Source organism: Solanum tuberosum, unplaced genomic scaffold (assembly GCF_000226075.1).
Source record: "Solanum tuberosum cultivar DM 1-3 516 R44 unplaced genomic scaffold, SolTub_3.0 scf00608, whole genome shotgun sequence".
Taxonomy (NCBI): Eukaryota; Viridiplantae; Streptophyta; class Magnoliopsida; order Solanales; family Solanaceae; genus Solanum; species Solanum tuberosum.
In genome coordinates, this window is record NW_006239558.1 from 154,142 (window position 1) to 226,230 (window position 72,089).

Here is a 72,089-nt window from a genome sequence, read left to right on the forward strand (position 1 = left end):
GAACTAAAGTTGAATCTAACTATATCTGAAACAAGCCTCTAACTGACTAGAGATGCTGGGACATGCCCCCAGCTAACTTTAGCAAAACTGAAACTAAAATGAAAGACTGAATGTAAAAGAACATGTCTATCGTCCTTGAAGAATGATGACTCACCACTGTTACTATTGAATACGGATCGGGAACCGATCTACACGTGATCTGAATGCTGAGGATCTGAACTTACATCACGAAAAGATCTAGTGCAGAGTATGCGTCAGTACTTAAAAGGTACTAAGCATGTGGGATATAATAAAGCTGAATAACATATAACTGAACAAAGCATATTGAACAATGATATAATCTGAACATGATGGAAATACTGATATATACTGAATATAAACTAAATTGAATGCAATGACCAAGTACATAACATGCTGAAGTTGAATACTGAAATATAACTGGAACCTGGTCAATGTACCAGAATTTGACTGTGAGAGCTATTATTAACCGACATAAAATCACGTGAGCTAAACGTGGAGTTCGATGTATACGCCCCATCAAGAGGACCCAATATACCTTGACAAGGGTATAGAGGTATGCTGGCGTGATCACTAAAACTTATGCCTACAGAGGGGACTTATAAACCTACGGGGCACGTAGTTCTGGACTATGAGGGTGACTGACCCTAGTCTAACTTATCTAAGCCTACTCCCACTGGAAATATGTACAATACAACATAACTGAAATATATTGGATAGATCAATATTCTGACATGCTAACTGAAAATGCAACATTAAGTACTGATAATGAAACATTTGAAAATTGAGGCATGTATATCTGTTTATCTGTCCTAGCTAGTGTAATTCATGAACTAAACGAATCTACACCACTAGGGTTCTAAATTTCATGCAAGGAACTAATCAACATCATTACAGAAACATGATAATATGATTAGGAATATCCTAACAGCTAAATCACAACAATTATCTAAAGTTCTAGAAACCCTAGGTCTAAACAATATTTAGGGAATCAAAATTCTGACTGAAAACTAGGGACCTAGTGGATGAAAGGAATCCACCAGTGAAATCTCACATAGCTGGTGATGAATTTCACGGAGAAATCTTTCGATTTTGGGGATGGAACTGAAGAAAACCTGTTGCGTTCTTGGAGAGGGTTTAGTCGATTGCTTCTCATATTTTCGTTCTAATTGGATGAATTTTGGAGAATGAATTGACTAGGATAAGTTCTGATTAAGTTACTAGGCATAAACTGACCAAAACAACGTAGTTTAGGGGTCCAACGCATAAGGGAAAAGACCAAACGACCCCTAACTTAAAAGCTGTCGGGGCCAACGATGGGCCTGACCGACGGACCATCGACTGACCTATGGTCTTTCCTAGTCAGTCGTCGTTCGGCTTCAGAGAGGGCTACTGAGGGTCATGATCCACGGACCTGGACCACGGCCCATGGTCTGACCTACGGTCCGTGGGTCCGGCCATGGGTCGTGCCTTAGTTGGATTTTCTAGGGTTCTAGGGAGGGAGTTGCAGGTGGCCAACCACGGACCCCACCTATAATACGTGGGTCAACCTACGGTCCGTAGGTGGCCTCCGTTGGTGGCACCTGCAACTTCTGAAAATCTGCATTTTGGTCTTTCTAGCATACGGGGTGTTAAATATATAATCAAAATTCTTCCCCTAATCAAAGTGTGGTAGCTATGGGAAGCAAGATATAGTAGAAAGTTTGAAAACTTGAGGGTATCCTTCTATAGGACCAAAATTAATGTTTTAAATACATTTGTGCTGGTTCTAAAAATGAAGTTTTAAAAAGCTAACTTATGAGAGGAATCGAGTGCAATTTGCAACGCTTCTGAAGCAAATGTTTAGCAAAGAGTTTCCAGAGCTATTAAATGGAACAAGCATCCCCCCACATTGTCAAGTTAAGTAGTGATGGAAGTTGTTTATGTGGTATATGTGGAGGAGAGAGAGTGGTCAGAAACAACGAAAAAAGAATTATTTGTGCTTACTCAATACCTCTGGAACCAGGAATATCCAACATGGCGGAAGCAACTTCAACGTTATTTGGCATAAAATGGTGTGTAAATAATGGCATAGTATGATCATTGAAGAAATCGACTCTCTCCTCATTAATAAATGCGTCATAAAAGAATGGAAAGTGCCTTGGAGGATTCTACACATCATTAATGAAATCCAAGAGTTAGTTGAAAATCATGGCTTTGAAGTCAAGCATTATTTCCGAGAAGCCAATAGACCACCTGATAAATTGGCAAGCATGAGCCATAATTTTGAGTCAATCCATGTCTGCAACTTGCATACTGAGCTTCCCAATCAAGTAAATGGGCTAGTTAATATGGACAAATGTGATATTCACTGTTTCAGGATCAAAATGAACAAACCATCCCATATCACCTATCACCCCCAATAGGTTTTGAATATAATCATATTTTTGATTAAGTATAGCTTGGTAAACTCCCCTCAATGATCATGTACAAAGTTTGGTATGCCAGACTCAAATTGTATATTTTTGCACATCAATGATTAATGAAATTATTTAAAAAATAAATTAAAAACACGTAGCATATATTTGTCTTACTACATCGCTTTTCCGCAAAGTTATTGCTTTTTCAGTAGTGACTATCATTGTTGAGTTCGATATTAGTGTTTCTTAAAAAAAAAATATTTTGAAATTTTTGATTATAATCATTTTGGACACCAAAAAAGGTACTCATAAGTTTGTGAGCTACGAGTATATTACTATATTTAATCTCTTTAAAGTACTACTGTCATAAATAATTTCCTTATTTGTGTAATGTTAACAAACATAAAAATAAAACTTACATTAATAAAGACTTAAATTTCAAAAAAAATTGTCGCGTTTTAAATAGTGAATCAGATAATCGTTATAACGAAATTCATAGAAGCACAAACTCAATTTCAACATTCACAACTTTCCAGAAATAAGTTCAAACTCTAATAAAAAAATAATGTAGAACTTTTTTAAGATTTAACTACAAGTGCATTTGTAGATATTAAAAGTGAATAATCATTTGACTAGTTAAAAATACTTTCTAAAAGTGGTTATACTCAATTTCTTCCGCTGAGTAAAGTCTTCTACTTTAAATTGAGCTCCCATGTTTTATTTTATTTTGTAAAACATATTACATACACTAAAGTATTTGTAAGTGTAGTCATACTAAAACTAATCACGTGTGTATACATATATACTAGATACGACCCGTGCCAGTACGGGTCCAATATATGTTACTCTTTCTGTTTTAATTATGTCATACATATGAAATTTTGAAGTTAACCAATTTTTAACATGTATTTAAACATTTTAAGTTGTTAATTATTACTATCATTTATAGTACGTTTTACACGTAACTTTTACTTGATATATGTTAGTTCTTTTGTCTCAATTTAAGTGACAGATAAATTTGGGAGTCAACCAATTTTTTATTATTATATATTTTTAGATATTTTAATTGCTAATTATTGTGATTTATAGTATTTTTTATGTAATTTTCACATAATATATATTACTCCTTTTGTACCGATTTATGCTAATACATCAAATCAAATATGAAATAAAATAAAATTTCAGGTTTTATCTTCTTTTTTTCTAGGCCCAATTAAACAAGACGAGGGTGTACTTCCATCTCAAACTGATTATCCATCTTACATTTAATTAACATGATCACAATGAGAAGACATAATAATAATAATATATTTATGCAAAATAATTTCAATTTGTAACTTGTCTTTATTTATGTTCGAGAGAAAATAATAGATTACAACTAATGTTTAATTAAAAAAGTAAACATGAATCTCATAGAACTTATTGTGGTACAAATAGATTGCATGACTTTTAACTTAAAATAATTTCTACATATTTGATTGTGTAATTTTTAAAATTGTGAATCAAATATTACATTAATTTTATTTATCAATAACTCAATATTATGAATTTAATAGTTATTATTTCAAAACAAATATAATATATTTCTAACAACATAAATTAATTTAAAAAATACTGAAATATTTTAAATTCGCATAGTATAATAGATTATCTATGTAAATTGACCACATATGAAATCAATCACTTTTTAGCAAATTTTAAGATGGAAACACAAACAAGGTCCAATCCCATATGGGCCTACCATCTGTAGGCTGTAGCCATATCCTGAAAGGAAGGTGGCGAAAATTATAATCCACGTGGCAAGTATCCATTTGTTAATAAAGTAGCACGCGGATTGGTATCATAGCAAACATTTACATTTGAGATCTCGACCGTTAACAACAAATCTTCTTAATCCAACGGCTGTTATTATTCACTTCCAATTTCACAGCCCAAAATTTCAAACTCCTTTCCAAATTTCTTATGATTCCCGCCTACTTCACTCCTATATAATAATATCTCTCGAATTCACCCATTCTTCACAATCAAAGCATTTCACAATCTATCAATTTGCTTTTCAATTTAGCAGACAATCAAAATGGCTCGTACCAAGCAAACTGCCCGCAAATCCACTGGTGGAAAGGCTCCAAGGAAGCAACTGGCCACCAAGGCTGCCAGAAAGTCAGCTCCGGCCACCGGAGGAGTGAAGAAACCTCACCGTTTCAGGCCAGGAACTGTGGCTCTAAGAGAAATCAGGAAGTACCAGAAGTCTACTGAGTTGTTGATCAGGAAGTTGCCATTTCAGAGGCTGGTTAGGGAAATTGCTCAGGATTTCAAGACAGATCTGAGGTTTCAGAGCAGTGCTGTGGCTGCTCTACAAGAGGCTGCTGAGGCTTACCTAGTTGGGCTCTTTGAAGATACCAATCTCTGTGCAATCCACGCAAAGAGGGTTACCATCATGCCCAAGGATATTCAGCTTGCTAGGAGGATTCGAGGAGAAAGGGCTTAGGAATCTTCTTTTATGTTTATGATTAATGTGTGTTTTGTATTAGGGCTTTGTTTGTTTCTTCTGTTGAATGATAGTGTAAATCAAATTATGTAAACCTCTGGTTTAGTACTATTTTGTGATCTGGTTAGTGAAATCTGTAGTTCATTTTGTTTCAATTGAAGGTGCTGCCCATACTATGATTCGGAGTATATTTTGAGTTAATCTTCTTTATTGCTTTTGCCTTTTGGTAGTATAGAGTGTAGGGCTTTCATTAATAGCTCTCTTTTGCTCAATGTTTCATTCGTTAACATTTTGATTATTTGTTGCATTGTATTCTGCAATTGAGGGAAGAAATATAAGCATTTAGATTTCATTTTCTGTAAGAAAGGTCCAGCTGGTGTTTTGACACTTTTGGTAATACATTATATAGAAATGGTGTTTCATGTATGGATCCCTAATACTCTGTATTGCCTAATGTTTGACAGTTAGCTAATAATTAATTCAACAACGATTTTGCATATCCTTTATGCCTTGTTGAAATTTAGTTTATTTTGTTAATCAAATTTGGTTGTTTATAGATACTATTAGTGGTAGGGGCTGGGTGGGCGTTGATTTTTCTTCCTAAAGCTACCATAGGTTGAAGTGCTAGCTGTTTTGAAGTAATTTACGTTTGATTTTAACTTCTTGAAACATGGTGCTGCAGCTGTTGCATTTAAACTGAGACTGAGCTATTCTTTTTCAGCTAACACAGGGCTGCCCCAAATTTAGACCACAAAGTTGTAAGTTGCTCAACTCATTGAAACTTTTGTGGTATGGACTAGTTATATATTCATTTATGATGATCAAATTGAAGAGCTTGATTTTTTTGGGCAAATGTACTGTGATGTTAGGTGTTGGTGTAAATATCATCATATTGAACAAATGAGCATATATAAAGATAAAGCCTAGAGCTGTTTGTTCTCTTAAGTCATTAAATCTGTAATATTTTGCTTTAGTTTAAAGTTTCCATGAATCTGCTGCTATATAACGGGAAGGCTGCATATACTTCTGTTTTCTTAAACATTACTTTGCCTTTCCCACCACCAATCCCCCCTTGCAACTTTAAAGTGTCAACTGTTTGAAGCTAAAACAAGAGGTACATAACCTGATCAAACATTGACATTTGAAAATTTTATTTTCTGTATTTAAATAGACAGCTTTAGCATGTTGACATTGAGGAGTGCAGCACTTCCACGCAGAGGTTTTTAATGACATCACATTAAATTTTTTAAAGGTGTTCAGCCATGAATACAGGTATTAGGAGAACAGCGGAAGCATTCTAATTCATTGCACATCTGGAAACAAACCAGACTACAGGAAAATTAGTCTCAGGTGCTCTGCTGCTCCTAAGAATCTCTACTCTTATTAATTCAACATTGACTATAAAAATCCTTGCTATGTTGAATGAGAAGTGTACAGCCTTTGCATTTACTTACTCCTCATAAGGTAATTTTAGTTTTGTTGTCTTGCAAAATAAGTCTTGTTCATTATTTCTCTCGTTTCTAATTTGAGATGAACCAATCTACTTTCAGATGTCTTGTCTCCTGCAAGTCTTTATATTACATTTGAATTTAGAGCTGATTGGGTTTGTGAATGTATGACTATAGAAAGGGGATGTGTTAGTTACTAGTTACAGTCTTACAGATTAGAGAGCCCCTTAACTTAATAATTATTTCTTGCTTAAATAGGTGATCGACTTTCTGTAGAGAAGTGTAATCAAATTGTTGTCTCCTGATGTTTTAAGTAATCATGTGGCTCGACTAGCCAAGAGAAAACGTAGAGCCAGGACATAAGTAATCATGTCCTTCGATCTGTTTTTATGAATGTAACTTCTCTATTTCAAAGTAAAAGATCATTCATACATACAAAAAATGAAGTGAGTGCTGATACTCTCCAAAATTACAAGACAAAAGTAAGAACAAAAATTCTGGTGAGAAATTTACAACAACTCGAATCATCATAATCTCAACCCTTTTTCCTATTCCAACAGCGCTTGGGAGCACGAGGGTCATTAGCAGCTTTAGGCATCTGATGAAAGTCTACCAATACAATTCGTCTCTTGGCTTCCCTTTGATCTGCTAACCTTTGCTCGAACTTCCTCTTGCTTGATTCAAATTTTTTCTTCATATCAGTGTCACTTTGTATTTCTTTTTGCATTGGTCTTGCAACTGCAGAGCTTTGTGATGTTTTCTGCATTGGTCTTGTACTTGAACTGCATTTGCTTTGTTTTGGATGAAGAGGAGGAGAAACTTGTACATTCATCTTCATCAACGGCGGCAGCATGCTCTTTGTTGAACCAGTGGTGCACTCTTTTCTCCTGCATTGGGTAGGGGTCTTTTGCGCTCCTTCTTCTCTCTTCTTTTCTGTGTGATGATCACTCTCCATCTTCTTGAAACCTTTGTGGCTCTGCTTGTCTCTGTCAAGGTTCTTCTCGAAAGATAAATCAGAAAGAAGTCTTACACGAGGAGGAGCAACTTGTACTCGTTTGGTGGACTCGTTCATCCTCTTTCTTGATGGCATAGTAGTACTATTATGGGACTGTGGTGTTCCTTGTTTATCCAATTGTTGAACCAAGTTAGTTTTCTTCAACTCCATGCTGCTTTCTGTTGTTGCATTGCAATTGTTCTGTTTCTCCGCAGGAGCAACTTGTACAGACTTGCGGATGACTATTCTAATCTTCGTCACCAAGGGTTTGTTGCTTTCTGCAGTAATTAGTTGTGTTCCTAACACATCCTCTTCTTTCTCAGGCTCTGCAACGCTGGTCACGTCATCTTGATCACCAACATTGTCCTCGATAACCTCTTCTTCTTCTTCATCATCATCAGTTGATGTTATGGAGGGATTCATGAGGAACTTGATGATCCTGGCTTTGCGCTTTTCGAACTCTGGCTGATACTTGAATGCGCCAACACGCAGAGCTAATTCGATCAAATTGAAAATATCATCAGGCTGCTCCTCGATCTTGTAACAACTCATGAAAACTCTTTCAATATCCATTCTTCTCACACACACTCGAACAAGAACAACAATTATGAGGAAAAAAAAAGTAATTTGGTAAAAGTGTAATAAGAAACTTCAACTCATCAAACCCCTCTTATAAAGGATTTTTAGAAACTTATTCCCCTTTTTCAATATTGTTTAGGACTTGCCACAAATTTAGAAACTTTTTCCCCTTTTCCATATTATTTAGGACTGGCCACAAATTTAGAAACTTTTTCCCCTTTTCCCATATTATTTAGGACTGCCCACAAATTTTCAAAATTATTTTTTCCTTTTCCTGTATGTTTTATGAGTACTGTGCCTTGCAACCTTGAATAACAATAGTGATATTTATTTTATTTTTATAGTCAAACGGCCACTAAGCTTCTCTTTTTTGCTATCCACATTAAGATCCTGTTTGCATAAGTACCAGCGAGAAAGTATGATTAAACCAACAGTTCTGCTAAGATAATATACAATTACTAAATTCTGAATCATCAAAAAGATTTAAGACTCAGATTAAAAGATAAAGAAGACTTATTGGTTTGCGGATAACTTGCTTTGTGTATTTCTTTTTCTTCCTTTAGTCATACGAAGACTCTTTTAAAATTGAGTTACTACAAGGGAAAAAGAACAAATATACCTCCGAACTATTGTAAATGATATGTCTATATCCTTCGTTATACTTTTAGGATGTCAATGTCCTTACCGTCCAAATTTTGGTGCGTATATACCCTTTATACTAATGGTGGTACACGTGTCTTAACCGTCGATTCGTTATTTGTTAAATTTCTATCCAAAATTAAAAAAAAACCCACTCGAATTATTAAAATATCCACATGAATAATTAAAAAATCCACCCAAATTAATATATCCCAAAACCTCCAATCAATTCACTTAATTTCAAATTAAGTGACTTAAAACACAACAACATCCTTTCCCCAATCATCATCCCCAAATCATCCTCATTCTCAAAAAGATATCCTATTGTTCTTCCCTGACTCCAATTTTCTTACGGGAGGATTTTTTGGGGCTTCAATGGCTGAATTACTGGATTTCAAGGTATCTTAGTGAATCTTCTTCTTCTTCTACTTCTTGATGTTGCTCTTCCTATTATAGATATGGTGGGGTTTCATCTCTTACTAATGAAGTTTCGACCGGAAACTTCCCTAAGGCCATGGCGGCGAAAATAACAGAGACACTGATTGATAATTATACGGAAGCGAGAGCAAAACCATGATGAATGGCGGTGAGATTTACGAGATGCCTCATATTCAAAGTAGGATAGTAGGGGATCAACGACTACTACTAGAACTCACGAGTTTGAAGTCGTGAGAGGTTACATAACACCTGAGTTTCCAACTAATAGTAATAGTGACATAGAAGTTGGCGTGTACGCATTTAGAGTTGTGCTGTTGGTATTATTCTCCGGCGAATAGAGATGTTCAAGTACGAGAAGGCAACCGGAAGTTACTGCGAAATTTCTCTTATAATTTGGGTGTGGGTATTTTTTATTTGGGTGGATTTTCAATTAATTAGGTGGGTTTTTTTGGGTAGAAATTTATTTAATCGGGTCGGCTGATAGGATTAAGACACGTGTACCATCGTTAATATGAAGGGTATATATGCTCCAAAATTTGGACGGCAAGGGCACTGACATCCTAAAAGTATAACGAAGGGTATACACATACTATTTACGATAGTTCGGAGACATATTTGTCCTTTTTCCCTTACTACAATAATACCATTAAAAAGAGCTACTCTACATTATAATATCATAGAATACTAACACTAGAAAACTTTGTTGTTCATCTTGTATTCCTAAGATACTTAGAACAAAACTTTGAAGAACTTGGTAAGAAACAATAAAATTTAAAGAGTATTTTCAAACTAGAAAATTAAAACTAGTAGAGAAAATATAATTAGAAACAGATTAGAAACATTATAAAATATTTTTCTCAAAGAAGAAAATCGAGCCCACTGAATGCACAGTGTCCCCTTAAGGAAATTATTCCTCTCAAGTATCTGAGGTTAATGAAATATATCCTCCCAGGATAGAACGATCTTACTCACCGGTGTATCGGTACCTAAAACCACAGTGTCAGCGAACCACTCAACGACAGTAAAGTACACTTAGAATACTAGATTTAGTAGTAGTAGAAGAAGTTCAGAAAAATTAGTTCAACTAAAATGAGAGGAAATCTCTCAATTTATAGAAAACAAAGGGTAGTTTGAAAAAGTTCTTATTGTGCCTTACCGGGAAGGTCACAAACCTTTGGAAAAGTCACAATCTTTCATAAAAGTCACAACTCTTCATAAATGTCACAACTCTTCATAAAAATCGCAACTCTTCATTTTCCATTCGCATCTTTTAATACCCAACAATCCCTCGCATGAATGGGGAATGATTCCAAGACAAAGAAACAGACAAGTATGTGTACTTTACAAGCAAGAATTAATTGCATCTGGATAAGTAGGTTTCCCCTTGGATTTTCAGTAGTGAACATATGTCGTATATACTTGGTCAATCGGTGGATACGATATCTTTGAACCGTTGAGCTTTGGTGTATACCTAGACAACCATATATCACACAATTAACCCTTTACCGTTTATGGTTCTTACGGTTGTGTTCGTTTTAGCCATGAACACCTCCTGATTTCATGAGTGTATAGAGAATAGGCTTTTGACAATAATTCTCTTTGAAACGGCTTACACTTCACACTCATATAGGTGATTTCTAACCGTGTCATCACGTAGATACACTATTTGGTCAAGTCTGCCAAACTTAGCAAATCATTAAAAACTTAAAGTTTTATTAACTCATTAACAAGCCTTAATGTTTTGACCTCGTTCCTGAACATTGTCTTCATCATGAGAATGGATTGAGTTGATTGACAATGTCGAACCGTCAGTCACAACTTTGTTTTTTTCCTTGAATCTAGCTCTTGGGATCTCCAGTCTGCTAGATAGAGTTACTGCCATGATGACTTGTCCTAAGCCGTAAACCCATTCCCTTAGATGATCTTTCAACTTCCTCTCTAGTTAGGACTTTTTTGTAAGTGGATCTGACACATTATCCTTTGACTTTACATAGTCAATTGTGATAATTCCACTAGAGAGTAGTTATTTTCTAACGGTAATATGTCTATCTCTTATATGACGAGACTTTCTGTTATACATCATGCTCCATGCCCTACATATTGCATCTTGACTATGAAAGTGTATGCATACTGATGCCAAAGGTTTGGACCAAAAAAGAATATCTATCAAGAAATTTTGGAGTCTTTCAACTTATTCACCGGCCTTATCTAGAGCACCTAGCTCATACATCATTGTAGAGTTAGCGATACATGTCTTTTTGGAAGATTTCCAAGAGCTACTCTTCCACCTAGAGTAAATGCATATCCACTCGTGGATTTTACTTCATTTGATTCCGGTGATCCAATTTGCATCACTATATCCTTTCAATACTGTAGGATATTTGTATAATGCAAGATATAGTTTTGAGTATGTTTTAAATACCCCAAAACTCTTTTCATTGTCATCCAATGAGTTTGATTGGGATTATGCGTGAACCGACTCAGTTTATTAATAACACATGCTATATCTGATCGCGTACACTTTCTGATATACATCATACTTCGCAATACTCTAGCATAATTCAATTTAGAGTCACTTTTACCTTCATTCTTTTGAAGTGCAAAGCTCACATTTATTGGAGTCTTGACAATATTAAAATCCAAATATTTAGGCTAGTTAAGTACCTTTTCAATGTAATGAAATCGTGACAATGCTAAACATCTTGGAGTTCTAAGAATTCTTATACCTAAGATCACATCAGCAACTCCACAATCTTTCATATCAAAGTTGTTTTCTAGCATATGTTTAGTAGCATTTATGTCATTAGTGTCTTTACTGATAATCAACATATCACCAATATACAAACAAACAATGACCTTGTGATTTTAATGTAAACACATATATCACTTCCATCATTCTTAAATCCATTTACCAACATAGTTTGGTCAAATTTCTTATGTCATTGTTTGGGTGCTTGTTTTAGTCCATAAAGTGACTTAACAAGTTCGCACACTTTCTTTTCTTTACGAGGAACCACCACACCCTCGGGCTGTTCCATGTAAATTTCTTCCTCCAATTCTCTATTTATGAAAATTGTTTTCACATTCATTTGATGAATTTGGAGGTCATATACCGCATCTAATGCAATTAACATCCGAATGAATGTAATTCTAGTTACTGGAGAGTATGTGTCAACAAAATCAAAACCTTATTTTTGTCTACAACCTTTGACAAAAAGTCTTCCTTTGTATTTGTCAATAGTTCCATCGACTTTCATTTTCCTTCTGAAGATTCACTTTGAACCCAAAGGTTTATTTTCTGGAAGAAAATCAATCAACTTCCAATATGGTTGCTCAATATTGAATCAATCTCAGTATTGACACCATCTTTCCAAAAGGATGAGTCTACAGAAGACACAAGAAATGTTACAAAATCATATTCGAAGGAAGTAGATGTCTTTTGACATTTACTATGCATTTGAATCTCTTTATTAAGTACATTATCTTTTTTTCTTTCCAAGGTCTTTTAGACCCTTCACTAGACTACTCAAGTCTAATTTTACAGTCCACAGTCATAGGCCCTATTTTAATCCTTTTAGGAATAGGAACTTGGACTTTGGCTAGACATCCCCACACTTTGAAATATTTCAAGTTGGATTTCCTTCCTTTCCATTTCTCATATGGAATAGATTGTATCCTGAACAAACAAAACTTTTTGTTGCTTTCTTTCTGAAAAGACAACTTTTTGTTGTTCCCTTTTGCTGTAAGGATAGCTTCTCCACACAAGTTTTGCGGTAAAACTGAACTTATAAGTAATGTAGCCATCACTTCCTCCAAAGTTCAATTTTTTTTCCATTCTACAATTCCATTATATTGAGGTGAATATGGCAGTAATTTGATGGATAAATCCACTTTCCAAACATATTTCCGCAAAATGAGATTTATATTCTCCATCCCTCTCACTTCTTATCTTTTTCCCAACTGATTTTCAATTTCAATATTATATTGTCTAGACATTTCTATTGTTTCATCCTTACCATTCAGCAAATAGACATAGTCGTTTCTAATGCAATTGTCAATGAAAGTTATGAGATACATTTTTCACCATGAGATGGTATTGACTTCATATCACAAATGTCAGTGTAAATCAACTCTAAGAGATTAGAATTCCTTTCAACAGATTTATAAGAATGCTCAGTATACTTAGATTCCACACAAAGTTGACATTTTTATTTATTGCACTCAAAGTTAGACAAAACTTCTAAGTTGATCAGTTTTCCTTACAAGGTTTTGTAATTGACATGCCCCAAGTGTTCATGTCACAAACAGTTTGACTCAAGCAAGTAAGTACAAATAAAATATTGATTTTGAAAAGCTCTCTGCGAGGTAGCTTTTTCTCACAAATATTTTGTTCCGCTTTCTTACAATTTTGTGTGATAAAACACTATTTAAAGTCATCACCTTGTCAAATGTCCTTTTCGGAAGGACCTTTCCATAACTTTCAATTTGAGTGTTATAGAACTATCCATGAACAAAGTTTCATCGGGTCCAATATAGGCAATATAGTCCAAATGCTTCTTTTACAAAACATGACAAATGACTATTCACCAATATTCATGTCTATACAAATAGTTATATTTAATAGACATATCTTTTCATGAAAAATCACAACATTTTAAATGACACTTTTTTCATAAAAGAACTCAATCATTTTGAACAAGTATACATATAATTTGGTAGTTTCATACTAATCATACCATATACTAGTAAACGAGAAACTGAAATACCACAATATCAAATATACTCCAAGAATTTTGTGGGACTAACATAATACAAAAGTATCATCGAATTTCATATCTTGTGCTCCAAATTTAAATTAGACACTAAGTCTAATTTTATCTTTGTCATAAGCAAAAACCCCCACATTTTAAATATGATCTACAAAATATTTTTCAAGTATTTGAAAATAGTTTTTCCACATATTTTTTTTCCTCATGCTATCAAAGTGTCATTGGCAACATGAAACCACTTTTGAAAATATTATTCTACAAAAGAATTATAGTGCTTCAATTTCATTTGACAATTTTTACACAATGTCAAAGTTCATTCCATAGAGGCACAAAATCACAAACTCTAAGTCACTGGTATTTTTCCTCTATCACAAATAGACATACCATTTAGTATTTAAAATACTAACAATAAAAACAAATTTTTTTGTACAATTTGTTTCTGTATAACAATGAAGTTTATAGAAAATCAAAAGTACAACTTTGACGTATTATGTGAAGTTTTCATATTCTTCAAACCAATTGCATAGTCTAATTTATCCAGAGTAGAAAACTACAAAAGTTTTTAGTCTACAAAAATCATACACAATCAAATTTCACATGGAGTACAAAACTACAAAAGTTTTTTTCCGTCTCCAAACAAAATTGAACATATTCATAGATTATCACATAAATATGCTTTTCTTTTCAAATAGCCTTCCAACTATAACATTTTGACATACTATTTAATCAAACAAAAATGTGCATCTCTCATTCTGCAAACTAAAGAATTTTAAAAGCAACGCTTTTTGCCAAGGAAAATTCATTCAAAAAGATCTTTTCCAAAGACATACATGATAAATATCAAAAATGTTAACTTTTAGAAACTATTTTCCTCCTTAGATAAATAATAAGAAGGCTACTTGGTGTAATCTTTAACCGAAATACCACCAATTTTTCTAGTACATTCTAACTTCGACCTTACTAAACAAAGCACTGAATTCTGGAGAAGTAATGCATTAATCTTCTACTTCCATGATCTGTTTCTCTCAATCAGTAGAATACAAGAAATACCAACAGTATAGTAATTTCCTTTAAGATTGTTGTTCATCTTGTATTCCTAAGATATTTAGAACAAAACTTTGAAGAACTTGGTAAGAAACAACAAAGTTTAAAGAGTATTTTCAAACTAAAAAATTAAAACTAGTAGAGAAAATAGAATCAGAAACAAATTAGAAACAATATAAAAATATTTTTCTCAAAGAAAGAAAATCGATCCCACTGAATGCACAGTGTCTCCTTCAGGAAATTATTCCCCTCAAGTACCCAAAGTTAATGGAATATATCCTCCCAGGATAGAACGATCGTACTCACCGTGTATCGGTACCTAAAATCACGGTGTCAGCGAACCACTCAACGACAGTAACTTACACTTAGAATACTAGATTTAATAGTAGTGGAAGAAGTCCAGAAAAATTAGTTCAACTAAAATGAGAGGAAATCCCTCAATTTATAGAAAATAAAGGGTAGTGTGGAAATGTTCTTATTGTGCCTTACCGGAAAATCACAATCTTTCATAAAAGTCACAACTTTTCATAAAAGTCACAACTCTTCATAAAAGTCACAACTAAAGTCGCAACTTTTCATAAAAGTCGCAACTTTTCATAAAGGTCACAACTCTTCATAGAAATCACAACTTTTCATTTTCCATTTGTATCTTTTAATACAACAAACTTTTCTATGGAATGAAAGATCATTCATACATAGCAAAGGTAATACCCCACAGTAGATTAAAAAAATGAAGTGAATTCTGACACTCTCCAAAATTACAAGACAAAAAGTAAGAACAAAGATTCTGCCGAGAAATTTCCAACAACGCGAAGCTAATGAGAGTCATTAGCAGATTTAAGCATATTATGAAAGTCCACCATTACTATCCTTCTCTTGGACTCTCTTTGCTCTGCTAATCTTTCCTCAAATTTCCTTTTGCTTGATTCAATTTTCTTTGTATTACTAATGCTTTGTGTATCTTTTTGCATTGGTCTTGTAATTGAACTGCAGTTGCTCTGTTTCTGAGGTGAACAATCAGAAAGTTGTTTTTGATGAGCAACTTCTACAGGCTTAGTGGCCACAGTCATCTTCATCAATGGCAGAGGCGGCGGCATGCTCTTTGCATTAACACTACTCCGTTGGGTAGGGGTCTGTTGTGATCCTCCTCCTCTCTTCTTTTCTGTATTAACACTCTGTTTCTGGATTTTCTTGAAAGAAGAGAGCTGTTTTTGACGAGGAGCAACTCCCACACGTTTGGTGGACATGTTCGACATCCTCTTTCTTGATGGCATAGTAGTAGTATTATGGGACTGGGGTGTTCCTTGTTTATCAGCAGTATCCAATTGTTGTTCACTCTCCGATCTTTTCTTCAACTCCGTCATGCTTTCTTTAATTGCATTGCAATTGTCCTTTGTTTTCGGCGGAGCAACTTTTACGGTCTTATTGATTGCCACTTCAATCTTCTTCATCAAGCTTTGGGCATGAATCTCTTCTTCTTTTTCTTCATCACCGACACTCACTTCTTCTACTTCATCATCAAGAATGCAGTCGTCTAATGCTAATGTGGAATCGGAACTTGATTATCCTATTTTTGCGCTTTTTGAACTGTGCGGGATCCTTTGATGCCCCAACTTCGAGAGCAGCTTCTATTAAAGTGAATATATCATGAGGCTTTTTCTCAATAGAGAAACAACTCAGGAACACTGTTTCAATTTCCATTCCTCTTACACTACTCTAACAAAGAACAAGAACAAAAACAAAAGATGAACAATTTATGAAAGTTTAGAAACAAGAAAAATATATGTGATATTGTTTAGCAAAGTGTGCGCTTTTATAAGAGAAATTTAGAAACTTTGTTTTACCCGTGTATTTTCGGAAATGGAAAGTTTTCCTTTTCCCGTACAAGGTTGGAGATACGTTTGGTAACTCACAAATTTAGTACTTTCTCCGTTTAAAAAAGAATGACCTCCTTTCTTTTTTAGTCTGTTTAAAAAATAATGATCTTTTTTCTTTTTTTATAACATTTTAATTTCAGCTTTCCACGTGACATGTTTAAAGCCACAAAATTGAAGGGAAATTTAGTACATTTGACATAACTTTAATTTAGGATCACAAGATTCAAAAATCTTCTTTATTTTCTAAAACTTCGTGCCAAGTCAAACCATGTTACTCTTTGTGAAACGGAGGAAATAACTTTTTACTTTCTTCAAGCTCAAGTAATCATAAAATTTACAATGGAATACGGATAATGATCTATTTCTTTTGTCACTTACAAAAAACTACCATTTCACATGTTACAATATTTAGTTCAAATGTGATTTTTTTTTATATAAAGATAAAACTTAATTTTATTTTTTTTATAAATAAATTAATATTTAGGATTTTAACAGATTTTTTCACTTTAGTTTTCTACAATACTCCCCTAAACGTATAAGTTATCTTCGTTTATTTTTACTTATCATGTTTCACTTTTTGAGCGTCAACTTTGACCAACATCTCTGCCATACTAAATAACGAAATAATAAAACGTTATTCACAGTACCGTTATATACTTTTACTTACCCCGTCAATTATTAAATTTTCCTTGTTAGAATTTATGAATAAAAACATGTAAACTTTTGATTCTTCTCTCCATGATCATTAACTCTTCATCTTTGCTTTGTTCTTTTATGAAAAAGTTTTAGTAAAATCCTATCACTAATATTAATTTGTCTATCATTATAATATTATTTAATAAGTATATATAATAAATAATGTTTAATATAAATAATAATACAAAAGACGAATAAATGAATTCTTTTTGAATCTGCATCTTAACTGACATAATAGGAGAGAAAAATTAACCCTAAGGAATGATTAAAACTATTTCTCTTTCTAAATTTTTTTCGAGCTTGAATGGACGGAATACTTATTGGAGTTTTACTACGAATGTTGAGCCAAACTTTGATTACAGTCGAGGTATGCAACTCACCAGTGGCGAAGCCATAAATTTCACAAAAAGTGTCCAGAAATAACACAATATAATCTATTTTCAAAAAGTAGAACTAGTGAAATTTGAACATACAAGCACTATCTCATTCCAAGAAGGTAAAACCATTGGGCCACAATAGCTTGTTGTGTTAACGGTGTGCAAAATATATTATTTACTTGTATACACGGTATTTTTTTTCCGATGAAGGGTGTCCAATTTGGACACCCTTGACCACCATGTTGCTACGCCACTGCGACTCACCACTTGGAGACCAAGACTTATTGGTTTGCGGATAACTGGCAGATCATCACCGAAAGAGTTGAGCTTCTCTGTGTATTTCTTTTTTCTTCTTCCTTCAGTCGTATAAAGACTCTTTTATATTGGCACGAGCTAGGGCTTGAGCGTACTTTGATCTTCAAGTAATTCTAGCGAATCTTTTGGGCTTGAAGAGGATGGGTTGAGCTCGTCTTGTCAACGTAAGAGACTGCCGCAAATGTAATTGGACTCCAGTCATACAGTCTAACTATGCATAGATGAAAAAGTGCATAAATACAAACAGAGAGGTTGCAAAATGCAACTCTGAGAATCCACTTTACTCTTCTAAACAAATTACTGAAAGTTGCACTATATTACAGTAAGTTCACTTTTGCAATGTTAAAAAAGCATAAATATTTTATATACACTGCTTATTACAACAGGAAAAGTAAATTGCTTTCAAGTCTGATGAAGGATCAGAGAAAGATTATTTACACAGAAATTGGAAGGAGAGTGGAGCTCTACGTCCTTCAAGCGACTAGAGGGAATTTCGCCTTCCATAGGTCCTAGTGACAGCTCCAGACTGATCAGAAATCTGATTTTTCTCCTTTTCCTTTAGTGAATGTACCATCCAACAACCGTCCCTCCAATATGTATAGAATACTTCAGGGATATGTGAAACTTTCCAAGCATCAGCACCTAGTTTTTCTGGACGCAATGTCATGATAAATTCATCAGGCATGTCAAAAAATTCAAGAACCTTCAGATTTAGGAGGTACTCGATTCCAGTTGGCACAGTTTCAAGCAAAGCACATCTCTGGATAACCAGCTTCTCAAGATGAGGTACTGCACCTTCGCCGATTGTCACCTGCCTTAGTCCTTCCAGCTTGTCCAAATTTAAAAGCTTAAGCCTTTGAAATTTCCCTTGCTCAAAGTAGAGTTCCTTTCCTGTGTATCCTACAAGAAATTCAAGATGGACAAGATTGGGCAAATCTTGTAGATATTTCAGTGGATCTTCTGTTAAATGAGTCCACCTGAAGTAAATTTTGACCAAGGAATTAAGATCTTGAATCCACGCAGGCAACATAACAATGTGTCCTGTCAAATACAGGCGCTGAAGAAGAGGCGGAGGAGACGACAGATAAGAAAGATCAAGGATCTCATGCTCTTCCACTGATTTAAGATTTAAAGACTCAAGCTTGTGGAGCTTTTGAATTGATGAGCACACAGTCCAACCATCTTCTTTTCTCAACTTCAGAATACAAAGTCGTCTCAGTTCACCCAACATTCCTACTTCTTTAAGTATGCCACTGCCAGGGGTTGCCTCAATATACACAAGTTTCTGCAAGGCTCTCAAAGCTCCAATTCCTCGGAAAGCCTTAAAACCTGGTGAACAATTGTAAGGAAGATACGAATAGGATACGTGGCTATAGACTAAAAGGTGACGGAGATTTTCAAGTTTTAAAATCTCCACAGGCAACTCAGTGACATATGTCTGCTTCAGATCTAATATTTCTAGCTGTTTGAGTCTTCCAATGGATCTTGGAAGCACTTTCACATTGGTATTCCTCAAGCTTAAATACCTTAAGTGAAACAATTGGAAGACTGTCTCTGGAATCATATTTAGAGGAGCTCCTCTCAAATCTAAAACTCTTAGCATCCGGGAGCTACCAAGCACTTGACTTATGCAAGACAAGGACTGTGGATCTGCTACACCAAATGTAAGCAAAGAGCGAAGTTTAGTGACTGACCTTTTCACTTGTAGGTTGCCCAACATGCCATGCATTGACAGCCATCGAGTTTTTTCAGGCCACAATTTATTATGCTCATCCACTGTTGCAGTGAAGTTATCATCTCTTGATTTTGAAAGAATAAGCTCGCGGTATAAATCATGAATCCTACCCAATTTCATGCTACCGTCATCATTGTACTGCACTGGATGGATCAAGCTTCTGTTGATGAGCTCATTGAGATAGCTGTCTGCAACGTCTTCAACTGTCCTCCGTACTTTTTGTTTTACAAATCCTTCCGTTATCCACCGGTAGATCAGTGTATTGCGCTCAATTAGATGATCCTCAGGATAGATACTCAAATACAGGAAACATGGCTTAAGATAGTAGGGGAGATCATTGAAACTGAGTAACAAAACTATTCTCATACTCTCAAATTTGTCATTGCTATCCAGCTCAGGACCAAGGCTGTGATTAAGCATTCCCCATTCCCTAATGTTGTTCCTGTTCTTTGTAGCCAAAACCCCACCAACGGCCACAACAGCCAGCGGCAGTCCACCACATTTTTTCAAGATGTTCCTTGAAATGCTCTCCAAGTGTGAAGGACATGAATAACCATGAAATGCCTTTTGGCAGAAAAGAATCCATGACTCTTCAGTAGACAAGGGTTTCACCTCATAAACATAGCCATTGGTCTCTATGCTACAGAAGGAAGCCACATCCAAAAGACGTGTTGTGAGGATAACACGACTTCCATTATTTACATCAGGCAATGCATGTCTGATAGCTTCCCAAGCTTGAATGGTCCAGACATCATCAAAAACTAGCACATACGTTCTCGATTGGAGGAATACTTTTGCTATTGTTTTTAGCCTGTTACTACTCATGGTGTTTAGACCTTCAGGTGCTGGCTGCTTCACTTCATCATAGAGCTGTTGAATCATATCTTTCAAAACTTCCTCAACCTTGAAGGACTTGGAAACTGTTATCCAAGCAAGGCTACTGAAGTTTTTCTTGACTGCTGCATCCTCGTACACTTTCTTAACCAGGGTGGTCTTTCCTGAACCTCCCATCCCCACCACTGAAACCACTTTAAGTCTAGGATCATCCTCCACGAGCCAACCGATTAGCTGCTGTGTGGGATTTTCAATGCCCACAAGCTCAGCTTCTTCTAACAATAATGCATCACCTCTGCGATCATTTGCAGTATCGTAGGCATGGTTAGAATATGAACCTTGCTCCGGGACATAAAATTTGTAACGGTACCTATGATGGCCCATTGCAATATTGTCAACTCTTGATTTGATGGCTTGGATTTCAATGACAAGTTTATGGCGGAATTTGATGTTTCTGATTGAGAAAACCAATTTAGCAATGAAACAACAAGATCCACGGTAGTGATGATCATACGACAAGAGCATGGACTCATCAAGAACATCCTCAATGTCATTGGCGACATCTCTCACTTGCCTAACCCAGACTTTGACCTCAGCATCTCCCTCTTCGAAAGCATCAGCCACACCAAGAAAGGCAATCATTCTCTCTAATTCATCTTTGATATACTGGATATCATGCTTGACTCCCTGAAGCAATATTGCTTCTTCCGCTAATAAGTTTGTGAGTTTGTCAAGTAAGAAAACGACAGCACAGTCTGCCATCTCTACCTGATCTTCACAAGTGTCTATGCTCATCTCTTTTTGTAATGAAAATAAGAACCGCCCCATCTTCCTGGTAAATTCTTATGAAGAGGCAAAACTCAAAACAAAAACAAGTCAATCTGGGAATATTCTATATTGTGGTCCCCTGATTTAGTCACTGAAGCTGCACTCCTTATGCATTAAGAAGACCTTGGACAGACTAGAGTAGAAATTTCAGAACAATTACTCAGAAAGGTTTAGCAAACACAAGTAATTAGGTCAAATTACAAGGAACTTCTCTGGAAATTTTGGGAACTCCTTATTAAACTAATAGCTAAACTTACTCTGGCTGTCTTCTGCCAGAGTTTGACTCAACAAAACGATATATTATTTTTGTTTGGTAAAGTCCCACGTTGGAATAAAATACTCTCTAATAAGGCGACTCCGTATCCAAGAACTTAAACTCAAGACCTTTTGATTAAAAATGAGGGAGTAGTTATCTCTGCACCACAACTCTAATCCGTAACAAAAGGATATAGATAGAAGCTTAAGATGAAAACTTACTTAATCTGATGGAGCAGCTCTTCTTCTAGGTTACCAAAAACTAGCAGAGGGAGAAGAGATAGCAGACATGATGATAAGTATGTGGCTCCAAATGTTACCTTAGTTGGTATGTGTCACAAAGTCAAGACAGTTTCAAGTGATGAAGAACATTGAATATTCTCAATTGTTGAGTGGGAAAATGACTCATCACCAATTCTATGTTTTTTTTTGAGATAAGTGTCAAAAACACACCTAAACTATACCCTTTTTTAGTTTCATACCTAAACTATTGAGAGTGTGAGTTTCATACCTAAACTATCACTTTTTAGTTTGAGAAACACACCTCTGAGGTGTGTGTAATGCACTCTCTCTTTTATTTGAAAAATCTTTGACACATGACATTCCACATAGATAAAATATTCCACCTTAACAAAAATTAAATAATAAATTATTAATATTAATAAAAAAATTAAAGTATTACCATCCCCCCAATATATATATATATTTTTTTTAAAATTAAATTATTTGTCTTACCCCATTCCACCACCTCCTCCCCGTACCCTCCCCCCCAACAATCCCCGTCCTTTTTTTAGAAAAAAAACCACTCACTCATTCCCCAAAAAAAATTATATTATTTTATTTTTAAAAAAAATTCTACCCCATCCTATTTAACCCTCCACTTCTAATTTATTTATTTATTTTACATTTTTTTCGTTTTGTATTATATATGTACATATATTTCTAGGATTATTTTTTTACTTGTGTACCGTATATAACATAAATAAAAAAATTATTTTAAAAAAGTCTTGCGGCGGCAAGTAACAAATATTTTTGATATATATATATGTATGTATGTATATGTAACACAAAACGAGAAAAGAAATTGGAAGCGGAGGGTTATGTGACTAGTGGATAGAATTATTTTTAAAAAAATTAAATAATATCTAAATTAGAATTGGAAGGGGGGATGAAGTAAAAAAAATTATTTATAAAAGAAATTTAAACAAACAAAAAAATGGGTCAGGGGGGTGGGGGGTGGAGGGAGAGGAAGTGATGGAGTGTGGGGTAAGAAAAATATTTTACTTTTTTATTTTATAAAATAAATAAATTGGATATTAATTTTAATCTTTAATTTTAACTAATACTAATAATTTATTTATTTTTTGTCAAAGTGAAATGTTTTGTCCATATGGAGTGTGGTGTGACAATTTTTTAAAATAAAAGAGAGAATGTATTACACACACCATGGTGAGAGTGGTATAAAAGAGAGAGGTGTGTTTCTCAAACTAATAAGTGATAGTTTAGGTATGAAACTCACACTCTCAATAGTTTAGGTATGAAACTCAAAAAAGAGGTATAGTTTAGGTGTGTTTTTGAAACTTATCTCTTTTTTTTTACAAATAGTAAGTATAGAAGTTGACAGACACTTTTAGTGGCATTTGCAAATAATGTGTATGTACATGTAAATGATTTGACATCTCATTATTTAGTCAATCAAGTGACCAGTAAACTAGTTTAGAACTAGTAAAGTACAATATCAAAATGAGCTCAAGTAGAAGCAAATGAACTGAGTTGGTTAGAAAGAGCTATACTACTAATGTGTCTAGGCGATTTTTCAAACGCAAATTGAGATTTAGTCCGTCCTAATATAGAAAATGCAAAAAGAGAAGAAGGAGATTTGACCATAAAAACAAAAGAAAATTATTATTTTTAGAATTTTTAAAGTTGAAATTAGAGTTGTGTTTAATCATTTTTTAAAAAATAAATAGAATTTGGATGTATTTTAAAAAAAATATATGGTTTATACATAAGTTGGAATTTTTTGAAGTTAGAATTGAAAATAAAGTTGCGATTGATTACCGCTTGTAAATAGTATTTGGTTGTTGGAATGTACTTTTTCTTAAACAAACATGAAATATAATTCAAATGCGCTTATTTTTTTTATTATATAAAGATAACAAATTTGGAAAAGAAAAATATAGTGACAGTGAAAAAGATGAATTTTCAAATACAACTAAAATTGCATATATAATTTTCATGGCCAGCGGTTGTTTTTCAAGTATAAAATGAAAAAAATTTCATTGCCAAACATATATATCATCTCCCTTCGTATAAACAACAATAGTTGTTAGAGGCTAAGTTGAAAGAGAAAATCATTATAAATAGCTATCACTGTAGTGTGCACGGGTCCTACCCCGAACCACAATAATTTATTATATACAATCTTATTTTGCCAAAGACGATTTTCACATCTCAAACTTAAGAGCTCCTAATCATATGAAACCAACTTTACTCTTATCCAAAACTCCCCTTCTTTAGATACATTTATTCCTTCCTAAAGTTACATGACAACAACGAGGAGTCATGAACAAGCGCAAAGGCTTGAAATTCACCCACTCATTCGAAATGAGCTACTAATTTGGAGTACAAGCGCGAAGGCATGAGACGGGAATGTCTTCACCATTTGATATTGCATTATAAAGAGCTTCTATTGCATCAATAGTGGAAATGAGATTTACTTTCCCTTTTCACCTTTTTTCTTAATTATGGAATTAAAGTTATATAAAAAATGAACCGACAAAGTGTTTGTTCACGAAAATTGTTATAGTTTCTATAGTTCAGTTGTGCCTCTCACGGTTGAATGTGAATTTTTTTTTAATGCATTTTTTCTCTACAAAATTTATGACAGTGATAATTATACGAGAAACGTATGAACTAGAAAGAGTACTTACCAATCTACTCCATCAATTTGTATCAAGGAGAAGAGATACCAGACATGATAATATTATTCTTCTAATTTGTGTTTGAAATCCTAGCATAGGTTCAGCAGGGGCGGCTCAACATAATTTGTGGCCTAAAGCGAAATTTTTATTAGAGGCCTAAAATCTATATAAATTTTATCTATATCTATTTATTTTTCTAAATTTCTAGATGTAAATTACTACTTAATATCTTTTATATAAATGATTTTTCAAACACTTTTTTTTTTAATTATTAGTTTTAAGTAAGATTTTATCAATTCAACATTGAAAAACATCCTTTTATTGAGACAATTATTATATGAATTATTAACACAATTTTATAAGTAATAAGTTGATAAACTTTAAGGGGTCGTTTGGTTTGAAAATGAGTTATGATGGGATAAGTTATGTTGGGATAAGTTATGTTGGGATTAGTTATGATGGGATAAGTTGTGTTGGGATTATTTTTTATTGAGTGTTTGGTTTGTTATATTCAAAATAATAAATTTTAAGAACAATTTATTTATTTACAAAAATGCCCTTCATTAAGGTAAAAAGTGATACAACAAAAGGGTTGAAAGAGACATTTTTGTCATTTACCTATTTTATCCCGGGATAAGTTATCCCGGGATTACTATACCACCCAAGGAGAGGGATAACTTATCCCGGTACTAATTATTAATCCCGGGATAAGTTATCCCGAACTTGCCTAATAATTTGTAATGCACTTTGTTCAACAATTTTCAACTATTGATTCATATTTTTGAGAGTGTATTACTCTAACTATCAAAGATTTGAAGAAATAGAGTGCAAAAAGAGTTACAAAGGATAAATAATATGAGTGTTAACGAAGAAAATGTAAGAATCCAAAACAATGTTTCCTTAATTTCTTCTATTTGAATGGGGTTAAGATACATAATTTTTTATTTATAAAAAATTGAGGCCCCCAATTTACCAATGCCTAAAATTTTATAGGCAAGAGCCGGCCCTGAATTAGGTTGGTAGTTGGTAATGTGTCACAAAGTCAATGCAGGTCAAATGATCAAGAACATTGAACATAGAAGTTTACATGCACTTTAAGTGGCATTTGCAAATATTGTTTGTCTATATATGAATGATTTGATATCTCATTATTTAGTCAATCAAGTGATCTAAAAACTAATTTAGAACTAGTATAGTAACAATATCAAAATGAGCTTAAGTGGAAGCAAATGAACTGAATTTGTTTTTTAGAAAGAGTTTTACTCCTAATGTGTTGGGAGGCTTTCCGGTGCAATATGAATAGATAGTCACATAATATCATAGATAAAATCTCACATACGAGCTATTACATATTATTATTTCTTATAATAATATACATCATATATATTATTTTTTACGAATAATTTTAAACATCTTATAAATATTTTCATCAAGATTTATTTAAAATATTTATTTATGAAGCAAAAAAGCTCCAAGCAAAAAGTATTCTGAACAAAAACTATTTTGAACATGAACGTTATTTTATTCTCCTTCCCCACCCTGTCTTTTGATTTTATTTTCATGTATGTTTAATAATCAAACCAAATCGATAGCAACCAAATAGATAAATGTATATTAAATCAGATTTGATTTTAATAATTTAAAAAAGAATTAAATTGATTTGATTTTAATTTTGGGCTAATAACTGACCCAAATGTCAATTTTCTTGCCAATAATTTCCTAGTTGTCTATCAAGAATTAAAAAAATCTCACAACCTTTCAATTGACCTGAATGCTATTGATATCTTTTGAATAACTAGTATACCTAAAACGGAGTAGAGTAACTTTGTGGCTATTCAGGCAATAATAAACTTTTGAATTGTATATAACATAACTTTAAAGCATGAATATAACATTATTTAGGGAAATTGCAATTATATTAAATTATTAAGTTAATCATTGAGATAATTTGCATATAGGAAACCCAAGATCAAATTAAAAATAGTAAATGCTACTACTGTCCATAATTTATTAGATGAAAAAAGAAGAAGATTCTGATGTAAAATTTACAATAAATTGAATTATGAGATAATCAAAATCTCTTTCTATTCCAGCAGTCATTAGCATGTTTAGGCATATCGTGAAAGTCCACCATTATAGTCCCTCTCTTGTCTTCCCTTTGTTCTGTCATCCTTTCCTCAAATTTCCTCTTGGTTGATTCAAACTTCATCTCTATGTTTTTGATACTTTGTATTTCTTTTTGCACTAATCTCACAATTGCAGAGCTTTGTGCTATTCTCTCGATTGGTTTTGTAATTGCACGACAATTGCTTTGTTTTTGTAGTGAGCAATTTGAAAGAAGTTGTTTTTTTATGAGGAGCAACTTGTACAGTTGGTTTCTGATTTGTAGGTGAAGTAATCTGATGTGTTTCTATGTCACTTTGTCTTTTTTTTCTCAAATTGTTTTTGCTTGATTACTTCATCTTCATCATCAACATCAAGAATCAAGTAATCGTGGTCTTTAAAGTTCATCATTTTGTTGAATATTCTATTTATGCATTTTCTTAAAGTGCACGAGATATATCACAAATTTTTATTTTTCCTGAATTATGAGAGTCTTATTTATAGTTATAGGCTGAAAAAATTGTGATAAGGACAATTTCTTTTGGCCAATTATATTGAATTGACATAGTCATTTGATTGGCCGGCCTAAACATGTCATTTATACACGTCGTGCATTTTCTTTAATTTTAATTTGACAAGGCATGCTATGCCATTTTGATATGTGACATAATTATATTAGCTCCTTCAATAGACTTGACGTGTCACATCATTTCACACGTGATGCCAATTTAGTGACCTCATCATTTGTAGCTCAATTAAATGGACAATCCAACAAAGTTTGACCATTAATAAAAAGGGAAAATTACAAACAAATATTCATGTTATATTTACTGAATCCTGAACAATGTAACGATCAAAGTAATGTACAAATACATTGATGAATGTATCAGGGCATACTTTAACACTAGATATATGTATCTTTAATATCATATACATGTATATATGCACGAAAACACTAAATACTTGATACAAGATACACTGATGAAATTGATATCATATATACTAAATGAAACTAATATGGATACACATATTCATGAAATTGATACTAGATACACATATACACAAAATTTGTAAAACTCAAATGCATTCTGAAATACAGATACATAGGGAGAGAGGCGAGCGAAAGAGTAAATATATCTCATAATATATCTATATCTCATATAAATGTGAATTATGCTTGAATACAACGTATTTGAAATAAATTACACCTAATTTTACTTGCGTATTCCGGAGATACATATACCCAAGATAATTATTTTGGCAAATAAAGTAAAATTGTTATTTCAACATGTAATTAACATAAATAATAGTGTGCTTTGCGTTGTTTCATCTCAATAAAATTCAAAATTATTGGATTCAAATAATTAATTAACTTATATTCATTCCCTATATTTATTTGGATAGTATATTTTGATTATCTTTTACTTTTATATAATTTGAGTTTCTTATGGATTTAAATGTAGTAACATTTTGTCATCCACAATTGAAATCCGATGAACAAATTGCTCAACAAAAATGAGTACACTTATATTTTATTTGTATGTAGTTAATATTCATAGGAACGGAGCTACGGTTGTTCATTGAAAAACTATCCTATACATAAAAGTCAAATTTTACTTCATATTGATATGTTTAGAATTTTGGACACCCTCTTTTCGTGTTTAGACTCTAAACTTTAGGTGTCAAAAGAGATTAAGAGGTAAGAGTATTGGATAACAAGACAATTTAGATATTTGCAGTATTTTTGTCCATTCTATTGTAGTTTACTTCGATTTTATCAAACTTCAATTTGATATTTCGATGTGCATATGCTAATTTTAATTTATATAGTAACAATAAATGCACAATTTTTTTTAATATCCTACTTAGGTTACTTTGATCCTTCCAAGTGTGCTATTACTTCAGCAGATCTGACTTTGGGGGGTTTGGGCTTTAGAGTGAGCCGCCCTTGTTCCTAAAAACATATAGGAAAAAGAAAAAAAAATAAACTAAATTTGTGGGCGGGTCCTAAACAATATAGGAAAAGGAAAAAATAATTTAGTAAATTTGTGGGCAGTCCTAAAAAATATTGGAAAAAGGGAAAAAATTTCTAAAAATCGTACAATTCAAAAATGGAAATTATTGAAAAGGTTAATTTTGTAGCACTCCTAGTCCTAAAAGATATGAAAAAAAGTTTCCAAAAAAATCTTATAAGAGGGGTTTGATGAGTTAAAGTTTCTTATTACACTTTTAACAAATTACTTTTTTTCCTTTCATAATTGTTGTTCTTGTTCGAGTGAGTGTGAGAAGAATGGATATTGAAAGAGTTTTCATGAGTTGTTACAAGATCGAGGAGCAGCCTGACGATATTTTCAACTTGATCGAATTAGCTCTGCGTGTTGGCGCATTCAAGTATCAGCCACAGTTCGAAAAGCGCAAAGCCAGGATAATCAAGTTCCTCATGAATCCCTCCATAACATCAACTGATGATGATTATGATGATGAGGAAGAGGTTATCGAGGACAATGTTGGTGATCAAGATGACGTGACCAGTGTTGAAGAGCCTGAGAAAGAAGAAGAAGATGGGTTAGGAACACAACAAATAACTGCAGAAAGCAACAAACCCTTGGTGACGAAGATTAGAATAGTCATCCGCAAGTCTGTACAAGTTGCTGCTGCGGAGAAACAGAACAATTGCAATGCAATAACAGAAAGCAGCACGGAGTTGAAGAAAACTGACTTGGTTCAACAATTGGATAAACAAGGAACACCACACTCCCATAATAGTACTACTATGCCATCAAGAAAGAGGATGAAAGAGTCCACCAAACGAGTACAAGTTGCTCCTCCTCGTGTAAGACTTCTTTCTGATTTATCTTTCGATAAGCACCTTGACAGAGACAAGCAGAGCCACAAAGGTTTCAAGAAGATGGAGAGTGATTATCACATAGAAAATAAGAGAGAAGAAGGAGCACAAAAGACCCATACCCAATGCAGGAGAAAAGAGTGCACCACTGGTTCAACAAAGAGCATGCTGTCGCCGTTGATGAAGATGAATGTACAAGTTTCTCCTCCTCTTCATCCAAAACAAAGCAAATGCAGTTCAAGTACAAGACCAATGCAGAAAACATCACAAAGCTCTGCAGTTGCAAGACCAATGCATAGAGAAACACAAAGTGACAGTGATATGAAGAAGAAATTTGAATTAAGCAAGAGGAAGTTTGAGGAAAGGTTAGCAGATCAAAGGGAAGCCAAGAGACGGATTGTAGTGGTAGACTTTCATCAAATGCCTAAATCTGCTAATGACCCTCCTGCCCCCAAGCGCTGTTGGAATAGGAAAAGGTTTTGAGATTATGATGATTCGAGTTGTTGTAAATTTCTCACCAGAATTTTTGTTCTTACTTTTTTGTCTTCTAATTTGGATAGTATCAACATTCACTTCATTTTTTGTATGTATGAATGATCTTTTACTTTGAAATAGAGAAGTTACATTCATAAAAACAGCTCGAAGGACATGATTACTTATGTCCTGGCTCTACGTTTTCTCTTGGCTAGTCGAGCCACATGATTACTTAAAACATCAGGAGCCAACAAACTGATTACACTTTTCTCTACAGAAAATCGATCACCTATTTAAGCAAGAAATAATTATTAAGTAAAGGGGCTCTCTAATCTGTAAGACTGTAACTAGTAACTAACACATCCCCTTTTCATAGTCATACATTCACAAACTTAATCAGCTCTAAGTTCAAATTTAATATAGAAAGACTTGCTGGAGACAAGACATCTGAAAGTAGATTGGTTCATCTCAAATTACTAATGAGAGAAGTAATAAACAAGACTTATTTTGCAAGACAACAAAACTAAAATTACCTTATGAAGAATAAGTAAATGCAAAGGCCGTATACTTCTCATTTAACATAGCAAGGATTTTTACTGTCAAATGTTGAATTAATAAGAGCAGAGATTCTTAGGAGCACCTTCGCCTCATTTTCCTGTAGTTTGGTTTGTTTCCAGTTCTTCAATGAATTAGAATGCTTCCGCTGTTCTCCTTATTAGCAGTATTCATGCCTGCATTCTTACTCTATCTCTGGCACAAAAAGTCATCAACCATTGGAATCGAGTGAAATACTGACCTGAGGATGATCTCGTGAGCTTGAAAAAAGATAGTTGTCTCAAGGTTAAGTTCAGCATCCCATTCTAACCAAGTGAAGATGCACTAACTCCAGATATCATAGGTATACTGATAATAAAGATATTTCTTATTTGTGCCAAACAACTGTTACTGTTCAAGATGTGCTAAAGAAATATTGAATGATTATAAGAAGAAACTGAAGACATAGATGAATAAACGATCTTTTGTTTTGTATTTTAGTTATTTGCCAGCAGTAGTAAAGTAGCAATATCAGAATGAGATTCTAATAAATGAAAGTAAGTTTTGGAACTCTGTACCGCTATTTGTTGCAGGTAAACCCAGTCAAATTGCTTGGATGAGCTAGATATTAGATGCCTCGAAATAGACCATCTCGCTCCATTTAAAACACAACCAGTTGCCCTGCCAAGCTCATTTTGGCTGAAGCTAAAGTGAAACAGAAAATCCTTATAGATTGCTACCACTTCAATTGCATCCAAGCTCCACCGGTAATGCTATTGGTAAATGAATAAACGTCAGTCCACCCCCTGCAACTAATAGTATACACTATCAGTTAAAACATATACAGTTGCATTTGGATAACAAACCCAAATCAACTCAGTTTCGGACAACTGATAAAGGGAACAAATAGCTTGTAATGCCACAGAGTGAGGACTTTCTAAGTCAATGTTGAATTAAAAGAAACTCAAATCTTGAGACCTATAAAGTAATGATGTTCTGTTTTCCTAATCTACATTAAGAAAATCCATTTCATTATCTGGATTATTTTTCATATATTGCATAGCCATAAATAATGCCAAGGTCTGGTAGTTCTGTCATAGTATTTTGGGATCCATATGCATTTATTCCTCCACACAATACATGGCAACAGCAAGCAGTGAACAACTACTATTAATGGAACTTCTTCATACCCAAAATACAAGGTAAAAAAAGAAATATTTACACCAGATCAGAACAAAAGATACCCAAACTCCCTAATTCCAGATAGAGCAGTCTTATGTATGTAAACCCAACCCTCATCACAAAATAGTGCTTCAGTCTTCAGTTATTGGCAAATTTATCACACAAATATGTACGGTCAAGACCTTCAATTTTGAACAGAAACGAACTAGTGGATGCACTAATTAGATCTAAAATGCTATAAACCAGCAATTTAACACACTTCCTTCACGAATCAATTCAAAATGGCAATTCTTAGCAGTCAGGCCATTGTACTTGTAACAAATTACTTTTTTTCATAATTGTTGTTCTTGTTCGAGTGAGCGTGAGAAGAATGGATATTGAAAGAGTTTTTATGAGTCTGTATCTCTCATCCTGCTTTCTGTCTAGTTCCTCGTCTCCTTCAGTGGATCCTAGTTCTTACTTTCAATATTTCTATTTGGGCTTTTGCCTTTTGAGTGGTTGCATTTACTTTGTGGAATTGTAATTGAACTTTAGCCTTGATAATATAGTTGAGAAACTGGTTAGAGTCATCATTGGATTTGAGTTCTCTACATTGGTGCTTTCATCGATCGTGTTCCAATGGCTTCGGTGTTGCTAGATGATTTAGTGGTGGTAATCCAAAAGAGCGGAATGATATTTTACCTATCTTGGTTTCTCCTAGAAGGACTGGCTACCTCTTCCTTCCTTTTATTTTGATAGTGAAGCTGTTATTTGGTTCGATGTGTTGTTTCGCAACAAAGAATTATATTCTATGGTTGGAACCATTTCAAGGTGAAATTGCTTTTGCGATTTCGACAATGGAGCCTCACAAGTTCAACAAAGAGTGTGGCCTGTTTTGTCTCCAGTAGCGTAGCACCTATAGCTCCGCCGGAAGTTCTTTATGCTGCAATTGAATCTGATTTAGCCAATGGAAAACAAGAGGAGGCCGCAGAGATCTTTAACTGCACCCCACTGATTTTACTTCCTCTATTGTGTTAATTGGTAGCAATTGTGATGGGATACACCACTGGAAATTAAAATTGATGAGGAGGACTATTTAAGAAACTTTGCCTGTAAGGTGTTTGCTGAAATATCACATAGAGAAATTGACATGGACTTTAAACATTCAATGCCAAACGCCACCCAGGTGTTTGAGGAAAAGTCTCATAACTGCTGCTCTAAGGTACTGCTAAAGAATCTGATATGGATGATGACAACGCAGAGAAAGTCAGTAGTTAAAAATTCCCTACAAGATATATACAGGTTGCCTAGTCAAAATGTCGAAGTGTTTTCATTGGAACAATATTCTGAGGCGAGGGATGTTGAATTACAAAATTCTGGTTATGTGGACAAATGGTTCGATACAGGTATATGTCATTGCTTTAGAATGTGAGTGTGGTGTTTCAATAAAAGAACTTCATTCTAATGATGGCAAGGTGAGAATCTCCGAATTTATTGTGTCACCAAAGTTTGCGAGTGAGGTTTTGGAGTAGGCAGTGGGTAATCATGTGATGGATGTGAGAAGACAAAACAAATGGACAAAGCTGAGCTCTCCTGCTTATTTTGTGTGCAATATTCTTATGAAGACTCTAAAAAAGCTTTCGCCAACCAACTATTCTAGTTGGAGCGTGAATCTGCAAGCTTATTAGTATTTCTCAACAGGTTTTCTTGTTTCTCACACCTTTTTGAATCTTCCATTTGATCCTGGTATACCGGATACTCCTCTACTCTATGGTGCCAAAAAGACTAGTTCCATCTAGTCGTTTTCTTTCTACTTATATTTTAATAGTTGCATTGTGGGGTGAGGAAGTTGGCGGCCTTGGGCTGAATCATGTAAGCACTGCAACATTACCATTTTGAAAATCTTAGAAGTGCCCTGGAGATTTTCTTAGCACCCAATACAGTTATTCTAGTGCGACAGATGTGGATAAAGCAGAGGAATTCGCTATTTGAAGACATTGGTTCAAATAGTGTTGATATTATTGAACTTGAGAAAGCCAGGCAATGGAATGGTCATAAGCTTATCCCGTCAGAGAATTTTACATCTTTGTCAGTGATGTTAGTAGTAAGATCAATATTGCCCATCATATTTAATGAAAGGTGTCGCGGCACAAGATACTATGGAGGAGACAAGTACATTGACATGACAGCAAAACTATGTGAAGAAAATGTTTTAGAAGTTTTTAAAATTGATCCTGCCACATGGAGAATCAATGTTCAGTTATTAACTAGATCCCTCATAAACTTTCAAGTGTCTATTGCTCTACTGGAGTCGCATGAGAAATGTGCAACCTTTTTTCGACCAAAGTTGATTGTTGCTATCGCAAGTGTTTATGCTCGCCTATGTGATTATGCGTGTATCCACAAGATAGGTAACACACAACTAGAAATTATATTCTTGGTGGACATGGCACATATCAATGGCTTGGCTGTTGCTAAGGTTATTTTTCCTTTTAAGTATGCAATTCCAGTTGCGTGTGCTACACAATTCATGGGTGGTCAAGTTTATGTTTTCATTGTGTTGGACAAGAGCCTCTTTGCCTGAGGATTTTGATAATGAGCAGCACCTATTTGTTGATGATCCCATGTGGGTTGATGTGGTGAAAATTATACTGGATCACATGCTATTCTTTGGCGTCATAGCACAATTTGGCTTGGCTACAATTGGCGGGGATTGCTCTACTAAAACTATTCTTGACTTAAACCTTGAGGATGAGAGTATTGTTATGAACCAGTCCAAGCCCTGGGTCGATACCTATAGGGATGTCACACAAGCAACTATTGGGTTGAGAAATAAAATCAAAAGACCTTCACAAAGGTTGATTTGGGATCCAAGCCCAATTAACAACTAGTTTAAATGGATCCTCAGATAGAAAGAATAGTTGATGAGTATTATGATCATGCTTAGGCAAAGTCTGTATCTCTCATCGTGCTTTCTCTAGGTCTAGTTCCTTGTCTCCTTCTTCAGTCGATCCTAGTTCTTACTTTCAATATTTCTACATTTCCGTTTGGGCTTTTGCCTTTTGAGTGGGTGCATTTACTTTGTGGAATTGTAATTAAACTTTAGCCTTGTTAATATAGTTGAGAAATTGGTACCATTGGATTTGGGTTCATTACTGAACAAATCGACACTAATTGAATTTAATCATAACAAGCTTTTTGTTAAGTCCTTTCTCCTCGAATCCTCCTAGCAAGCTAAATATCCTTGGGCATGATAGTGACCCTCTTTATCATCTTCTCTCTCCAAATTTCTCCAAATTTCCTTCCGTCATTATACTCCCCTCTTTTTCCATGTATTTTCTGTTAATTTTTTGCTTCAAATTTTTTGGTTGGTTTTATTGTATTCTTCTTCATCACCATGGCAGTTCGTTTTTGCTAGAATCTAATCGAAATCATGAAACATGTCATTGAAGGCCTAACACTACTACTACAAAAAAAATCTTACACTAATATTAGACACAAAACAGAGCAAAATTCCCAAAACAGTTTTCACAAAATCAGTGTAAATCGACGAAAATCCTAAAATCAAATAAAGACACAAATAAAAAATGAAATTCAGACGAAACAACAAATAAATACGATAAGTTGTTTTTGATGAGGATCAACTTGTACAGTTGGTTTCTGGTTTGTAGGCAAAGTAACCTGATGTGATTCTATGTCACTTTGTCTTTATTTCTCTTTTTTTTTTTTGCTTGATCACATCATCATCAGCATAAAGAATCAAGTTATCCTGGTCTTTAGAGTGCATTATCTAGTTGAATATTCTATTTCTACACTTTCTCAAAGTGCACGGGATATATCACAAATTTTTGTTCTTTCCTGAATTATGAGAATCTTATTTATAGTTGTAGCTTGTAGGCTGAAAAAGTTCTGATAAGGATAAAAAATAAATTAGCCAATTATATTGAATTGACATAGTCATATTTGACTGGTCAAAACATGTCATTTGTACACGTCCTACATTTTCATTGATTTTAATGTGATGTGGCATGTTATGTCATTTTGACATCTATTGTAGTTTACTTTGCTTCGATTTTATCAAATTTCAATTCGATATTTCGATGTGCATATGCTAATTTTAACTTATATAGTGACAATAAATGCACAATTTTTTTTTAATATCCTACTTAGGGTACTTTGATCCTTCCAAGTGTGCTATTACTTCAGCAGATCTGAATTTGGGGGGTTTGGGCTTTGAGTGTGCCGCCCTTGTTCCTAAAAATATATAGGAAAAGGAAAAAATAATTTAGTAAATTTGTGGGCAGTCCTAAACAATATTGGAAAAAGGGAAAAAAATTCTAAAAATCGTACAATTCAAAAATGGAAATTATTGAAAAGGTTAATTTTGTAGCACTCCTAGTCCTAAAACATATGAAAAAGTTTCCAAAAAAATCTTATAAGAGGGGTTTGATGAGTTAAAGTTTCTTATTACACTTTAACAAATTACTTTTTTTCCTTTCATAATTGTTTTTCTTGTTCGAGTGAGTGTGAGAAGAATGGATATTGAAAGAGTTTTCATGAGTTGTTACAAGATCGAGGAGCAGCCTGATGATATTTTCAACTTGATCGAATTAGCTCTGCGTGTTGGTGCATTCAAGTATCAGCCACAGTTTGAAAAGCGCAAAGCCAGGATAATCAAGTTCCTCATGAATCCCTCCATAACATCAACTGATGATGATTATGATGATGAGGAAGAGGTTATCGAGGACAATGTTGGTGATCAAGATGACGTGACCAGTGTTGAAGAGCCTGAGAAAGAAGAAGATGATGGGTTAGGAACACAACAAATAACTGCAGAAAGCAACAAACCCTTGGTGACGAAGATTAGAATAGTCATCCGCAAGTCTGTACAAGTTGCTCCTGCGGAGAAACAGAACAATTGCAGTGCAATAACAGAAAGCAGCACAGAGTTGAAGAAAACTGACTTGGTTCAACAATTGGATAAACAAGGAACACCACACTCCCATAATAGTACTACTATGCCATCAAGAAAGAGGATGAAAGAGTCCACCAAACGAGTACAAGTTGCTCCTCCTCGTGTAAGACTTCTTTCTGATTTATCTTTCGAGAAGCACCTTGACAGAGACAAGCAGAGCCACAAAGGTTTCAAGAAGATGGAGAGTGATTATCACATAGAAAATAAGAGAGAAGAAGGAGCACAAAAGACCCATACCCAATGCAGGAGAAAAGAGTGCACCACTGGTTCAACAAAGAGCATGCTGTCGCCGTTGATGAAGATGAATGTACAAGTTTCTCCTCCTCTTCATCCAAAACAAAGCAAATGCAGTTCAAGTACAAGACCAATGCAGAAAACATCACAAAGCTCTGCAGTTGCAAGACCAATGCATAGAGAAACACAAAGTGACAGTGATATGAAGAAGAAATTTGAATTAAGCAAGAGGAAGTTTGAGGAAAGGTTAGCAGATCAAAGGGAAGCCAAGAGACGGATTGTAGTGGTAGACTTTCATCAAATGCCTAAATCTGCTAATGACCCTCCTGCCCCCAAGCGCTGTTGGAATAGGAAAAAGGGTTGAGATTATGATGATTCGAGTTGTTGTAAATTTCTCACCAGAATTTTTGTTCTTACTTTTTTGTCTTCTAATTTGGAGAGTATCAACATTCACTTCATTTTTTGTATGTATGAATGATCTTTTACTTTGAAATAGAGAAGTTACATTCATAAAAACAGCTCGAAGGACATGATTACTTATGTCCTGGCTCTACGTTTTCTCTTGGCTAGTCGAGCCACATGATTACTTAAAACATCAGGAGCCAACAAACTGATTACACTTTTCTCTACAGAAAATCGATCACCTATTTAAGCAAGAAATAATTATTAAGTAAAGGGGCTCTCTAATCTGTAAGACTGTAACTAGTAACTAACACATCCCCTTTTCATAGTCATACATTCACAAACTTAATCAGCTCTAAGTTCAAATTTAATATAGAAAGACTTGCTGGAGACAAGACATCTGAAAGTAGAATGGTTCATCTCAAATTAGTAATGAGAGAAGTAATAAACAAGACTTATTTTGCAAGACAACAAAACTAAAATTACCTTACGAGGAATAAGTAAATGCAAAGGTTGTACACTTCTCATTCAACATAGCAAGGATTTTTACTGTCAATGTTGAATTAATAAGAGTAGAGATTCTTAAGAGCACCTTAGCCTCATTTTCCTATAGTTTGGTTTGTTTCCAGATCTGCAATGAATTCGAATGCTTCCGCTGTTCTCCTTATAGCAGTATTCATGCCTGAATTCTTACTCTATCTCTGGCATAAAAAGTCATCAACCATTGGAATCGAGTGAAATACTGACCTGAGGATGATCTCGTGAGCTTGAAAAAAGATAGTTGTCTCAAGGTTAAGTTCAGCATCCCATTCTAACCAAGTGAAGATGCACTAACTCCAGATATCATAGGTATACTGATAATAAAGATATTTCTTATTTGTGCCAAACAACTGTTATTGTTCAAGATGTGCTAAAGAAATATTGAATGATTATAAGACGAAACTGAAGTCATAGATGAATACATGATCTTTTGTTTTGTAATTTAGTTATTTGCCAGCAGTAGTAAAGTAGCAATATCAGAATGAGATTCTAATAAATGAAAGTAAGTTTTGGAACTCTGTACCGCTATTTGTTGCAGATAAACCCAGTCAAATTGCTTAGATGAGCTAGATATTAGATGCCTCGAAATAGACCATCTCGCTCCATTTAAAACACAACCAGTTGCAGTACCACAGCTCATTTTGCCTGAAGCTAAAGTGAAACAGAAAACCCTTTTAAGATTGCCACCACTTCAATTGCATCCAAGCTCCACCTGTAATGCTATTGGTAAAAGAATAAACATCAGCCCATCCCCTGCAACTAATAGTATACACTATCATTTAAAACCTATACAGTTGCATTTGGATAACAAACCCAAATCAACTCAGTTTCGGACAACTGATAACGGGAACACATAGCTTCTAACATGGTGATGCCGCAGACTGACTTTCTAAGCCAATGGTATTTGAGTCTCTGGTCTCACCGTCTGCTAACCTGCCTGAGTTTAAAAGTTCCCATCTTGCATATACAGAAAGCCACTCAATTTACAAATCTTGTAAATGCATACATATAGATGTTCAGGTCTGGCGAATTTTGAAGATTTATAACAAGTATATTACTGTAACACTACTTATCCTGATAGATTAAGTTAACTGGTTCCATCACTTCTTTTCTTTTGGCATAATATCAATATCATTCAGCATAGTAAAAATTTTTGTAGGTTGCACTCTTTCTATCTCTTCAGAAAATTGATGACCTATTTAAGCAACAAACAATTAGAAAGGGATTTCTGATCTTAAGACTGTAACTAGTAACCAAACGCATCCCTCTTTATAGTCACACATTCACAAACTCAATCAGCTCTAAGTTCAAATTCAATTTAGAAAGACTTGCAGGAGACAAGATATCTGAAAGTAGATTAGTTCATCTCAAGTTAGAATGAGAGAAGTAATAAACAAGGCTAATTACCTTCTGAGAAGTAAGTAAATGCATAGGCTGAACGTTTCTCATTCAACATAGCAAGGATATTTACTGTCAACTTTGTGGTCTAAATTTGTCATCTCTGTGTTCGCTGGAGATGAAATCAGAAAAAGAATACCTCAGTCTTAGTTTAAATGTAACATCTGCAGCATCATGTTTCATGAAGTTAAAATCAAACGTAAACTTCTTCAAAACAGCTACCACTTCAACCTCACAACTTTAGAAAGAAAACTCAACATCGACCCACCCCTACATCTAACTGTATCTGTAAACAATCAAATTTGATTAACAAAGCAAAATCGAATTCAATTTCAAAAAGGTATAAAGGATCTGCAGAGTTTCTACCATTACAATGCTAATAAATGAGGACTAATAATAAGTCGTTGATGATACATATACTTCTCCCCTCAATAGCAGCATACAAGGCAACAAATAATTTAACAAATGAACTTTGTGCAGAAGAGGAACATTTATGAAAAAACGTACACTCTACACTACCAAAAGGCGAAATCAATAAAGAAGGAAATGTAAAATATAATCCTGACCATAGTATGCGCAGAAGCTTTAATTGAAACAAAATGAACTACATATTTCATTAATCAGATTTCAGAATAGTACTAAACCAGAAGTTTACATATACTTTGATTGAAAAAAGTCATTTGATTTACATAGCCAATCCTAACATTCAACAAAGATTCCTAAGCCTTTTCTCCACGAATCCTCCTAGCAAGCTGAATATCCTTGGGCATAATAGTGATCCTCTTGGCATGGATTGCACAAAGATTGGTATCTTCGAAAAGCCCAACTAGGTAGGCCTCAGCAGCCTCTTGTAGAGCAGCCACAGCACTGCTCTGAAACCTCAGATCTGTTTTAAAATCCTGAGTAATTTCCCTCACTAGCCTCTGAAATGGGAGCTTCCTGATCAATTACTCAGTAGACTTTTGGTACTTACTGATTTCTCTTAGAGCCACAGTTCCTGGCCTGAAACGGCTAGGTTTCTTCACTCCTCCGGTGGCCGGAGCTGACTTTCTTGGCAGCCTTTGTGGCTAGCTGCTTCCTTGGAGCCTTTCCTCCAATGGATTTGCGGGTAATTTTCTTGGTACGAGCCATTTCAAGTGTATGCTAAAAGGAAGAAAAAAATTGGTAGATAGAGAAAAGCTTTAATTGTGCATTAGTGGTGAATTTGAGAGATATTGTATAGGAGTGAAGTAGGCTGTAAAATTGGAAGTGAATAACAGCTGTTGGATTATATAGATTTGGTGTTAAGTAGAGATCTCACAAACAAATGTTTGCTAGGATACCTAAGTTTGCCTAAACCTGGTATGCAATCAGGATGGTGTTTGAGTGGCCTCACCATCTGCTGACATACCTGATACCTAAGTTTAGAAGTTCCAATCTTGAAAATACAGAAAAACATCTCAATTTACACTCTTTTAAGGCATACTAGCTGTTCAGAAGACATTGATATCCACAAATAGAGTTTCAGGTCAATATAAGAAGTTCAAAAATCTCTAGTGATCTGGTTAGCCAAGTAAACTTTAGCATACTTCCACATCATAATAGTATTATAAAGCCACAAATGTGTTACACTTGTGTGCATCATATATAATGACTTTTGGCCAACAAAATATACAATTTGGAAGCTTGTACAGACTAGATCTAGCATAGTTTTTTGGGATCTAGATGCATCTATTCGTCCTCAAAGTACATGGCAACAGCAAGCAGTGAACAAGACCAGATATGGACCTTCATAACAAAAATCGCAAGGTAAAACAAGAAAGATTTACTTCAAATCAGAAAGAAAGATATCCAAATTCCCCTTCCAAATAGAGTAGCTTTCTGTATGTGTACCCAAGCCTCATCACAAAATATCTTTCAGTTGTCAATTGTTGGGAAATTTATCAAACTAATATGTACAGTCAAGATCTTCGATTTTGAGCAGTGGATACACTAATTAGATCTCAAATGCTAACAAGCCAGTAGTTTATGCATACTTTCATTGAAATGAATCATCAGATTAACACTTGCAACCCGAACACTAATTAAGTGTTCATTCCTGAGCCCTTCCTCCACAGATAAAATTTGAATTGGCATTCTGAGAAATCAGAGAACAGTGTTTAAAGGCAAACTTCAGTTCAAGCACAGATTTAGACCAGGAATCACTTCTCTAGCAGAAGTTGGAATATTGATCCAATAACCAAGCTTTATTTTACAAAGTTCATTCAACAAAGTTGTAACTGTAATTGCTAAGAAGTAGGTAAACGTATCAGCACCAAAAAGCAACTCAATCTCCAGACCCAACCCCTCTCCCCTACCCACAAAAAGGGATAAAAGATAATTAATAGATTCAACTACACATACACAAATCAAGTTAGCAAAGCAAAAACTTACCATAAAGTTGCAGGAGTTGAGATGCCTCGAAACAAACCAATCTCAGTTTAAATACAACAACAGCTGCACCACAGCTCATTTGGCCTGAACCTAAAGTCAATGAGAAAATTATTCATGTGGCTACCATGTCAAATGTAACCAAATTTAACCTATGATGACAAACATGAAAAAAATATATGAACCCCAACTCTTGCATTACTGATAAACACACTAGCATTTTGATAACAAATACATACACCAAAGACCAAAGAGAAGATTGTGAAATTAAAGTTGAACTTATAATATCAAAATTACTCTGAACTCAAAAACTACTACTATTGAGGTTCCATATCCAGTATAGACGATATTATGCAAAACACAAAATGCCAAAAAGGTTGTAATTCATTGTCACAAGGAAAAAATAATTTGCTGAAAGCTCAAAGTATACAGCATCAAAAAACCATAGCTAAGATTGCTGCAGCTGCTATATTGGTGTGCTATTGCAATTTAATATTTCTATTTAAATCAAATTTTAATAAAACTCGAATCAACAAACACTGTGTATTGCTTCAATCTTAATTCATTGGAATTCATCAGTACAGATGTAAGGGCAAGATAGTAGATTTTAAAAAAAGTACAAATTTTCATTAATCAGATCCAGAAACAGGTAAACCAACAGTTTACACACACTTCAACAGAAACTATCTATTAGGATTTACACCACTAACCCTAGCAGATAAACCCTAATTAACTTTAACCATTAAAAGTTTCTGTTTAAGCCCTTTCTCCACGGATCCTCCTAGCAAGCTGAATATCCTTGGGCATGATAGTGACCCTCTTGGCATGGATTGCACAAAGATTGGTATCTTCAAAGAGCCCAACTAGGTAAGCCTCAGCAGCCTCTTGTAGAGCAGCCACAGCACTGCTCTGAAACCTCAGATCTGTTTTAAAATCCTGAGCAATTTCCCTCACAAGCCTCTGAAATGGAAGCTTCCTGATCAACAACTCAGTAGACTTCTGGTACTTCCTGATTTCCCTTAAAGCCACAGTTCCTGGCCTGAAACGGTGAGGCTTCTTCACTCCTCCAGTAGCCGGAGCTGACTTTCTTGCAGCCTTGGTGGCTAGCTGCTTCCTTGGTGCTTTTCCACCAGTGGATTTGCGGGCAGTTTGCTTGGTACGAGCCATTTTGATTGTCTGCTAAATTGAAAAGCAAATTGATAGATTGTGAAATGCTTTGATTGTGAAGAATGGGTGAATTCGAGAGGAACCTCAGATCTGTTTTGAAATCCTGAGCAATTTCCCTCACGAGCCTCTGAAATGGAAGCTTCCTGATCAACAACTCAGTAGACTTCTGGTACTTCCTGATTTCCCTTAAAGCCACAGTTCCTGGCCTGAAACGGTGAGGCTTCTTCACTCCTCCAGTAGCCGGAGCTGACTTTCTTGCAGCCTTGGTGGCTAGCTGCTTCCTTGGTGCTTTTCCACCAGTGGATTTGCGGGCAGTTTGCTTGGTACGGGCCATATTAATTTTTACTGAAGAAAACTCTAGTTCTGTTTCAATGGTGAAAATGGATGAAAGGGTAATGGAGGATTTATACAGAGAGAAAGGCGGGAAGGTTGAAAATTTGGAGAGAAGTGTCTAAAAAAATTTGGCACTGAGAGTGAATGTAGACCGTTGATTTAGATTTTTTGTTAACGATGGAGATTGGAGAAGAGATGATTACCCGGATGTCGATCTAAGTGATACTAAAGTAACAAATGCGTAGTCGCCACGTGGATATCAAATTTAATTAGTCCGTAATTGTTTTCTTTATTCTTTTGTTTTGTACCACACAAGATTAGGTGGGTTATTTAACTTGATAAACATGGTGTTATTTTGTGAATAATTTGTTGAAACCGTTAAAAAATAATTTCCAAAAAGAGTTAAATAATGGGTTTTTTTACCTTTATTTTACATCTAAATCATGAACCTTACTGTAATGGATCTTTTAATTTTCATAAATTAAAATTACTAATTTCTTGAATCCATGACTATATATGTAAGAGATTATTTATTGGCCTAAACTCAGATTTATGTTATTTTTACTATGGTGAAATGGGAAGTAAGATTGAAAGATGAATTAAATTTGTGATTTGATTGTATTAACACGCTTAGTATATTTTAATTTTTGGATTTTATTATGTCTAGGTTGAACTCCAAGGAGTCGGTTGGAATAGACCAAGATATCTTATGAGATTATTTTATTTCATATTAAGATAGTAAAATAAGATAATCTTGAGACTAAATAATACTCATTGCCAGACTAAATAATCCTGCCATTCTAGTTAGTCTTGACCTTACTAATTAGTTTTCTGATGAACTTATAATTCTTATTTTCCAACTTAATTAACTATTTGCAAAGCACTAATAACACTTATCATAACCAGTTCAAATGAGGAAGGTGAGTCATGAGAATTGAATTTTAACTACTTATTTACAAGCATAAAAATCATGATCATATTAGGAAAAGAGTTAGTTAGCTCATCAATTAAATTAACCCAACTAACTCCCTATATATACAATTCAAGTGTCACTTCATTTTCCACAAACTCCTCCAAATTGTGTAGTAGTCCAAAATTTTAAAAATATGAGCAAAAACATGATGACTAGTCGTACTTTAGTAATGCTGATATTAGTAATAACATACAGTATCGCGGTGAAAGGAAGCAATGGTCATCCTTGTAGCAGCACATTCTTTTCAGCGTTGATTCAGCTGATACCTTGTAGGGCATCGGTGGTTCCGTTCAGTTCGGTACCACCGAGCGAAGCGTGCTGCGCTTCCATCAAGGCATTAGGGCAGCCGTGTCTGTGTGTTCTTATCAATGGCCCTCCTATTTCTGGTGTTGATCGAAGCATGGCCGTACAGCTTCCTGATAAGTGCACTGCTAACTTTGAACAATGTAAAAATCGACCTCTATTTTAATCATCTCATTTCTTCCCTCTCTTATAAACTGTTCAGGAAAATACTTTTGGTATTAATTGGTTGGAAAGTGAAAAAATAACTAGTATAAGGATTAATTAAAAAAAAAAAGATAGTGTAATTTTGATCGATGAAATTTTTGAATATTTAGTTTTGACTATTAATGAATATTTTGAACAATTTTAAAAGTTTGTAAAAGAAAATGATTTGTGTTCGTGAAGGAAGTTATTTTTCCCCTTTTGATAAAAGAATATATTCTCTAGTGACCAAATACAAGAAATAATTGTCTTTATGATAGAAAATATTTTTTAAATGACTTTCGTTGTACTATCTCAATGAAGTTTTTGTTATGAAAAATCTTAGAAGTACAGTTAATTGACTATCAGAACTTTCACTTTATTGGTGAGGGTTCAATTCTACACCTTGTAATCTTCTTCTCATTTCTCCTTCTTACGCCCGTAAATTGTTTTTGTTTTTATTAAAAAATTACCTGTTGTCTTTCTCTTTTACAGGTGAATTTGGAAAGTAGGAATACTAGATTGATTCTAGTAGGTATGGTGAAGGAAGAAGTCTAGATCAATAAATATGTGCAGGGGAGCTTAGCAACTCTGAACAATTAGAAATATGTACTAAATCAAATTAAGTGTTTACTTAATTGTTATAATAGTTTATTTAGCTCGTCTTAATATCCTTGTTATGGTAATAATGGCCAACATTAGTATTATGTAATGCAAAATGGTCGCTTTGAAACGGTAATTAAACATTACTCCTAAGGAATTAGTGAATACTGAATATTTATCAATTTGGTGTCATTACATTTATTCAAATCTATGCGCTTATCAAGCATTTCAAAAACAAAAACAAGTATCAATCGATATATCTATGATATAATTGGCTAATAGTGGTGTTGTGAATGGTAACTAGCAATGATAGTACGTAGTTGCTAGTAAGTGGTTGATGGTGATAATTGGTGGCATTGACTGATATTTTTGATGAATGATAGTGATAGCTAATAATGGTGGTAACTGATGATGGTGGTTGACGATATATAATGATGAATGATAATAATGATCGTCTGTTGTAATTAATGATGGTAGTTGAACTCAAAATGCTTATATATCATATGAACATGCGAAGAAGAATGACTAGATTTCATTTTTATTTATTTTAATTTTATAAGATACAAACCTATCATAAAGTTATATATCAACGTGTATCTAATTAATATCATCAAACTGTATTAATTGTTGAGGTTAGTTCTTAATTGATAAATATAGTTTTTATATACCATGCGTGTATCAAACACCACGGCTAAAGGTATGGCAAACACCACAAAAATAAACTTAATTATTGAATTTCTAGTTATTACACTCTAAAAAATTGACATGATTACTTTATAAAAAATAATTCATACATTATGGAAAAAAAATTATAGGGAGTTTTTCATAATATTTTTTTCCTCACAAATTCAATCAAAATATATGTGAGACAGTAAAAATAACCATGAACATTTTCATTTTTCACCATATTCATAAAAGCACACCAAAATATTTTTTAACTTTATCAGCAATTGATGCAAAATCGAGTGATCCTGTGATGTTGAAAAAGCTGTATTTGAAAGCCTCGAAATATTTCCACATGACCACATTCAAAAAAATTCGAAGAGAATTTAAAAAGGAAAACTTATCTAAATATATCATATTTAAAAGATATATATCATTTATTGCTATATATTTTTTTACCAAAATAAGTCTAATATATTTTAAGACACTTATAATACATATATAATTTACTTTTAACACATAATACAATGATTATAAATGCTAAACATTTTTTTAAATATGGTATATTAAAGTACTCTATAAATAAAAGAATATGTTTGAAAGTAGTAAATATTTTATAAAAAGCCCTCAAAAAGGTAATTATCCCTTTAAAAAAAGAAGAAGCAAAGACTAGAAAATGTAAAGGCTAATTAATGTGTTTGTGATAACTTTCTCAATTAATTACTTATTCTGGTCTATATTAAGTGAATTGAAATATGACATATTTTTTAAGAAAAATATATAAGGAAATAAATTTTAAAAAAATATTTTTTACTCTCTTCTTTTTAATTATTTCTAAATCATTCTCCTAAAAAAATGTAATATAATTAATAACCTCATTTAAGAAAAAAGATAAACATGGAAAAAGATCCCAACAACTCAATTGATCTTTTAAGAAATTCAATCATTTTTAACTATAAAAAGAAATTGTAACAATACACTTGATATAAATTAATTGGTGAAAATAAAATCAACCATTCATTTCGTTTACGTAGACAAAATCAATCACATTATATTTCTTCTACTTTTGCATGATTTTACCAAAAAAAATTAAAAAATTCTATCTAGGCATGTGAAGTTAATCTTCTTTTCAAATTCATTTATATATACAACTTCTAAGTTCAATTTATCACTCAAACTTATATATACACCATCAATTTCAACACCCAAATATCTTCAACTCAAAATAGTTAATAATCATCAATATGGAATCACATTTCCAACTGGTTCTCATCCTTCAACTTCTCTTTTTCATTGGTGAGTAGAGTCATCAGACCTCTCTACAACCGTCATCATCAGTCATATTTTATATGAAATCAATTTTCATGTTATGCTATATTATATGTGGTCTATAATAACAATATTTTATTGTTATATACAGGTGGAGATTGTGCAGTTTTCACATTGAAAAACAATTGTAATGTGACAATATGGCCAGGAAGTTTATCAGGAGCAGGTCATCCCTTTCTAATTAATGGAGGTTTGGAATTGCAACCATATGAGACTACAGAAATCAACGCACCTACTGGTTGGTCAGGTCGCTTCTGGGCACGAACCCACTGCCAATTTGACACCTCAGGTAATTAAACACAAGTACACGTAAGCCGAGTCGGGTCGTGGTACTTTTACTGGTCACTTTTAGCCTATGAAGAGAGAAAAACATACTTTTTCCATGTTTGTTACTCTCAACATTTGTTAGTTATTCCTCAAATTATTTTTCAATTACCTAAGATGAAACATGACTATTGTGGTTAAATATTCGTATCAATTATTGTTTCTTGACTTGTATTAACTACGTGTGGCTAGTAGGGGGAACTTTAATGTAAGGATCAAAGATGGGCGAGGATCATATAGTTAGCTAACGAAGTTGATGTTGAAATAGAAAGAAGGCTAATAAAATAAGGGGCATGCAAAGTTTAAATTGGACATGTAGAAGTGGTTGGAGGGAGTAGTATATTGTACATAATTCTTTTTTTACCCATAATATCCTTACTATGTTATTAATAGTAGGGACGTTTTCGTCTTTTCATTAAAAAAAATCTTCTTTCATGTCCTAAAAGTTGAATTGTAACAATAGATTGATGTTATCTAATTACTCTAAATTCTGCATACGCCACTACAGGTAAAGGGACATGTGCCACAGCAGACTGCGGCGGAGTACTCCAATGCAATGGTGCTGGTGGCACTCCACCAGCCTCACTAGCAGAGTTCACACTTGATAGTCCAATGGATTTCTATGATGTTAGCTTTGTTGATGGTTTCAATATTCCAATATCAGTTTACCCTTCAGGTGGATCTGGAAATTGTTCAAATATACAATGTTCTTCAGACATAAACTTACAATGTCCTCAAGAATTACAAGTGAAAACATATGATGGTACAACTGTTGCATGTAAAAGTGCATGCTTTGCTTTTAATAAACCAGAGTATTGTTGCACTGGGGAATTCAACAATCCCAGCACATGTAAGCCTACAGAGTACTCACAATATTTCAAGAATAGTTGTAGAGATGCTTATAGTTATGCTTATGATGATGCAACTAGTATTTTTACATGTAAGGGGGCTAATTATTTGATCTCATTTTGTTGAAATATACAAATGTCAAGTTCGGGGGCTATTTTGTTTATGTATTTATTGCACAAGTTTAATGAAAAGTTTGTGGATTCAAGAAATACCTTATTGAATAGGGCAATATGTGTGGATGAATATTGATACATACATGAAAATCATGTGGGTTCATAGGTGGAATGAGAAAATAATTGTACCATTTACTTTTGAAGGAATGAAGGATAATACTTGTTTTCATTCAACCAGAGGCAGAACTACATGTTCAATCGAATTTAGTAGCTTAGACTCAAAAATTATATATGTATGTCGGAAACATGCTAAACAGGTATAAATAATATGTCAGAAAATCAAATAAGCTATGAGTTCAAGATTTTCTATACTAAAGGGGTAATCCATTGCACTAAAGCTTTCGTGCTATGCGCAGCAGCGCAGTGGTCCGGGGAAGGGCCCAACCACAAGGACCAATTGTATACCATGTTAAGAAATCATCATCAACTAAATTAATATCCAAGACATTTCAAAGAAGAATCTAGAATATTCAAGCGTTATAATGAAATAAAGGAAGATCTCTAGGATAAGTATTCTAGCTCTAGGGTGAGTATTAGAAAGTCTAGAGATGTTCTAGAAATAGGTAGTTAGAAGAACATTCTAGAATATAGTATAGCAAAACCCTTAGCTAGATTCTTCCATCACCACCTATAAATAAAGGTGGTTCTGTAAAAATTGTAATAAAAATTGTAAGACCGAAGCGGGTTATTACTTTGCAATAACAATATTCAATTTGTGAGAAATCGATTGTGTCCATCTCCACAAACAATATTCAACAGTTGTTTCTAAAACTTGAACTCATGACCTCCTCGTCACATGACAACAACTTTACCGGTTACTCCAAGGCACCCCTTCTAGGATTTTCTTAACTGATAAAATTAAAATTTTGAAAACTCCTCTGGATTCAAGAACTGGGAAACTAAATATTGGATAATTGGTGGTTGGCAAATGAAAAAGATGATACTAATATGTACGTGAGGAAGAAAATTCAGTAGTCTAGTATTTTCTTCTATTCCAATAAATCAAAGTAGGGATTGATTCTTGACATATCAACAAAATGTGGTTCATTTGGGTATCTATCAAACAGATTATGATACATTAACAGACAATAAGTGTGAAGTGGATATCTTCCTATTACTCTTAATTCATTGTGTTACATTAACGACCAGGAAATCATGTCAGGAGTTCTGAACCGAGAGCCCCCATTTAAGGTGTCACCTGCTCAATCAACTCGGATACCCTTGCAGGTTAGATTTTTGTTCTTACAAGAAGAAAAACTTAATAACATCAAAAAAAAATAAAAAAATAGTCTAGCATATAAAGATTTGTTGCAAAATGTTCATCATAAAAGTTTCAGTCACGAAGGATGATTAGTCAGACTCCTTTTTTGGGATGGTCAAATACACATTTAGCATAAGACCAAGATTGAAATTTAATGGTTTTGAACTGTAATTCTTTTTACACTTGTGACGAAAGTGCAAATTAGAGAGAGGAAAGTGGATGAATACCAATGTAGCATCATGTAGTTGTAGCACTCAAATTTGCATTTGATAGACGTGCATGGAATTGAAATCTGATACACGTAAAAACATATACAACTTTGAGAACCACTTTGACCGACTCCTATGATGATCTGCAACAGCTGTATGAGCTCCCACTTGGTACAAGTCCTTGGCCAGGAACAACAATTTCCTTTCCCCTGAGGAGAGCTGAACTCCCAGCGGTGGATTCTGCCTCGTTGGCAACAAGGGATTTCTTGCTGACAACCCTATATATCTCCGTCAAGACATTAACAAAAGCTGTATCCACATTTGTTGCTTCTAGGGCCGATGTTTCAATAAAGAACAGGTTCTCTTTCTCAGCAAACTCTTTCGCATCCTCAGTAGGTACAGCACGAAGACTACCCAAGTCGGTCTTGTTGCCTACAAGCATGATGACAATGTTCTTATCAGCATGGCCCCGTAGTTCCTCCAACCACCTGGCGATATGATCAAAAGATTGACGTTTGGTGATGTCATAGACCAGCATTGCTCCAACAGCACCTCGGTAGTACGCACTTGTCACTGCCCTATATCTGGAGCCATACCCCATATATAAGATTTTAGTCCCAAAAGGCCACAGGGAGTATCAGGAAGGAAGCAGACATTTTTTGAGCAAGCACAAGTATAATCACATATGATCATGGTAATGTCACATATAGCCATATTGAACCAAAACAGCTAAGACGTCCAGAATGGTTTGGCACATTTAGAACAACATAACTGCATGATAATAGACAAGCATAATTATGCATGATAAAGCACATTTATTTGATTCTACATCTGATTTAGACTAACAAAATTACTTGAGCCATTATGACTCAACCAGTGTGTTCCACTGGAACAATAATTACTGGACTAGGTCAAATTTGTCAACTAGCTTTTAGAGGAAATCACTGTTCTTTCTTTTGTAACTCTTTCTACCTTCCTGTGAGGGGCCATACCAGAAACGGGAAAAAACACCACAAGGCATATGTAGTAATCCAGATTAAATAAGTGCAGCAACCATAACTATTAAATACATTCAGTTCAGCTCTCTATTTTCATGATTCAAATTAGATTGAAATTATATTGAACTTTTAAATCTTCATTGCCTATTGAAATTCGATTTACTTTCTTTTGTTTCTTGGGAGGTTACTCATTCCCCACATGTAAAATATAAACCTTCACACAAGACTAAACTTCTTAAGCATTCTGGTGTTCATTGCACGTGATTAGTCTCGTGGAGATAATAACTTCCACATATTTGCTCATGATAATATTTCATTGGCTTTACTATTCCAAAAAAAACATTGATTGATGTTAGACAGTCTACACCAGATGCCATGATTCACAGTCCCTCCTCAAGGCACATAAAATGATGCGCAATACATTCTCCCTTCGAGGTGACATAGAGTACTGATAATTATATCTGCAGGCTGCAGCTATCAAAACACTCCTAAAACCAAAAAAGGAAATAGAAGTTGCAACTGTCATTCTCTCCATAATCAAAGCCGGCCTAAGTCTGTTATTCATTTAATACAGAGTAATCATTCACCGCCAGCATGGATTTTATTTAGCTACAGTCCACCTACCTGACTTATAGTGGTTTTCTTTTTTGATAGGTGAACCAGACTTGCAAACCTAAACTTATAAATCAGGGAAAGGAGTTCCCCGGGAGTTCATGAAAGGTTTAAGGTAGCTCAAGCACCTGCCCACTCTGTGGTTGGAAAAGAAATTCACTAATAGCTATCTTTTAAAGAAACTTCTGAAGTCTAAATTGAAAACCAGGGCAGAAAAAAGAATAAGCAAAGGAAATGGTAAGAACTTGACAAAATACAAAATGAACAAGTCTAAAGAAAAAGAAAATACATAGCCTAATTCTCCTTTTGTGACGCTAAAAAATCACATTTTTTTTTCTTTTTGGAGATTTGAGGTGTTGGCCAAAACAGAAAAATTGATTTTGAGCAGTAGCATAAACAGTTTGGAAGAAGCTATAAATTGTAGCCTTTTCCAATAAGCAGAAGCAGGAAACTATTTTTTCGGGACAAAAATATCCTCATCACTGTATTTTATTTACCAAACCTTCCCCTTATTGATTCGAAAAGGAAATCAACCAGAATGTTGTCCCTTTCTCCTTCTTCATCTTGGTTTTTTCCCATTACCTCTTCAAACTCTTTCTTTCAAGAAATTTCACCAAAATTTCAAACAAAAGGCAAAACAGTTTTATTTAATTGACACTTAATAAAAGTCTCGACTCTCGAGTAATAAAAATCATTTTTCTTCTTAAACAATGTCAAATGTAAAGTAAATTTGCATATTTTTATGTCCTATTTGGTGTTTCACGAGTAAGACTGTAAGAGGTCAGAAAATCTGTTATCCACCAAGTTCCGAACCATTCGCCACTGATGCTTGAGACTTCTCGGTTATCAAAAAAGAAAAGAAGTTGTAGAACAATGTGAATCACTTGCTACTACACTTTCAGGTTGTGCACTCTTGTGTAGCTCAATTTGGACAGGTTTTTAGTTTTGAATAAGTAATGCCAACAATTGTTAGAGATTCATTACTAAGTTGGGTATTCAGAAGGAAAAGGAGGATGAGCAGAGCAGGGGAATGGAACCTTTGGCACTTTTTGGAATTATGGTGTAAATTGAAAAATGTACATGACACGAAAAATTTACTAGATTCTCTCAGTACCCTACATTTGGAAGATTTAAAGGCATTGTGTGTACTAGCTGTATATAGAAGCACCAGTTTGGTGCAGTTTAATCAATGAAATTATTTACTTACTAAAGTCAAAATGCTTACTTTGTCAAAAGAAAAAGGAACTCGGAAGGTAATTCAGACTATGGGTGATGAAACATGAGTAAGAAAAAGATAATAAACAATCAATAACGGTGAATATGAGGCAAATTAGATTAGTTTTAAGGCGACAACCCTTTACAATCGAAAAGGATGTTGCTTGTTGAGAGACCTAACCTATCACCGTCCAAGTACCCCCAAGTCCACATCGCAGGTTCATCAAAGAAATGAATTTTGTTTCCCTAGTCACATTTTGCTTCCAGGTTAATGTTAGCTAGAAAACATTGTCGCCAAAGGCTTGCCTAAGGTGCACTTCATTGCCCAATGTATAAGAGAAGCAAATGGGACAAAATGGGGCCCCAATTCCCAAGCTTGAGGCAGGCAAAAGAAAATTCCCCATTGAGATTTCTTGTATTTCTACTTTTTTAAGATACCCATACTCACCCTACTTTTTTAAGTCTCCAAACTACCTGGCCCTTTTGCATTTCATACAGCGACTCCCTAGACGACTTGTACTTATTCAAACTAAAGATCTTGAGGTTAAGGCTCATCAAGTCAAATTCTATAAACTCTACAGTTAAGTCATAACATTTCCAAAGTTTCAGCTTTTTCTTGAAAAGGGCATAACATTACCACTTCTAAGGAACCAAGGTGATGAAACACTCATTCACTCACATTTCAAATATCACGAATGCTAAGTGGTAACCCACCTCCATTGTTTACAATTAATACATATAAGGGCAGTCTTAAGAAACACGGGAAAACTATTACATACTACTGTTAGTGGCAGCTACCAACCTCAATCCTATAGACTATTGAGTAAGTTGTGATCACCATTTGGTTGATCAAAAACAACATACCCAATAAGAGACTATTGAGTAAGTTGTGATCAATGTAAAATAAATCCATAAAACGCAATTAAGATCCATCACTTAAGAATAATCTCTTCTCATAGTGATAAATAAGCAATCACCTTTAGAAATCTCTTATTAAAGCTGTTAGAAAAATAATAGTAGGAAATATAATTGAAGAAGAAGATGGCTTTGAGGCATGTAATCACTTTCTTTAAAGAGATATTGCCCATAGACATATTGGGGTAAATACAAACAATTCTCTTCAAGTATACAACAAAGCCCTTTGTTTATTCATGCAGATTTTTTATAGGCTACTTTTAGAGAGTCTTTATATTTATAGAACTTAAGAGATGACTCTTCATAAGAGTCACGTTCTTTCATGAACATATGATTCTTCATAAGAGTCATGTTCTTTGATATGCCTATGTGAAAGATTTGTTTATAATTTATATTACTCTTGTAAAATTTAGTTTCAAAAGATGCGGTATAATAAATGTGTGAATGAATAAGGCTAAAATACTTAAACTAAACACAAGTGATGGAAACCCAACTTTGAGTTAGTATACTCTCTAATAATACAAGTTCAATGGGTAATAACAAGTTACTTTGTGTTGCTAAAGCACGAGTTTTCATTTTAGAGTCTTGATTCAAGTTTACTGCATACTGTTATGTGAGAAGTTGAGGAGTTGTTAAATGCTTGAAATAACAGGGGGATAGTGATAAACTCTATAGTACAGACTGTTACATGCAGTGGCGTAGCTAGGATTTTTAAGAAGGGTGTCCAAATAATACATAAGTAATTTTTTTTTGATGAATGGATGCATTGAAAAAATAAAAATTGAACTACATAACATTAATATTACTTCTTTTTTTTACGAATAAATGTTCCAAAATTTTAAAAATCAAACTGCATGATATTTAACTTTAATGTTTGTGTTTAATTCAATATAAAGTGAACGAACAAAGCCAAAAAAAAAAGGGAGGGGGGGGGGGAGAGGCATTCACGCTTTCACTAATCTATAGTGATGACAACAATAACGAGACATAAATAATGGAAGCAGAATCAAATGAGGTGTTCTTTTGTTCGCTTTTAGCAGCTTTATAGAAAACGTTTAGAATTTATTTATTAACGTTAAATTAAATAATTACATTTTAAATTTTAATGAAAAGTAATAAAAAGTCAAATTCATTGAAAATTCAATTAGCTACTAAACCTAGATTTCTAATTAAGAATGTAATTTAATTAGCTTAGACAATTATAGAAATAAGTTAATGAATAATAAAATAAGAGTGTTCTATTTAAAATGATTATAAAATACACTTGTGGAGATTCGAACCCGCGCCTTCAAAGTAAGGAGGACAGCCTCACACCGTTGGACCATAGCATCTTGATATGTTCAAGATGTCCAATCTATTAACTTTAACCGTTACCAGTGGCATTTTACTTATATATATGGTATAATTTTTCGACAAAGGATGTCCAATTGGACACCCTTGGGACACTGTAGCTCCGCCCCTGGTTACATGGAGGTCGAATTAATTCTTAATGAAATTAGTAAATGTCTAGAGTAACAGTGACATAGTACCTAATTTCACCTATATGTATATTAAAGTGGTGCCGCTTCAAGCAAGATCTAGAGGATTGGTCTTGTAAATATTCATGAAATCGGGATGAGCACATGGCCATAAACGTGCTAAAGCAAATACTGGGGTTTCTAAACTACAAATAATACTATGTGTGTGATATTTTCGGTTTTGACACATGGAGTTGTGGTTCAAATCTTTTAAGATACCAATTACTTCGTCAGAACTTTAAAGTACTTGCACTAACGAAAAGTTCAAATCTATTAGTATAAGATGCTCTCTGATATGCATGATATTATGAGAAATATTACAAACTAGTGGGGGATTGTTGGATATTTTGTAATATATAGAGGTCTTAAATTGAATAGACGCATTTATTCGTGAAAGAACATGACTGTTATGAAAAGTCATTTGTTCATGAAAGAAGAGCCATCCCTTAAGTTCTATAAATATAAAGATTTTCTAGAAGTAGCCTAAGAAAAATCTGCATGTTTAAACAAAGGGTTTTGTTGTATCCTTGAAGAGAATTGTTTGTATTTACCCCAATATATATATGGGAAATATCTCTCGAAAGAAAGTGATTACACGCCTCAAAGCCATCTTATTCTTCAATTATATTTCCTACTATTATTTTTCTAATGAGTGTTAGTCGTTGTATAACAAATCAGATACCCATATGATCAAAAGCACATATCAGCCAAAAAACTGCATCACCATATGTACCAAACACATAATTAACCAAGCAAACTCCACAACTCGGACTAAATCACAATCACCATGAGATATTACCAGATCTTACAGAATAAACACAGAAACACTGGATCATGATCACTATAAATAAATCTCGAAAAACGAAAAGAAGAAACAAAATTCAGAAAAGGGGCTAAAGAAGAAGAAGTTCAAACTACCTCTCCTGACCAGCAGTATCCCAAATCTGAGCCTTAATAGTCTTATGATCGATTTCTAACGTCCTCGTCTGGAACTCAACACCGATGGTTGCCTTTGAATCCAGACTAAACTCATTCCTCGAAAACCGTGCCAATAACTGCGATTTTCCAACTGCAGAATCTCCGATCAGCACCGCCTTGAACACATAATCTATTTTCTGATTGAAATCTCCTCCATACAATTTTGACATCTTTCTAAACAAAAACTATAACCCGATCGATCAAATTGAAGAAAGATCGGGTTCTTGAACTTCGTAGTGCTTAATTCATAAACTTGGGTTGATCTTTTTCCCCTTCAGAGAACAATCGGAGTAGAGGGTTAGGGTTTAATGGGGAAATGGGGAAGATAATGGAAAGGGTTTATATTGATTTTGACTGAGCAATCAATCAATTGTTGAAAAGGTGGACATAGAGATTCGGGTATTTGTTGGTTGTCAAGGTTGGAGGGAAGGAACCGCGTCCTCCACAATGATCAACGGCTTTGCGCCTCCCCTCTAACTATTTTAAAATTTTCTTTTTCCAACAACTTATTTTGAAGGCATTTTTATTTCCGCAATCCTCATTTGGTCACGAGAATTCTTAACTAGCCAACATTTCTTCGTGCAATATAGTTGGTCTAAACATCAATCTATATAACATACCATTTAAGTGGTATTTTCTCATTACACATGAAGCTTCAAAAACAAGCTTCATTTCTTTCATCTCACACATATACGTTGTGTGACATCATCGTTTATCGTCTTATTCCTTGGATATTATGTATCGCGAGTCTCGTTAATCAATATTATGTCATTTGTAACATATGTTGCGATGCTTCACTTTGGATATGACGTGTCAATTCATCCATCGCCAGGGCAATCAGAAATGAACATAAAGTTTACACCTCATGCAACCCCATTGTGACTGGAAAATATTTTGAGTCTCCTTTCACTATCCTCACTCGGGTCTTGAATCTATCGTACATATCTTAATCACCCTAGCGTGTGACATCAATACACCTCTAGCCTCCAAACATCTTCATGAAACCTTTCTTGAGACTTTCTTATATGCCTTTTTAAGTTAATAAGCACCACATATAAGTCATTTTTTTTCATGCTACACTACTCTACTAGTCTCTTAATCAAGGAAAAATCACCCCATATACACATTTCAGAGACAATATTACGGGTTTTAACCCTACTTTTAAAAAATTCTTGCTTATAACACTTTAATTATGGGTTATAACATATCACTATTTATTTATAAATCAATTAAATTTTACTTTATTAAATAATTAATCTTTTTATAATTTTATATTATTATTAAATTATTTAAATAAATAATACACCATAATTATCTCTTACACAATTATAGGGATTTACATTGATTATTGTTCCTTTTTTACAATTACACGCCAATTCCACCCCCCACACCCCACGCCAATCACACACTCCTAAGCATCATGCCTCTGCTATACAACACGCTGCCACCCCACGTTACCAGTTCATCTTTCTTCTCTTTCAACCATATTATATTGAAACCGTTTTTCAACATGTAACTATTGATTAGGAGAAAATTTTCATCATACAATCAAAAGAAAGGGCGGATTCACAACTCTAAGAATCAAGATTTTAAGATCTTCGACAAAACATGTCGAAGAAATCTGAGCATACTTCTCGAAAGAGCCCTCGATTGGTAGAAGCGACTTCTACTGTTGAAATAGATGCTCTAACCTTCAACATTTTGACTCAAACACCGCCGCCAAACAAGAATGAAAGTCCGGCGAAAAAGGGTGGTACTTCTCAAAGGAAGAAACATGTTACAAAAAAGGGGAAGAAAAGTCAAGCAAAGAAAATTGAAAGTCCTGCAAATCAAAAGGTACAAAAGAGGAAGGGGAAAATGGTAGAACCCCTTTCTAATTCGGACTCAGATTTTGTAAGTGAGAAAAAGTAAAAAAAATCAACAAATGTCGAGTTGGGTCAGTCTTCAAAACCATAAAAAAAAAAAGAGCAACAACGAAGGAGGACTCGGAAATCCCAATATCCAAAAAAGGCAAAAATGTGGTTAGGCTAAATATTGTATTTAATTTATTTTCCAATTGTTCAATTTAGTAGATTTTTTGTTAAAACTGTTATATTATGCATATTATTGTTTGATATGAATTTTGTTTTAATGTTGGCATGAAATTGTTGTGGTTTATGCATACATATGTAAATTAACTGTCGTGGAATTGATATTAAGTTGGGTATTCTATTTATCAAAAATGGCATGACATTAAGGTTTTAATTAGTTGCATTGATTGTATGAAATTGGTATAGAAAATGGTATGATGTATTACTAATATTGGGGTGAAAGTTATTTAAATCTGGTATGAAGTTGGTACACAGTTTAGTAGAAAAACTATTTTTTCAAATTATTCTCATTATATCTATTAATCTGAAACATGAATAATATTGGTAATTAACTGACTTAATATATGATTTATGAAAACGACAGGGACGACATGTTCATCGTCAAAATAAATGATACTGTACTACGTTTTGGGGTTAAGGAATTTGAAGCAGATATTGGTCTCAAATGTGGACCACGCATAGCAAAAGAACATGATTCGGATACCAGCAATTATCTTACACCAAGACTGCAGAGATCAAATTCGAGATAGTTGATTGCAGTGTAGACTCTTTAGTACCACATATTTTTTTTAACTTTTGGACTATATATATATATATATATATATATATATATTTGTATATATATATATATATATATATATATATATATATATATATATATATATATATATATATATATATATATATATATATATATATATATATATATATATATATATATATATATATATATATATATATATATATATATATATATATATATATATATATATATATATATATATATATATATATATATATATATATATATATGTTTTTGCTACAGTTTAAGTATTGGATGATATACAATATGCATTGTTTTCTTTCAGTTAGATACCAACTACATATAAATTACAAATTTGCTCTCATAATTTCAGGATACTAGTTATACACAGACTGCATACCAATTGGATACAAATTACACATTGCCTATAATAATTTCTGGATACCAGTTATATACAAACTGCATACCAATTGAATTCATAAACAGTTTTAGTTTTGATATTAATTGGAAACCAAATGAACCCCAATTTAGAGATCATGAAATAATAATGTCATATGATTGGTATCCAAACTGTATATACTTAGCATCCAATTCATACATGATTGGTATTTTTTACTTCATAATTCAAGACAAAAACTAAAAAAATAAAAAATGTATGAAGTTGGTATCCAACGTGTATAAATACTGGAAGAAATGATTATGACAATGTAAAACAGTGATCACTATATTTTGTACCAACCTAAATTACATCATTTTTATATTTTTTTTCAAGTTGATCTCCGGATGGATACCAAATTAATACTAATTGAAAAATACATTGCCTTAATCAGTGTGGGTTCAGTTTAAAAAATGTATAAAGTTGGTATCTCACGTGTATAAATATTGGAAGAAATGAATCTGACAATGTAAAACAGTTATCATTATTTTGGACTAACCTCAATTACATCTTGTTCTATATTTTTTTGAAGTTGGACACCAGATGAATACCAAATTAATACTCACTGTAAATTACATTACCTAATATCACTATGGATTCAATTGCATACCAAATGAAATACCAAATGCATACCATAATTACCTAATAAATTACTCAATAAACATTTTTGAAAAAAAAATAAAATCACAATCAAAACAAAACATGAGTCTAAAAGACAAAAAAAAAAAAAATTTTTTGTTACAAACAATAAACTATGAGTTTTTTGGCGGAGGGTCATTTGAACATGACTTCCTGTTGTGGCCCTCTCGACGACATGTACTGCAAGTAACTTTAGACCTTTTGAATTTCACATCAGCAAACTCCTTCCAGCGTTCAAGTTGTGGTCTTCCTACCGTTCTTTTTTAACTAGACGACATCAACTTAGGCTCAAAAACATAACTTGGTATATCCCATGTACTCTCGCATGGGAGAGGTTCAACAGGGATCGCATATGCATCTTCAAAATTCTTCAAGCTATATTAAAAAATCACAGTCAGTCTTACATAACACAAAAGGAAAAATAAATTTGTTGTATTTATATTCAAATTTCATACCAACCTAATACTAATTTCATACAAAACAGCATACTTCTCGTACACATTTTTACACAATAATCATTACTTATTCATACCAATATCATGCCAAATACAATATCGAATTAATTCCAACCTATAAATATTAATTATAATTTCATACAAAAAAATAGTATACAGAATTATACTTTTAAACAGTATACCAAATTCATTTCATTATTATTATCAAATTACATTCAAATCAGTATTCATACCTTAAAAAACACATTTCATACATTTATTTTGGCACACATTTCATAAATTTATAGCGATAACATTGTTACTATTTCATACACTATCATTTATCAAGAAAATAGTATACTCAAATCATTCAAATAAAAATTCAAAATCGCAAACATCCATGGTATAAACAATATACAAATTACAAAAAACAATATACAAAAATTTCATACCAATGTTTATTTAAGTTTCACAAAAATTATTATGTCATATGAACAAAAGAATGTTCATATAAAAAACATTACAATTTAAATCTACTGTACACAAACAAAATCAGCAAAATTTACTTTACAGTTTCATTGTTTTTTTTTTAGGTTTCATTAATATAAAAATAAAATTAAAAAAATCGCAAAGAATACTAACCAGAATGATCCCATCAACCACCATGTTTTGTTAATATCGATAAGAAGCTGTCCATTAAATTAAAATGAAGATTATTGAACCAAAAATATTTGTAACTAGTCGTGAATGACGACAATTACAAAAAAAAATCGCGGAGAGAGAATGTTTAAACAAACGAAGAAAATCTACTTTTTGAAATACTTTTAACTGATTTGAGTAAAAAAAGGAAAATAAATATTCCCATTTTGTTTTGAATCTCCTAAATTTATGGCAATTAATAATTCTCATTAATGTATTCAAATTTATTATTACAACTATTTCCGTTTTTTACCTTCTTTTTTTTTTAAACGATTTTTACTATTATTTTAAAACAAAATATGCTTTTTAAAATACTTTTAAATGATTTGAGTAAAAAAAGGAAAACAAATATTCCTATTTTGTTTTGAATCTCCTATATTTATGACAATTAATAATTATCATTAATGTATTCAAATTTATTATTGCAACTATTTCCATTTTTTACTATTTATTATTTTTAATAAAACGATTTTTACTATTTTATTAAAAAATTTTTTTTAATAAAATGTTATAACCTGAAATTTTTTATTGTTACAACTTGAAAGAATTATTATACTGTCATAACTTGAAATTATTTTTGAAATTATTAGTCTTACATACGTCATTTATAAAATTTTCACCTTAATCAAATAGATGGCATATGTAGTAAATAAACATGGCATAAAACTGAATTGGTTCTAAACATAGAGACTCTTTCATCATGTTCATCACTGTAAATATAAGAAATGAAAAATAACTATATCTTAGTGATTCAGACCTAATATAAATATAAATCTCCATCGCTGAATATGATGAGTCCCATTTAAAAAATCTTGACAAAATTATGAAATAGCTAGACTCAAGTTAATATTTCATCAGAAAGACAAAGCGGTTCGTATTCATAATTATGATGGTTAAACTGATAACTAAGTAATAATATTGAAAGAAGAAGGTGGCTGACGATATATAATGATTTTTTTTTTTGAGAAAAGACATAAAGTGATCACCGAAATTGTCCCAAATTTTCAAAAAGACACTTTAACTTTGCAACCGTCCTATTACCCCACTAAATAATTATGAACTAATATTATTATATTATTTTTCGATCAATCCCAAATTTTAAGAAGCAAGTGTGTTCACACACCAATTATTACATGACACGTGTTACATTAATTAAAAATATAAAAAAAATCATTTTAAATTTTTTTTCTCTCTCTCTCCCCCTCCCTCCCTCTCTCACTTTCACTCTTAATTTTGATTTCATCTTAAATTCCACTTTATCTGCCACCCCCACTTTCAAGTTGATCCATTCCTCCATTTTCTTTCTTTTTCTTCACCTCCCACCCTCACCCCACTCCCACATCAAGTTGAACCCATCTCCCCTTTTTTTCTTCTTCTTCTTCTCCAATCCAATTCCTTATTTCGATGATTTTTTTTATTTGAATTATTGATAACAAAACTAATTATTTTTCTAAGAAAATTTAAAATTTTGAAGGTATCATTAATTACTCATTTTCATATAACTTCAAAAAATTAGAAATGATAATTTTAAAAGAACCAATGAATTCCCCGACAATTGAAAGAACTTGATTGAAATCAGATAAAAAAAACTATATGATACCTCCTAATCATCTTGAAATCTAACGGATTTATCAAATTGTTCTAAATGTCAAAAAAAAAAATTAGGTAAAGTTTTAAAATTAAAGAGAGTAAAACTAATAGTAGTAAAAAAAGGAAGGTGAAGTTGTGGTAAAAGCGATGACATTGAAAGTGAGAATTCAATGGAGATGACAATGAATTTTTGAAGAAGAAAGAAGAAAGAAAGAGAAACAATAATAAGGAAAAAAAGTTAAAATAACAAAAAAAATATTTTATAATAAAATACTTGTAAAAATAAAATCATATTAGTTATTTTAGGTTGCTCACTCTCTTTGCACTCTCTATGTAAGGTGGACAAAAAATGATGTAATAATATAAGTTCAAGATTATTTAGTGGGGTAATAGGACGCCCTCATAGTTAAAGTGTTTTTTTGAAAAATCGGGACAAATTCAGGTGCCACTTTATGTTTTTTTTTTCTTTTTAAAACGATATATAATAATAATTGATGATTTTGAATGTGGGTAGTTATTGATCTTTGTAATGATAGTTGATTGTAAATGATGTAATTAATTACAATGATAATTAATTAAATAATTTACGATATAGACAATAGTAAGTGTAAATGGTGGTACTTTATAATGACCTTGTTGAACTATGAAAATAGATGAGTAGTAATGAAGTGCCATTTTTTAAAAAGAAATTCTTAAATAACCATCTCAATGATGTTAAATTTTATTTAAAATAGTAACCATGAATCTATTTAGACATATCATTATTGTAAAATAAAAAGAACAAATCTCATTCTAAATAAGTGTGAGATTCTTCGGACGTCCGGGGGTATTTCGGTCAATGTCACTTTGGTTGTCTGGGGTATTTTAGGTATTTCATAGTCTTTTCCATTGAAAATCTCAAGTGTGTTCTGCATCTGCAATGCTACTTTGCCGACTCTCTTGTTCTTCCCATGCTCAAGCTCTCTGGTCTCCTTCTCATATTCCATTTTCATCTCTGGTTGTAATCAGGTGTTCGTTTTTTCGTCTATTCTTTCGCGATAATTGTTTTCTCCTATTAATTTCTCTTATTGCACTTGTTTGTGGGTAAATTTTTACCTGAGTATGTTTATGTGGCCTTCACATATATATCTATATATAAATTGATACTCCAACTACTGATTTAGATGATTATTGTTTGGTGACTCTTCTGATGTATTTTGCTTTAGAAAATCGCTGATGGAAATACCCTAATGGTGTTTTCTTAGTATTATCTTTTGGTACAAACTAATTACAGAAGTAGTCCTGTGTTGGAGAAAACCTGAGGCAATAGTTCTTCGGCTAACTGTTGGTATGTGTCAACTTATGGTATTTGGTGATTTCTCAAGCGTAAGTTTTTCCCAGGAAGAAATATCATTTTGCTTGAGATAATCGTTGCACCACCCTCTCCGGACCCCACTTGTGAAATTACACTTGATACATGGTTGTTAGTTGAGGTAATCCTTGATTCTTCTGTAGGAAATTATCCTTATTAGCTCTATTATATCTTAATCACCAACTTCGTTTCTAAGGGATTGTGAAACTTTGGTTATATTTAGAGAGGAAACCCTTCACTTCTTTTCCAGTGCATGTGTTCCTCCATTAGATCCATGTCAGGAATATCTGGCTTGAATCCTACCCCATTTTCCGTTATATGATGAGGACCTGCTTTTACACCATTCAATATATTGTTTTCAGTTGGCTCTAGTCCATATAAGCACAACGTTAACTATTTTTGACATAGGATTGTTCTCAATTTCTTGACATGGGATTATCTTGGACGTTTACCGATTCTGTCTCAAGGAATCAAGAGTACTACATTAGAGTATATATTTAACTTGACATTAGGATTTTTAGATTTGAGATAATTTCCAACACCAGTATTCCCATGATAAATATGTCAACATTACCTAGAGTTTCTTCCCATATTTCAGGGCCAATTGTGTCAAAATGAAGCTGTTTTCGATATGAAGCAATTGAGAATTCTGTAGTAAAACAGAGAATATGTTAATTAAGTTTCTTAAAATTACCTGAGTGTTTACATGGTTGGAAAATTGTTGAAGCATGAAAACATTAGGTGTAGATTCCAAAAGTTCATAAGTCTTCTTAATAGTGCCTTCCATCTTTTGTTGGATCGATGAGGATTAAATCGGCTCCAAATGCTCTCCTCTCCATGCTCGTGTACAAAGGCATTGTCAAAACCATTTTGTAGCCTTTCATTGCTGCCATAAATGCCATACTGATCCCCATATTTCCTGATGTTTGCTCAATCAATGTCCTCTAATTATAAATAATAATCAACAAACATATTAGAGATCAAAATAAATGTGTGCTGAATCTGTTGCCATTGTTTTGTTTTAATTTTCAGATATATTAGATTTTAAGACCAAGCTAAACAATTTTCAAACTACACACAAGTAATTACTTGTGAAAATTTCTCCTTCGTTGCAGACTGGTGCAGTACCTTTTACTTTTTTGTTTTCTATCATGTTATGAAGATTATACATTTTTATTCATGTATGAATAGAAGACTTTTTACTGACTGAATATATAAGTTTATTCTGCATATTTTTTCTATTTACTCATAAGTAGATAGTTTGCCTTTACTTGAGCTGTTTAGTTTACTTTATTGGCCAATTCGCCTTCATCAGATTATTTGTTTAGTAGCTTTTATATGTCTTTACTTTAGGACTCTGGCTGATGATTGATTCCTTTATATAATTGAGGTTTACAAGTGTTAAGTTAGGTAACAGTGCAATCTTTTTATGTTGTTGTTTTGTATAAGATGGCTGAGGTTTGGTTATTCGGATAAGCTTAAGTTTAATTGGAATTTGGCCAAGAGGAATGGACAATTAATCATCTCCCGTCTCTTTAATCTGAGTTTGAAGTATGGAGGATAAAACAAATTCGCCATGCCACGGATTGTTCTCTAGGCGATTATCAGCAATGTACTGCAAAAGAAAGTAGGCCATGAAATAGAAGTGCTGAAAATGACTGATACAAAGAAGGGTCTAAGACCTCAAGATCTTGGGTTAAAATCTTTCTAGAAGATTGATAGTCAGTATGAACATTTTGGAATGTGGAGGTCTTGGATAGTACATCCGGAATGCTGTCAAATGCAAATCTAGAACCTTTTTTTGCAAAAATTTTGGTTTGGAGTTACGTTATGAAGTGTTGCTCCAGGAAAGCCATTTAAAGAGGGATATGCTTTCCTGTCAAGTGAAAACACCTTGCTGCTTGCCTAGAAAAAGAAATATTTTAGAAGCAATTTTGTACTAAATAAACTGGAAATGGTAAAGTTATAAGACACTTAGATTTAATTTATACTTTTACTTCTCTGTGTCTCAAACTCTTGGTTATGTTGTAAAGTGTCCATGTTTGCTTCTTAAGTTAGATGCATTATGTCAACTCATGTGCATGGTTCATTTGATTTGTTACTTTGTTTTCTAAGTGATTTTAATTGAAGAAAATCTTGAGAAATTCTAACGGCTAAACAACCAATGATGTAGGACACGGGCCCGTGCCTTGCACGGGGACACATCATCTAGTATACTTAATAATTAAGAGCTATATAATAAATATTTAGACTGAAAATAATAAATTTAATTAATAACTGAAACTAGAAAATCTAAATTAAGACATTCATTAAGTACGTAGAAATATGCTGATCTAAATACAATATTAAGGTGTTATATTAATATCTGAATTTTAAACAATTAAGTTCATCGTTTTTTTTTTGTTGAAACTCAGAAAAATATAGCCGATCGACAGTGGCTCCAAGGCAGAAATCCAGCCCCCCAAAAAGGTCGTCGGTGGCTTCCCTTGCCACTCTCCGACTGCTTGCGGTGGAATCTTGCTATTTAGGGCTTTCCATTACAGGTAATTTACAGGTCTCTTTGTTCTGTAATGTTTGTTTCTTCCCTGTGTGAATTCAATTTTGACTAATTTTTGGTTGTCTCTTTACATTCTTCAAGATTTTTACTTTGAAGCTTATCAATTCCTAGCCATCTGTGTACCTTCTTCAAAGATTTCCTTAACAGATTTCGAAATTTTAGCTTGTCCTTTCAAGTCAGGTTTTGAGCTTGTTTACCCTAATGGATATTTCATGATTTTTGGTTATTTGTGTGCTTTGGCTATTGTTTGCTGTGATTTCAGCTGATATTATTAAATTTTTTTATCATTTTCATCATCTATTGGATAATTGGTGTTTGATTATGACTGGGATTTGGGCGTTTGTGTGTTGAGGCTGTGGGTCTGGGCATTTGTGTGCTGAGGCAGATGCTCAAAATCAAAAGGAGGAGGGAGAGTTGCCTTTTGTTCTTTGTCATTTTGATTTTCCCTTTTTGGTTTGTCTGGTTATAGCTAATCTGTATATAGGGGAAAACATCAAGCTTTGAGGGATGTTGCTATGAATCTACTTGTTTGTTAATGTAAATAATTTGAAGGTGGTGCATGTGGATGTTGTTGCTTTTCGAAAATAAGGTTTTATGTCATTTAGCTTTATCCATGTTCATCTAGTTTATTGTCTAGCATGCCATTGGTCTTAGCCTTTAACTTAGGAGGATTTGAAGAGAATATAGGATTGTGGATAAGCCTATTCCTTCTTCTTTTGTGTTGTACTTTTTGCCTTCTTTTCCTTTGTTCTGCACTTCAAAGTCAAGTTGCATCTTGTTCATTTAGACACTACAACCTTGGTAAATTGAAATAATTTAGTACTCCCTCTATTTATTTGATGCGCCATATTTTTTTAGCATGTTTAAAGAAGAATGCTATTCATATGTATTTATAGAACAGATTTATCTGCTTATGTATCCAGTTTGTCACTTGCTTACTTCTACTCTGCTTGTTCTCATTCACTTGTTTCCCCCTTTCTAATGTTTAGATCAATGGGAAATACTTTTATTTTTTCTAGAATAAAAATAGGAAGATTGACTACTTTGGTCAAAAGAAAGAGGAAGAGTCATTCCAGAGCCGAACCTGACTTATTGATGATGAATTTAAGACCATGGGAATTGGAAATAAAATATGCTTTTCATGTCGATTCCACCCATCTATTGATAACATTTGGATTATTTACGCTGATACCCCATGCCTAACAGTCTGAGGGCCTGGTTGCTGGACAATGGGTTTACCATACTGCATTTTCTGGTTTTATAGTTTACACTCCTTATTTGACTTGAGGTTCAAGAACCGAGGAGAATGAGGAAAAATTCAAAGAAGAAATTGATAGTGACTAATGTTTAATAAAATATGCTATTGTATCTTCATTGTATACTGTTTGTAGTAGTCCTTGTCGTAATATTAACATTTTCGTAGTTTCTTCTTTTCAATTTAGGATGATTAAAATCAAAGACAAGCTAGCATAGTTATCATTTCTTTGTCATAATATTATCATTTCCTTAGTTTCTGCTTTTCAGCAGATTCATTGCCTCTGATGTCTATTCATGACAATAGTTAAAATTGGTTGCACTAATGCCCATCTTGAAGTAAATTCCCTTTAATTATTATCCTTTTGGTTCTCTTCAGAACATAGAGAGGAGTATTGTTCTTTGTGCTTTTTATTGGTTTCTTATAGTTGTAGTTTTCTTAATTTCTATCTTAACTGATTTTAGACAGATGGAAACTACAATGCTAAGCCAGGAGATGCTGATTTATGTAGCAGCAGTTAATATCATACAACTTTGTTATAGACCTTAATCATGCAGATCTAGTTAGACCTATTAAGTGATTGTAAAATAAAAGGCACACATAATGTTTAAGATCTAAATGAATTTTATTGGAGAGAGAAGGAACATTAGATATGAATATTAATCGTTTAGATCTTAAACATTATGTGTGTTTTCTAATGCTCCTATCTAATGTTCCTTCTCTCTCCTGGGAACAGTGGGTGATTATTGGAGTTTTTCAAGTTTCCACTCACAAAACGTGAATTTGTTCTCATGTAAATATCCCTTTTTATCTTAACTTCAAGTATTTCTTTCTTTTTTTTCCTTTCAAATCTCAACTAAATTATGTTCAATCCTGTTTAAAATGGTTTATGGGGTTTGTGTGTGCGTGTGTGTGTGGGGGGGGGGGGGGTGTTCTCACAAAAAATACCAATGACAAGATGGGAACCAAGGTTAGAACAAGGATAAAGATACAGGTTGGAAAGACTGGAGAGATAAAGAGATGGAAAAAGATAGATATGTGCCTTCCCATGATCATCCATGCCGAAAAGAACCGGTTGGTCTATAAGGAAGCCGAACTAAAGACATGCTTGTAAGAATCTATAACAAGGTTGAAGGGCTCGATAACTCTAAACACAGCTATCAAAATTTCTAACAGTGATTCAGCTTCAGCCAGAAATTGATCTTCAATGTCAGGAGAAGTTCAGATGAGTTCAGAAAAGCAACCACGAAGAGGAGTGTCATGCACCACTTACTTCGATGCACTCTGGTTCTGCTACTGTAAGTTGAATTTCTTTAGCTTTATTCATTTGTTGGCTGTAATTTTGAAAAGGATTTATATGCTCTAATCCATCAAATCTCCTGGTCATTTAGACCCTCTTAAGGATGCCTAAAGTTTGATGGTTTGTTGTATGTGGAATCTTGCGTCTTCTTCCTAGCGTTGAAACTGAAAATGTGTGTAGGCCGAAAAAATGAATGCAGTTAATTTCTATTTCCTCTTACTTCTATAGCTACTTCAGATTGAGTTTCTTTCTTTACCGAAAATGAGTGCAGATTATCATTAACGTTCGTCAAACACTGTGCAGGCTAGTTATTTCAATTGGGTTCATTCTTGTGATAAGGATTGAATCTGACTTTTTTTGTGTGTGTACTACTGTACTTAATGATATTCTCTTATGCTATGCATCTTTATTTTGTGTAACCTGATTTTTATACTTTCACATGTTTTATTTGCCAGTATGCCTAATCAAATCATCATTTTTTTCTCTTCATAGTCAAACTACGTTTAGGGTGCAGGGGTTTCTGCTTAAGGTATCAAAATTCATGTAATCATTATTTAATAATAGCAACCAAATGGCACATTTGGAGAACGTAATTGTTAGGCATCAGTTTTATGCTTTTGGTATTTACTGTAGTTTGTATGTGAGGATTCTTTTTTTTTTGACAAAGTATGTGAGGATTCAATTTGTCATGAACATTGTTTTGAGATGCCAATATCCAGTAATCCTTGTTTAGAAATACAATTGTCAGCTGACATGTTTCTAATTTGTCACTGCGAGCTATTGCATAGGAGCGGGGGTTTTACCCTGTGCGCACCCAAAGGGTAGCGGCTGCGGGTTTCCCTTGTCATAAAAAAAAAAAAAAAAATTTCTAATTTGTCACTACAAGAAACAAATTACTGTGTGAATGATATATAGACATAGTGGTTGTTGTGTGGATGATAGGCAGATCTTGCCAGTCCACCTGGTCATTTGAAGCTGGTTGCATCATGGCTCTCAAGAATCTTTGACAGTGTACCAATAATTTTCTCCTACTTGCTCAAAAACCCACAGGAAAAGGGTTAGGCTCCTATCCATAGCATGAGTAATTAAAGCAAGTGAACAATTTGAAATCCGAGCTATATTTGTGCAAGAGGTCTTTGCTAGTTGTTGATTTTGAAAGAGAAAAAGATCTTCAGGTTCTTTGGGATAAAAATACGAAGTACTTCCACAGAATAGCCACAACACATAAAAGGTTTAATTCCATTGACAACTTGACAGTGGGTGACAATAATATCAGTGATTCAGTAGAAATTAAGGAGACCATACAAAGCTTTTATCAGAATCTTTACAAGGAATCTGAAGTGTGGAGACCAGAATTGCTGCTTGACAACCCTACATGTTTAACTGAAGAAGAACAAGAGTGTTTACAGAGTGTGTAGAGACAGAAATACTGGACAGTATCAAGCTGTGTGCAATGGAAAAATCTCCTGGGCCGGATGGCTTCCCAATGTCTTTTTATCTTGCTTTTTGGGATCTGCTATAAGAGGATATTAAGAATACTTTACATGACTTTCATGTTAATGAAAGGACTGAGAAAAGTTTCAATGCAACTTATGTAGCTCTCATTCCTAAGAAAGCAGGGGCATCAGAACTGAAGGATTTTAGACCAATAAGTCTGATCACTGGCATATACAAGGTGATAGCAATGCTATTGACTGAAAGGCTGAAAAAAGTGGTGGACAGGCTAGTCAACAAGCATCAAATGGCATTCATTAAAGGGAGGCAGATTATGGATGCTGCCCTCATTGCTAGTGAGTGTGTGAACTCTAGAATGAAAGGAGATAAACCTAGTGTCATGTGTAAGCTAGACATTGAAAAGGCATATGACCATGTTAATTGGAATTTCTTGATGAGTATACTCAGACAAATGGGATTTGGAGAAAAATGGTTGGGCTGGATCAATTTTTGCATCACTACAGTCAAATTTTCTGTTTTGGTGAATGGAGAACCAGTTGGCTTTTTCCCATCCGGTAGGGGTCTTAGACAAGGAAATCCTCTATCCCCATTTCTTTTTGTGCTGGCAATGGAAGGATTTGATAGTATGATGAGGAGAGCAATTCAACACAAAAGGATCAATGGCTTTCAAATAGGAGGTGTTAGAGGTCAATACAAGGAAATATGTCATCTACTTTATGCAGATGATACAGTGATTTTTTGTGAACCTACTGAGGAACAGATAAGCCACATTAGATTGTTACTTCTGTTCTTTGAATCCACTTCTGGCCTGAAAGTAAATTGGCGAAAGAGTAATCTTTTTCCAATTAAGGAGGTGCTAAACATCCAGAGCTTGGCAGATATACTAGGATGCAAAGTGGAACATCTGCCTACAGTTTACTTGGGCATTCCTCTTGGTTACCAGTATGAAGAGATAGTTATATGGGATGGCATAATAGAGAAGGCTGAAAAAAGATTGACACGGTGGAAGACTCAATACTTATCAATAGGAGGAAGGCTCACTCTCATAAAATCAGTCCTTGATTCTCTACCTACTTATGTAATGTCCTTGTTCCCCCTTCCTAAGAAGGTTTTGAAGAAACTGGACAAACTTAGAAGGAATTTCCTTTGGCTTGGTTGTAAGGAGAACAATGGATACAACCTGGTGAAATGGGATACTACACTGAACAATAGGTACTTGGGAGGTTTGGGTATCTGAAACCTAAAGAAACAAAATGATAGCCTTTTGATGAAATGACTCTGGAGATATAATGATGGAAAACAGGCTTAATGGAAGGATGTAATTAAGTGCAAATACGGTGAGAACAACCCTTGGTGCAGTAATGAAAGCTCTTTACCTTATGGGGTTGGGGTATGGAGAACAATA

At 33.7% G+C, this 72,089-nt stretch overlaps 9 protein-coding genes and 1 pseudogene across 10 annotated transcripts in view; 5 read left to right on the forward strand and 5 right to left on the reverse strand.

The window, feature by feature from the left end:
- The first annotated feature begins 4,423 nt into the window (after positions 1 to 4,423).
- LOC102581522 (histone H3.2) lies at positions 4,424 to 5,093 on the forward strand. The gene has a single exon (XM_006366442.2). It carries the CDS (start codon positions 4,495 to 4,497, stop codon positions 4,903 to 4,905), a length of 411 nt encoding a protein of 136 aa, XP_006366504.1. The 5' UTR covers positions 4,424 to 4,494; the 3' UTR covers positions 4,906 to 5,093.
- Positions 5,094 to 18,282: 13,189 nt separating this feature from the next.
- On the reverse strand, positions 18,283 to 22,142 carry LOC102584726 (disease resistance protein RPM1-like). The gene is made up of 2 exons (XM_006366451.2): positions 21,956 to 22,142; positions 18,283 to 21,611 (listed from the first exon to the last, which is right to left on the reverse strand). The coding sequence occupies exon 2, from the start codon at positions 21,476 to 21,478 to the stop codon at positions 18,563 to 18,565; it is 2,916 nt and encodes a 971-aa protein (XP_006366513.2). The 5' UTR covers positions 21,479 to 21,611; positions 21,956 to 22,142; the 3' UTR covers positions 18,283 to 18,562.
- Positions 22,143 to 33,734: 11,592 nt separating this feature from the next.
- Positions 33,735 to 34,358, forward strand: LOC107058768 (serine hydroxymethyltransferase 2, mitochondrial-like). The gene has a single exon (XM_015304898.1). It carries the CDS (start codon positions 33,735 to 33,737, stop codon positions 34,356 to 34,358), a length of 624 nt encoding a protein of 207 aa, XP_015160384.1.
- A 5,663-nt stretch (positions 34,359 to 40,021) lies between these two features.
- Positions 40,022 to 40,712, reverse strand: LOC102582382 (histone H3.2-like; annotated as a pseudogene).
- Positions 40,713 to 42,278: 1,566 nt separating this feature from the next.
- Positions 42,279 to 42,962, reverse strand: LOC102581855 (histone H3.2). The gene has a single exon (XM_006366443.2). The coding sequence runs from the start codon at positions 42,897 to 42,899 to the stop codon at positions 42,489 to 42,491; it is 411 nt and encodes a 136-aa protein (XP_006366505.1). The 5' UTR covers positions 42,900 to 42,962; the 3' UTR covers positions 42,279 to 42,488.
- LOC102585042 (histone H3.2-like) lies at positions 42,922 to 43,287 on the reverse strand (the record flags this gene model as incomplete). Its single annotated transcript, XM_006366452.2, has 1 exon — positions 42,922 to 43,287. A coding segment is annotated over exon 1 (312 nt), but the record flags the coding sequence as incomplete, so codon positions are not given.
- Positions 43,288 to 44,301: 1,014 nt separating this feature from the next.
- LOC102582731 (protein M7) lies at positions 44,302 to 45,473 on the forward strand. Its single transcript, XM_006366445.1, has 2 exons — positions 44,302 to 44,651; positions 45,184 to 45,473. Exons 1-2 carry the CDS (start codon positions 44,339 to 44,341, stop codon positions 45,198 to 45,200), a joined length of 330 nt encoding a protein of 109 aa, XP_006366507.1. The 5' UTR covers positions 44,302 to 44,338; the 3' UTR covers positions 45,201 to 45,473.
- Positions 45,474 to 47,151: 1,678 nt separating this feature from the next.
- Positions 47,152 to 48,676, forward strand: LOC102583068 (pathogenesis-related protein 5-like). Its single transcript, XM_006366446.2, has 3 exons — positions 47,152 to 47,250; positions 47,375 to 47,572; positions 48,116 to 48,676. The coding sequence occupies exons 1-3, from the start codon at positions 47,199 to 47,201 to the stop codon at positions 48,580 to 48,582; spliced, it is 717 nt and encodes a 238-aa protein (XP_006366508.1). The 5' UTR covers positions 47,152 to 47,198; the 3' UTR covers positions 48,583 to 48,676.
- Positions 48,677 to 49,927: 1,251 nt separating this feature from the next.
- LOC102583392 (ras-related protein RABA4c-like) lies at positions 49,928 to 56,854 on the reverse strand. The gene is made up of 2 exons (XM_006366447.2): positions 56,275 to 56,854; positions 49,928 to 50,683 (listed from the first exon to the last, which is right to left on the reverse strand). The coding sequence occupies exons 1-2, from the start codon at positions 56,502 to 56,504 to the stop codon at positions 50,233 to 50,235; spliced, it is 681 nt and encodes a 226-aa protein (XP_006366509.1). The 5' UTR covers positions 56,505 to 56,854; the 3' UTR covers positions 49,928 to 50,232.
- Positions 56,855 to 63,674: 6,820 nt separating this feature from the next.
- Positions 63,675 to 72,089, forward strand: part of LOC102583720 (uncharacterized protein C227.17c) — a 13,336-nt gene continuing 4,921 nt past the window's right edge. The window contains exons 1-3 of one of the 2 annotated variants that reach the window (XM_015304900.1): positions 63,675 to 63,774; positions 66,532 to 66,660; positions 69,120 to 69,227. In XM_015304900.1, the coding sequence (XP_015160386.1) occupies positions 69,137 to 69,227 (91 nt within the window). In that variant the 5' untranslated portion in view covers positions 63,675 to 63,774; positions 66,532 to 66,660; positions 69,120 to 69,136. Of the gene's footprint in view, positions 63,775 to 66,531; positions 66,661 to 69,105; positions 69,228 to 72,089 lie in introns of both variants that reach the window. The other variant, XM_006366448.2, reaches the window with a different exon arrangement.

What these genes read in the sequence shown, in the direction of transcription:
- LOC102584726 (XM_006366451.2), bottom strand. Translation starts at nt 21,478, where the DNA reads ATGGGGCGGTTCTTATTTTCATTACAAAAAGAGATGAGCATAGACACT.
- LOC102581855 (XM_006366443.2), bottom strand. Translation starts at nt 42,899, where the DNA reads ATGGCTCGTACCAAGCAAACTGCCCGCAAATCCACTGGTGGAAAAGCA.
- LOC102582731 (XM_006366445.1), top strand. Translation starts at nt 44,339, where the DNA reads ATGAGCAAAAACATGATGACTAGTCGTACTTTAGTAATGCTGATATTA.
- LOC102583392 (XM_006366447.2), bottom strand. Translation starts at nt 56,504, where the DNA reads ATGTCAAAATTGTATGGAGGAGATTTCAATCAGAAAATAGATTATGTG. An exon ending in GATACTGCTGGTCAGGAGAG is followed by an intron (nt 50,684 to 56,274) that starts GTAGTTTGAACT and finishes GTATGGCTCCAG; the next exon opens with ATATAGGGCAGTGACAAGTG.
- LOC102583068 (XM_006366446.2), top strand. Translation starts at nt 47,199, where the DNA reads ATGGAATCACATTTCCAACTGGTTCTCATCCTTCAACTTCTCTTTTTC. An exon ending in TCAACTTCTCTTTTTCATTG is followed by an intron (nt 47,251 to 47,374) that starts GTGAGTAGAGTC and finishes TGTTATATACAG; the next exon opens with GTGGAGATTGTGCAGTTTTC. An exon ending in CTGCCAATTTGACACCTCAG is followed by an intron (nt 47,573 to 48,115) that starts GTAATTAAACAC and finishes ACGCCACTACAG; the next exon opens with GTAAAGGGACATGTGCCACA.
- LOC107058768 (XM_015304898.1), top strand. Translation starts at nt 33,735, where the DNA reads ATGTGGATAAAGCAGAGGAATTCGCTATTTGAAGACATTGGTTCAAAT.
- LOC102581522 (XM_006366442.2), top strand. Translation starts at nt 4,495, where the DNA reads ATGGCTCGTACCAAGCAAACTGCCCGCAAATCCACTGGTGGAAAGGCT.